At 41.9% G+C, this 71777-nt stretch overlaps 2 protein-coding genes across 2 annotated transcripts in view; one reads left to right on the top strand and one right to left on the bottom strand.

The window, feature by feature from the left end:
• HECA (hdc homolog, cell cycle regulator) overlaps positions 1–18519 on the top strand; it is a 26543-nt gene extending 8024 nt beyond the window's left edge. Inside the window, exons 2-4 of the mRNA XM_032102007.1 lie at positions 7280–8320; positions 11419–11573; positions 14196–18519. Of these exons, the coding sequence (XP_031957898.1) occupies positions 7280–8320; positions 11419–11573; positions 14196–14360 (1361 nt within the window). The 3' untranslated portion in view covers positions 14361–18519. The remainder of the gene's footprint in view (positions 1–7279; positions 8321–11418; positions 11574–14195) is intronic.
• A 14865-nt stretch (positions 18520–33384) lies between these two features.
• Positions 33385–69709, bottom strand: TXLNB (taxilin beta). Its single transcript, XM_032102006.1, has 10 exons — positions 69448–69709; positions 63717–64133; positions 61686–61777; positions 57715–57885; positions 51974–52168; positions 50219–50338; positions 45018–45092; positions 39707–39799; positions 38493–38588; positions 33385–37405 (listed from the first exon to the last, which is right to left on the bottom strand). Exons 2-10 carry the CDS (start codon positions 64117–64119, stop codon positions 36608–36610), a joined length of 2043 nt encoding a protein of 680 aa, XP_031957897.1. The 5' UTR covers positions 64120–64133; positions 69448–69709; the 3' UTR covers positions 33385–36607.
• Between the last annotated feature and the right edge of the window lie 2068 nt (positions 69710–71777).

The following is a 71777-nucleotide window of genomic DNA, read 5'->3' as shown; positions in this document are numbered from 1 at the left end:
AAATCCCCTGTTAAGGGTGGCTTACCAGGTACTGCTGTCTTGTTTTTTTCCCTTCCCTCCTGGAAGCTTTCATCTTGATCATTCAGCAAAGATTGCTTAAGAAGTTTTGAAGAGATATCAGTCATCATCTGTGAGTGTAACCAGTATAAGCCCTGAGCTGAGCTGTTTTGAAAGACTTCTCTTACTGTTTGTCAGCTGTTATTTGTTGTTGTTGCTGCACTGAAGATCCAAGCCTGCCTTTTGGATCAACTTGTGAAGTATTTTTTCTCATTGCATTCTTCTGCTGCACTTAGGCTCTTAGGAAGGTGGCTGATCATTTCTGTATTGCCATATTATTTGTACTGTTTAACCAGTTATGAATATGACAATACCATTTTGTCACATCTTGGTAATTTTTGGAATATTAGATTGTATTACAAGGTTCAGCAAAGCAAATACATCAGACAATTAATTCAAGTTTTCTCTTTCTGTCTGTTTTGTTGTTGTGGTGGTGGTTTATTTTCTACAGCTGCATTACAGTATTAGTGCAGTAATGTTGTATGACTTCAATTAAAATAACCTATGCTGATGGCAGAGGAAATTCAGAAGATTCATGCAGATGGTTGGTACGGAGTAGCCTTCCCCAGGAATGACTCAGCTCTGGTTCAGGCTGGCAGAGTGAACAGTTCCTATCTGTGTAAGGTTGTGAAGAGAGCAATGTTCATGAGAAATCAGGGTAGAGATTAAAGTGCTTGATTTGCAAGGTATGTGTCCCACAGGAACCCTTCTGGTCTCAGTAATGTGCTGGCAACTAGTGTGTCCTTGGCACAGATGAAGAGATGCTAGAGTAACAGTAGATGAAGAACAAGCCATAGTAAGTGTCTTGCAACCAATCCAGTGCAAAGACCTTACCCCTTTCTTGGGGATAATTTCTTTTTCCAGATCCATAACAACCTACTGTTGCCTGACAGTTGTTTTAAGATGACAGTAGGGCTGCTGTCTCTTCCAGCCGCCACCGCACTTCCCTCTTCTCTGCCCCCAGCCTCACATGTTTAACACCTCCCTTGAGTTTTACCAGAGATGGCAAATCTGTGCAGTGAGCTGAAACGTATGCTGACGAGTACGGGAAATAATTATCTGTTTCTGTCCACTGACTGAAAAACTCTGGTGCTTAATACAATGGATAATGTGGGAGCATAGCAGGGGAAGAGCGAATTTTGCTTTAGGCTTCTGCATTGAGGAGTTGGAACAAATGAGAGCAGTCACAAAACTGAAGCCATGGAATCACTGCATTTGGCTTGCTGGGTGCATCTTTGGTTTTATGATGGGTGTGTAAACAAGTAAACAACATTCTCCTCAGTATACTTCACCAGAGGGAAGTTCCTCAGGCAGCTGTTGTTCTGCTGCCTTCATTTGGGTCATAAAATGGGAAGGATGGTCTTCATGAACTGCCTTTCTCTTTTATGAAAAAGGTAGAACCAGTTCATGAGGGAGGATTTTTTTTTTGTTGAAAGGTATTTCTCAGATGTTCTGTTTCTATTTCTGTTCCTGGCTTTTATGGATGTTTATAAACCTGAAAAGAAAAACGGAGAAAAAGCCAAACAACCCAATCCAGCTTCCTTGCAGTCTTCCATCATATTCTCATTTTTGAAAGAAAAGTTAATTTTATGGTGGCTCTGTCAAACATAAAACACAGCCTTGTTTAAACAGTGAGCTATCTTCGCACAAATGTGCATGTGTTTGGAATATTGTATGTTATTTCTGTTTTAGAAGACATTTATGTACTGCTCCTTCCAACTATTTTCAGAATCACTGTTCCGAATCACTACAGAGGAATATGAGAAAACATTTATTTTTTTACGTGGAAACATAACGTCTTGAAAGAAGCAGCACGCGCTTGTAGTTGCAACTTGACAGCCTACGTTGAAGCTGTTCTGCTACACAAAGCTGCACGCTGTCTTGTTTTGTTCTCTTAGGCTGTGAAACCCGTCTTGAAACTGAGAGTTAAACAGAAGTTCTTTTATCATTATTTTGGCATTCTTGTGAAAGGGGCTGCTGGGAGAATGGGTGTTGCTCTGATATCATGTAATCTTTCATTCTCCCTCAAGTTTTCAGTTTCATAGCTTTGGAAACCAGAAACCTGTTGAGCTGTTAGCTACTTGGAAGCAAATTATAATTAGGGCACAAACCAGCTGGGGATTACAGGTGTGGAGGGGCAGTTTGGCCATGTAATTTCTATTTACTTCCCATCATAATCTCTCTTGACAGCAATTGGTAACACTGTCATCATAAAACATTAGGACAATGATTCTAGCTAGCTCTGACTTTTTGAAGAGTATCTCAAAATGCATTTCTAATTACAGGAAGCATAAGGGCTTGATAACAAGAATTTTTGAAGTTCTGTAATACTGAAATAAGTGCTCTGTCTCATTTATAAAATGGTGATTAAATAACCCAGACCACTTTCAAGGGTGTGAATTGATGGGAAGAACTCTTCACGTTACCTAAAATGTGGCTCCCATACTGATCTGAATGTGGTCTCTTTTGTTCCTAAGGCATATCTGTTGCCAAGAACTGGCAAAATTGCACAAAAATTGCTGTTTTCTGTTTCTTATTTATTCTTTATGCAGGAACATGTGGCATGGTTATGTTTGGCAGGAGACATGGGTACAGAGAAGTCTGTATTCGGTCCTGCACAGTCTGTTTTATACACATACACCTGCTGGAATTTGAAATGTTAGGCAAAACCAAATGTTGGCTTGAGGTTTTTGTATGATGCCATGAAGATTTTTGCCTTTTCTTTTATACCCCTTTTATACCTTTTTGTAACTTCTGTATTCTTAGTGCTTTTTCCCTACATTCTTGGACTTGTTTGTCAAGCTAAGAGACTAAACATTTTAGAAGCTTCATAGTTAGGGATCAGTGTGCCCCAGACCCCAAGGTCCTCTCCAGAACACATTTTGTAAACTAAGATAGAGCCATCCAGGGGAGGGCTCCTTGGGGAGAGGGGGGCTCACTCGAGCCTCTCATAGGGGAATCTTTGATAGATATGCTAATTAGTAAAACCTATAATGTTATACCCGATCTTTTTGGGGCATACTCAGCTGGGTGCATCTCGATGCATATGACCTGGGCGTGTGCGCCTAAGGATCCTTAAAATAAATACCAAGGTAAAATCCCTTTTCCCCTTCTAACCGTGTATGAGTCTTGATTTTAAGACCAGGAAAAGGCATCAGTATGCTTTTCCGTAGTGGAGTTTTCTGCTTTCTTAGATACAGGAAAACTACAGAAGCGTAGAAGTTTCTACCGAGACAACTTAAATTAGCCATGCTGGGCTTCTTAGTTTCTGTTGTGGAAATACTGCAGCAGTTTAATCAAGGACTTCTCCAAACCAGCAGACTTTATAATAGCAAATCTGTATCAGTGAAAGCATGTGCTTTGACTAGCATGGCATAACCCATGCTGTGGAGCGCAGCAACATGGCAGAGAGACCTGTTAGTTTTCTGGAGTGTTTCCTATGCAGCTACAGTGACAGTAGTGAAATGTCAGATGAGTTCCCAGAACAAGTCCGTAGAGACCAGCTTCTCCTCCTGGCAATGATGTTTTCCGGAGCAATCTCAGTGGCACTATTTAACAGTTCATTGGAGTCTTTTGCATGAGGGAAGGCTTTGGTTAATTCTGTTGCTGTCTTCAGCTGTTCTAGACCTGCTTTTGCTGTGGTGATCATGTGACCAGCCAATTCACACTGTGTAGATAGAAGATCAGATGAGAGAATGTGTGGAAACTTCGTAATCATCTAGTGAACTTAAACGTTGAAGAAGACGTGGCTGTCCAGAATTCGTAGCTTTGTCTTTTCTTGCTCATAGTTACGCTGTATGGGAAGTTCCTCAGGTAATCTGGCATCTGTAAGTTCTTAAGGAGAAGCTGGAGAAGATCTCATTCCACGGTACTTCCATTGACCAACACGGAAAAGGGGGAAAAAAAAGTCTGTTGAAAGTCGCCTTTATTTTAGCCTTTAGACACCCAGTACATGATCATAATTAAGTAATTGCGCACATATTCTGTGGAATACATGGGCTGTGGTGATATTTTTTGTATTTCAGTCACTTATTTTATTAATTTCAGTTTTTGTCTGCATAGTGAAGAGTCTGTAAACTTCTTGGGGAGCTAGAGATCATACATTTTTGCATATGAACTCAAAAACATGTTCAGAGGCTAATCAAGGAAACGTTTTCCTTTTTTAGTCAGTTAACTATGCCAGTATGGATGAACAAGTATAGTGTCTTTATTCAATTCTAGACTTGTCTGTAGTACTTTCTTGGCTGTCAGCTATAATTATACCTGCAACTGTTAGAACATTTACTCTCTGCAGCACAGTGAGAGCATAAGTGGATTTTTGGCATGTTCTTTTTTTCGCTGCCTTCTTGCAGTGGTGGAAAGGAATATGTACCAAAATAGATGAATACAGGAAATGCATAAGTGAGAATTGTTCATATTGGAGCCTCCAGTACCTTGCCTCACAGATGCCTTCTGATGATTTGCCTTCCACGGGTTCAGTTTAACTGGCTTCTCTGAGGTAAATTGCATAAGGATGCTATAATCGTGAACTATACTTTCAGACCTTAAATATGATGAAAGAAAGACTAACAACAAAGAAAAACTTTGCAGAGATGCTTGCTGTGGTAGTGCGACTTGAATCGAAGACTGGGAGAATGGGTGAGAAAACTCTCTGAACTGGTAAACTGACATGTTTTGGTTCAGAGCAGGTAAGTTATCACTCACTTCTGCTCTTGGCCAGCAACATTATACTCAATAATACACACTAAAAGAGTGGAGAAAAAAATTAGTCACTGGTAGCCAATAAAATTGGTGCTTTTCAAAGACATCTCAAAACTTGCATGTTCTTAGTGGGCTTTTCAGAGACGCAAGAGAACCAATAACAATATATTTGTCACATGTATAGAAGGAACGTCCAAAGAATCTGTAGGGAAAGCCTCTCTTACCTCTGTTCTCTTCAATTTGGTAATTTGTTTTTAGTGACTGAAAAGTCCATATTTTGAAATGAAATAGGCTTTTTCTTCTTTAAAGGAAAGATTTTGGCAACGTGTTGCAATTTATAGGCCACTCCCTGAAGGAAAGGTATTGCAGATGAATTCTTATTGAGACAGAGGAAAATGAAGTGAAGGATGTGGCATCTTCCAGGGAATGGCTCAGGAAAGTTTTTCTGTGATATTTGTGCCTTTTTCTTCTGTATAAGTAAGTTTTAAGAACTACAGTAATCTTGAATTTACTGAAAGTAGCCTTGAAGATTTTGTTTGTTTATAGCCTTTTCCAAAAACTTGCTGGGAAAGGGCAAAACCACTAGCATGGCAAAGATCTGTTGTTGTAGAGCACCTGATTTGTGTATTGCTGCTGTAAGACTGATGATGATGGATAGTGTGTCTCTTACTGAGAGTTGGAGTCAAAGTACATGTAGCACCATAAAACCTCTCATTCTACTGCAAATTATGTTGTGTTATTTGTGCAAGCAGTGATAAGAATGAATGAATGAAAAGCAATGCAACTCAGTGGTGTTTTTTTTACCTGCTCATCAGATAGAAATTTAAAGTCCTAAGGGGAAAAAACCATCAATCATGGTAGCCTCTCTCCTCAAGGCTCTGTGCACCTCTGCCGTAAGTCCTGGGGCTCTGGCCAAGACTGGGGAACTTCAGGAAACTGTGTTTTAGATGGGGTGAGGCAGCACTTGACCACAGAAGACCCTGAAGAAGCCTGCTAGTATTTGAAATCAGTCACACAGAGGTTAAAGGGCAGCCTGACAGTTCTGTTGGAGCAGTACTTTCTAGGGAAGTGGATGAATTAGGAAGACAGAAATGCGGAGAAGTATCTGTAATACTTGAGTAAGCATCTAAAAAGTTCTTACAAAAACTCCAGTAGAAAATTTCCAATCCCTTTTGAGCCTCCCAGCTGCAACAGAGCAGCCAGCAATGGGAGCCATCTGTAGCCTGTGGTGCTTTGGTGAGGAACTGGAAAACGTCATTGGTTCATAAATGCAGAACATTTTATTGTAGAACATTTTTTTGTGTAGAAGCTGATATTGTTGCTGGGAGATAATTGAAGTAAACTGTTCTTTGCTCAAGGATATAGCAAAACTGCTACTTTGCTGATAAAATACCATGTTGCATTTGGATTTTTTCACCTGTCTGTGCTGCAGAACTGTTTGGTTTATGAAATTTAGCTATCCAGAATGTCAGTGGTGGTGAGTGATATTGATGCCTTGGAGTGGCTACCTGAAAACAGAGGCTAGACAAGAGTAAGAGAATAAAAGCAGGTATTTATTGAAGGGCTTTCAATAAATGGTACACTGTGGGTACAGAGCCCTAGGGCTACACCCAAGATGGACGCTGGGTCATGGGTTTTTCACGCTTTTATAAGTTTGGTCCATTTGCATATCAGGGTTAGTTCTCCAATTACAATTTCAGGTAATGATGTAATTACCCCATGTTTGCTCCCCCTGTCCAGAGGCTCAGTTTACAAATTTTGGGGCCTGGGACACCAAGGTGTTTTTGAGTCCAGGCCCGGAGAGGATTTATGTCTAACCAGAATGGGAGAGCAGTGGCTAACAGGCTGTGGAGTGTTAGAATTATAGACTAAAGCAGTACAGGATCTGAAAAATATAAAAGCTAAACTCTAAGGCATCAGTATAGTCTCTATTTGCCTAAGCAATGTAGTGAAGGCCCTCCTTTCTGTACTAGGAACATAAGCTGTTTGTCTTGCTTTTCAAAGTCCTGTGCTTCCTCCTTCTCTCCCGAGCTGTTGTCTCTTGCTCAGTCCCAAAGAATAGATCAATTCCTGCCTCTCCCCATGATTGTGAAGCTGGGCTGTATTGGTTACTTGTTTTTCAAACAAACATTTGTGTGTGTTCTCCCCATGTTGCCTCTCAGGCTTCAAAGCAGCCCTCCAGGAGCATTCACAAAGCTTTCTCCTTGCTTCTTAAGGCCTTACAACAGTATCCACAGATGCTTGAGGAGGGCTAACGCTTCTGAGGTGCTTTGGTTTTGAATATTAAACAGGCTGTAATGTCATTTTGTTTCTTTATTTGTGCATTTCCTTATCTCTTTTCACATGCTTATCTCTTTTTGGCAAATACTGCTTTTTGCACTGACCCAGAGCTAGTGCTTGAGGCCCTTTAGTAATACAGGTTGTTAGTAAGAGCTTGGTGTGTGTTTGTCACAGTGTTTAAAGAAAGTACTGCAGTAAATGGGCCATTAAGTTATTAATGTATTTGTTTTACCTTCTACAGAAGCCGCTTGTGCTACTCCACTGATCTGTAGCTTTGGGAGGCCGGTGGACCTGGAGAAGGATGACTACCAGAAGGTTATATGCAACAACGAGCATTGTCCGTACAGCACTTGGATGCACCTTCAGTGCTTCTACGAGTGGGAAAGCAGCATCCTTGTCCAGTTCAATTGCATTGGCAGAGCCAGGAGCTGGAATGAAAAGCAGTGTCGCCAAAACATGTGGACCAAGAAGGGATACGACCTGGCTTTTCGGTTTTGCTCCTGTCGGTGTGGGCAGGGTCATTTAAAGAAGGACACGGACTGGTACCAGGTGAAGCGAATGCAGGATGACAAGAAGAAGAAATCAGTGTTGGAGAAGAGTACGGGAAGGTCCATTACAGAGTCAGCAGAGGAGGCCAAAAAGGGCAGGCCAGCCAACAAGCCTCAGAAAGGCTTGAGCAATGACCTTCAGCGAAGGCACTCTATGGACAGGCAGAACTCCCAGGAGAAGGGTGTCATGGGTGGCAGCTACGCCGTTCGCTCACCTTGTGTCTCTCCTGGCCAGTCCCCGCCCACCGGCTACTCTATCCTCGCCCCCACGCATTTCAGTGGCCCGCGTTCCTCGCGATACTTGGGAGAGTTTTTGAAGAATGCCATTCACCTGGAGCCTCATAAGAAGAATATGGCTGGTGGGGGCATGTTCAGGAATGCACATTTTGATTATGGGGCAGCTGGCTTGCAAGCACATAGATCAGGACACTTTGATACCCCTGTGCAGTTTCTGAGAAGGCTCGATCTGTCTGAGCTGCTCACTCACATCCCCAGGCATAAATTGAATACTTTCCATGTGCGGATGGAAGATGATGCCCAGGTGGGCCAAGGGGAGGACCTTCGGAAGTTCATCCTTGCTGCTCTCAGTGCCAGCCACAGGAACGTTGTAAACTGTGCTCTGTGCCACAGGGCGCTGCCAGTGTTTGAACAGTTTCCGCTGGTGGACGGGACCCTGTTCCTTAGCCCATCAAGACATGATGAGATTGAATATGATGTTCCCTGTCACCTTCAAGGTACAGGTTGTCTGTCAGTCATGCTAGGTTTCATTAAATTATGGAACTGCCTTCTGTGCCCTGTCCTTTCCATTACAGATTTTCATCCCGATTCTGCATTTTTAAGAAGTTCTATAAAGCTTGAAGTAATGTCCAAAATGCTCACATGGATCAGATTGAAACACTTAGAAGGAATTACAAAAAGATGCTGTATAGAAAGATCCATGCCTTGTGTTTGGGCTTACAGCTAAACACGTTCTCATCTGATTTCTAGGTAGACCATGGGAAGGTTTTCCAGCCAATCTGTTCTGCAGCATGTGCATGCTCATTTATCTCTTGTGAGCTTTACTCCCAAGATACACATCAACCTTTTAAACCTTTTAAATTTAAGCATACTGTGCTGCAGCCTAGGTGAAAGTTGTATTTGCACCACTGATGAGGGTGAGGTACCTCTCATCTGCTTTCAGACTAGAGAGTATCAGTTTTGTTTTATAGTGAAGTAGTATTTTTTAAATATGGAGAAGACTCTAGTCTGACCTGTGTTAACATGGGCCTGGAGAGGCTGGATGTAGTAAGAGTAAGCTTTTAATATGGTGTGTTAAACAGCAGTGTAGTAGTGAAGGTTTTAGACTTATTTTGGAACTTGAACGTGCTTGAGCATGTCTTGATCATGTCCTAGCTCTCAGATGAGTTGAGGCCAAGGCATATGTTTCTTTTTTCCTCCTAGAGAAACAAGTAAATGTGGGCCAGCATGAGCTTTAGCGCTTCCCGAAAGCTGTGGCCCAGACTTAAGTGTTCAGGGTGGTGGTACATGGCTAGATGTGCCTGTCCTGCAGCCTGCTGGCAGCCAGCGTGGCTAAAATAAGTCAGAGAAAGTATCCCTAGTCTGGTGGTCAAAAGTATAGATTTACATGTTGAAAAGTGTGTTGGTGAGGGATTAACCAGAGGTATTTTAACATTCAAGTTTCTCACCTTTCAATAAAATACATTGTATGCCATGCATGGTCATAATATGTGTTATGTAACATACTTTTGCTAAGTAAGCCTTGTATTTTATTTTTTTTTCTTTCCTTGAATCACTGTGCACTAAGTCACTAAACTGTATTCATGCTAACATTATTGTTTCTGTCTTGCCTAATGTACTTGGAAGAGAAAAAGTGATAGGCAAATCTACAAGCCAGAAAAGTTCCAGGATAAACAGAATATATATTTGTGAGCTAACTATGCTTATTTGCTTTGGTGGGGAGTCACACAATATGCTTGTGATTTTTATCAGTACAGAAAGCTGGTTTAGTAATAGTGAAACTCGTCATTTGTTAACATTTGCCACTAAGAATGAAACTCTGTGAAATTATTTTTTTTTTAACTTAATTGCTTCTTAACTGTTGGATGATATATCTGAAAAACTTGTTTGGACAAGTTGCTGTGAATAATTAATTGTTAAAATTTTTGTTTCCTTGTCCTGGGTAAAATGGTTTATTACCAGAAATACTCTTCGAAATGAAATTAAGCTTATTCCAGGCTGTTATTTTCTTTTCAGAACAGAAAATCACTTATTTTATTTCAAGCTTGTTTAAGATACCAGATGCCCCATTTCCTGTACAAAAAATGTCCTGAAAATTAGCGATGGGGCAATGTAGTTTTTATAAAGTGCACAAACAGTGCAGAGCTTCAGAGACAGTTATGTATCTTCCTGCACAACACAACTTCTGTGCGTGGAGTTGTTTGAACATCACCAGTCTCAAGTGTTCACTTTAGGACCAGAGTTTATTATATTTTCACTTTAGTTTCATCCCATCGTGTTTTCTAGAGCTGAACATGCCAGTGTAGAATAACTCAATTTTTACCAGTTCATACTGTTAAGTGTATTTTGTATGTGTATTTTAAGAAGAGTCTATTTTTTCTTGTTTTTCTAAAATAGTTGGCTTAAAAACCAAAACAAGTTAAAACACAGACTATTAATTTCAGAAGTGTCTGGTATAGACTAATTATAAATTATTAATATTTTGTTCCCATTTGTGTAGAAGAGTTACAAGATGTATGTCTGTTGAATTACAGTTTGTGATGTGTTCGGTGCTTTGATGCTAAAGAGCACAAATTGCAATCTGAGGTGAACACATGTTAAACACAGTCCTGGTTTGTTGCTGATCTGTAACTTCACTACTGCTTAGCTCTGTCTTATATAGCAGGGCAAAATCTGGTATGTCACAGGATAAGTACTCGGTGTCAGGTCACTTCTAATGGCCAGCTATTAAACTGCAAATCAGTTTAGTCACTATGAGTCAGGCATAATCTGGGTGCCAGGTATTTATAATTTGTGTAGGAATTTTTGGTTTTTTGTGAAAGTTGGTCTCAGATTTTGCATTGGTAAATTTAATCACATGTATGTAGTGAAAATATTTGATTTCCAAGCCTGAGCCACTTGATTTGCATGGCAATAAATGTAACTCAGGTTTTGAAAGTCATTATGCATACAGAGCCTAAGGTCATGATAGAGCTCGATATATTCAGAGTTCTGAATGGCATGTTAAAGTCTTTGTATGTGCAATATGTAATGTTTTAAAATACACTTGTTGTTAATGAACAGTCAGAAGGAAGTACATGAAAAAATTTGCTCTTCTTCCTGTTGCTTTTTTTCTGTGGGGAATGTTAGGTCCTTGTTTCCTTCTTTGCTGGAAGATACTGGCAAGTTGTTAAATGAATCTGTACCAAGTTTGTTAATAAGCTTCAGCACTTCTCCACTTCTTATGTCAGGTGGGGATGAAGCTAGGGCAAAATTCTGGTTTTGGAAATACAGCAAGTGATCTTACAGCTTAACCTGGCATCTTTTCTTGGAGGTTTAGCAACTTCTTTTATAAAATATTTTGCTAAGATCTACCAGCAAATGATGTAAGGGAGAGTGGGCAGGGTGATGACTAATTCATGAGTTCTGCATAGCTTTAGTCAAGCCCCGTGTATTTCCTATAGAGAAGCAGTTTTTACTTTATCATTCACTATTTATAAAAAAAAAAAAAAAAATGTGTGATTTGTATCACTGAAGGTCAGATAGCACATTGCAGAAAATGTCTGTTTTAATCTTCTCTTCTAGTCTCCTTAAGATGTGTCTTTTCTGTCCACAGGAAGGCTTATGCACCTCTATGCTGTTTGTGTAGACTGCTTAGAAGGGGTTCACAAAATTATATGCATTAAGTGCAAGTCCCGATGGGATGGAAGCTGGCATCAGCTGGGAACTATGTATACCTACGATATTCTGGCAGCATCTCCCTGTTGTCAGGTTAGTACCATACATAAGTAAGACTCATAAGGTGAAATTCCAACTGATTAGATAAAGTCAAGGCTGTGTATCTCTTCTCCCTTTCCTCCTTCCATCCTTCTTTTCCAGCCTGTACCTATGATTGGAATACAAGAGGGCTGATGGATCTCTGTCCCTTTGTCATAAGAGGTACAATGGCCTTTAGCTAGACTAAAGTCATTGCAATGGTCAGTGGTTAATACATTTATGTTTTTAAATAAAGCTCCCTTTAAATGCACTGGTAATTAAATCTGATGCTTGATCACTAGCATCACTAGTGTCAGATACAGGTCCACATTTTGATCAGATGTTTCATGTTTTCATGTTCATAAACTGTGATTTATCCTAATTGTAGCAAAGAGGTGGCAAGGGAACAGAAAGGTTTTAAGTGTGCTCGGAGATTACTCAGCTCTCCTTAATCTTTGCTGTGGCTGACCCTGGGGATGGTACTCACCCACCACAGCCTGAAGCAACTTCATGTTCAGTAAACACTCGCCTAATCTATGCCTTGAGAGTGGAAGATCCAAGGCTTGGGGTTACACCAGAGTAGACGTGTGCCTGAGACAGCAGGATTATTGGCATTCAAGGGAATTAATTGTCCATGTGATGGACAGAGCACTTCTGCTGTGCAGGTAGGGGTAGACAGCTGTGAAAAAAACATTTGTCTGGGAATGACTCAGTGCTCCACTCCAGATGCTCAGACACACAGGTGGTGGTAGTAGGTCAGGACAAGAGCCTTGCAGAGATGCACCCATTCACACTGGGATCACTCCATGGTAATGTGCATACTTTAAAGCCATATGAAATGCCATTTTGTCAATATGCAGAATGCCAGTTTATTTTAAATTTAGCATATTTACCAAAATGTGTTGCTCAAAAGACAAGTACTGCTGCTGCTGGTTAAGGTGACATTGGTAGCAATTATAGCTACAGACAGATATATTACCTTCAAATTTAGTGTCTCTTGAGGTTGTAACTTTTTTTAAAAAACAGGAACTTTTAAAGGTAAAGCACTGATACTGACTTGCTATCTTCGTAGAAGTCAGCAACTTTAAATCTGAATTGCTTCTGTTGAATGTACAAGACAAGATTTAAGAGCTCATTATACAAGAGCCTTAATTACATGATTAATGGACAGTGTGACAGTACATGGTATATAAGAACTGCCTATAAAATCATTAGCTGCAGTGACTGTGATTTCCAGATAATAAGCATTATTGTTTCACCATGATTGTTACAGATGATTCTGTGCATACAGAAGAATGACATTTAAATATGGTATATAATATAAATCCAAATTGCCTTTCTGGTTTTATTTTGAATAATTTCATGCCTTACTTCAAAATATTTAGTTCTCCATCACAAATTTGCATGTAGAATAACGAACTGCAGCCATTGTCAGATTATTAACACTTAGCTGATGTGCTGGACAGTAGAAAAGGAGAAAACACTTTGGTTAAGAATTCCATAAAAATTCATAAACCAGTAGATTGTATTTCTTAAAATTTCTGCTTTTCAAGCAGAGCAGATGGCAATGAAGCTGTTGATTTATTTCTTTTTGAGTCTGGTCTCAGCAGGGATAGTACTTTAATAATTTCCTGCTCTCCTCATCCAGGAAAATCCCTTAAATCAAGGTGGCCTAGACAATACTTTTTGTTCTTTTCAGTGGAGAGCTGAAGCTTTCATTCGTGTACTGGGCTGTGAGGTTAAACTACAGTGCAGCTCAGGCCCTCACTGCTCATTTGCCACCTTTGCTCTTTAACTCCTTTACAGTCTCAAATCCCTTCTGCTTCTCTTGAGTATTCCAAAGGGCTTGCTGAGCTTTCATGCTGCCTGTTGCTTTCTTTGTATCAGATGGGCTGTGTTTTTCAGCTAGATTTCTTCTGAAGACTCACTTTTGTGTAACAGCTGAATATTAATAGCTCTGTCTGTCCTCACCTATGACCTTGAATTATTTCTCATATCCACCCAGTTAATGTTGCTTCTTTCTCAGCTGGATTTTGTAGAATAGTTTGTGTTGAAGTGATGTTTAGTTTGTATAACCTGATTTGTATTATAAATGTTTAAATAGACACTTAAAGTGACACAATACCATGTTGTGCTGATAAAGTAGATCGAATTATGCATTTTTAAGTCAAAAGATTAAAATGCTGGTATATTTTGTAGACAGATGATGTTCAAATGTCAACCTGAACGGTTGAATTGCATGGCACAAATACATAATTTCTCTCTTCGGGGCTTCATTAATGATTTATTGGGACAGCACTCCTTGTGCTGGGGATTGAGGAATTGATTCAGAGATTAAGCAGCACAAAACCTTGATATTCTCTACCTTCCATCAGTCAGAGTGGGAGGTGACCCACTTCCCAGAATTCGGTGGTGGTCTTTAATCTGAAAGGCATGGTGTGTGCCTGCGCGTTCCCAGTCCAGGTGAGGAGTGTCCTTACCAGCACATCCCATTACTGCCAGTTTTGTGACTGACCCCTTCTCCTGCTGGGGAGGACAGGGCACTGCCTTTGGCACCTTCTTTTCTAGAGGTGAGGAGCTGAGGGGAGTGTGGTTATTTCAAAACGTTTTTTTTGTTTGTTTCTTTGTTTTTTCCAGGCTCGACTGAACTGTAAGCACTGTGGGAAGCCAGTAATAGATGTGCGGATTGGCATGCAGTATTTCTCTGAATACAGCAACGTCCAGCAGTGTCCTCACTGTGGGAATCTAGACTACCACTTCGTGAAGCCATTTTCTTCATTTAAAGTTTTGGAGGCTTATTGACGAAAGCTTTGCTTTAGTAATAGCTATTTTATGGGTATTTCAAGTTTATTACATATCTTTTTATAGGATTCATTCTGTGATGAAATCTAATTTCTTTTCTAACTGAAAGAGCAGCTTCTTTGTCAGTGTACATATTAATATGTATATATACATGTTGTTAAAACCAGAATCCTCCTGACAAGATCTCTGTGAAGGTTGGAGGCTAGCCAATTTAATGGCCTTTCAATTTATCCCATGTGTGGGGTAAAGTTCAGCTAAAAATGATTTGGGTTTATTTTTTGTATAATTGTAATACAGTTTGTACGAAGGGTGTGGGGAGACATACAGGACAGAGAAATATGTCCAGTTGGAAAATGGGTAATTGCATAGGGTTGTTCCTCCAGCTTGGTGGAAATGGGAAATCCTTGGAAAGAAACGAATCTGTTACTGTTGAATTCATTCAGCCTTTTGCATTGGTTCCCAGGGGCCCAAGAGCTGGCCCAGTGTTGCTAGTCCCCTCAGCAGGCTTTCTTTCAGATTTCCCATGACCAGGGCAAACTAAGGTATCATGACAAGTGAATGTAAATATGTGCCAGAAAATGCAATCTTGAATGAATTCTTCTGGCATCACGTCTTCCTGCCATGTGTGTTTGATGTGCATTGCCCTCACTGAGTGATAGTGCAGGCAATAGTGCTACTTCCAACAGGGCTGTCATGTGCCCAGCTGGGTCATCTGTTCATACCAGAAGAAGCTGGAGATCTTAAAATGCTTTATTTGAAGGTGTTTCTTAACAGACATTTTAGGGAAGGAACTGGCTGAGCTGAATGGGGGTGTGTTTGTATGTGCCTGCTGGGGCTGAGGCTTTGCTGCCTGCTGCAGGCTGCTGTGACTGGTGTGGAAGGAGAACCATGAAGTAGGATCTGGGCCCTCAGACCTGTCAGAGCTGAGAGGTACTGAGTACAAAACATCATCACTTTTTAAAACAATTGCTGCACCTTCGTCTTTCAAAATTGTGTTCAGTCTAGGATCTAAAAACACGGAGATGTTTTAAGAAAGCATATTTACTTTCTACATGCCTCTGTGCTGTACAGAATAGACTGCATTAAGCAGTGAATTTGTATCAGAGAGCTTGGCCCTGTAGACTCTGCAGTTCTTGCTTCTTGATTCCCATTTCTCCCTTCCCTAAATAAAAGTTTTTAAATAGGTCATTAATCTTTTGCTTGGTTTCTCAAATCAGTTGAGATTTAGGGGACGTTTGGTTTTTTTGCTTTTCTCGATAGTATATTTATGAGGTGTTTGTCCACTTGAGAAGTGTGGGTTTTGTTTCTGTTTACATGGTGGGATTATTTTTTGTTTCTTCTAAAGTCTTTTGGTTTTCCAAATCAGAATCTTTTTAGAGTGTATCTGTTGAAATCACGGTCTTGAAAATGGCCCTGATAGTCTGGCACCCTGGGAAAGAAAACAAAACGTTAGAAGCCAAAATAGTGGTTTTTTTCCTATGTTGGACTGAGAATTACACTTCCTGCTGAATTAAGAAATTACCGTGCACATAAAACTCGAGGTGAATATCCATGTTTCTTTGTGTGTAAAAATGCTGAGTTCAGAGTTTTATTTCCTGACTGTTGTCACTGCAGAATTAGCTCCTTTTAGCATTAGCTACCCTTCCAGTAATACTCAAGCTGCACAGAGTGCTTATGTTGGCACAGGTGACCTACTGCTGGTTCGAGGGGCAGTGTCCTTAGGTGCCACCCAGCTCGTGTGGTCCAGCGCTGGTCTGAGCAGCTGTGTTAGCAGGCTGTGGTAGCCTTCACCACTGGTCCTCATCTCTTCTGTCCGTGTTCCTGGGCTTGGTTTTGGGTTTGGAGCACATTCTTGGGGTTTTGTGCAGTTGTCCTGTTTGCAACAGTTTTGGGAAAAACTGTTTCTTCTTCCAGGAGAGTTATGGGAAGGACTTTGGGAGACTTCTAATGCTGTCCTTTCGTGGCTACCATGAAGTTACACCAAGCCCAGTTACAGTGGGACCAGCACTGTAACCATTGTCCATAGGAGCAGGACCTGGCCTGGGCGTACTTGGGCAGGAAGAAGGTTTCTAGCAGATAAAACCTAATTAGCTGTGCGGTGTAGACTGCCCTTGTGGAGAGCAATCAAATGATAATTTGGATTAATTTCTCCAGAAGGATGAGCCCTTCAGCTTTGATGCTGTGTTGAGCAACCTGATAGAGTGGCTAACAAGGTTGGAGTTGTGTTGCCTGGCAGTACCATGAGAACCAGACCAGACAGACAACAGTGGCTGTCCCAGCAGCCTGAAATCATGCAGCAAAGACACAGCTCCTCTAATGAGAACAATTAAAGCATACATCTCTTATTATAGCTTTGGTCTTGAGTGCCAGTCATGAATCTGGGGTGTCAGTTCCCACATGGGATACATGGCATTTTGTGCCCACTTTTTTGTGCAGTGGTGAGGGGAGGTGTCACTGTGCAATGCACATGGTAGGGGAGAAGTGGGATCTGGAGTTGTCCTAGATACTTGTTCGCTTTCTTCACTTAGAGTAGCTTAATTTATAATTCTGCCCTTTAAGTTCTTGGATGCCTCTCTAGACCTGTATGTGTGACAATCAAAAATGAGTAGATATGGAATAAAGGGAATATAGCCAGCTTTAAAAACAAGTGTATGAGAGGTTGTACAATACATCCAAGTCAAAACCAGGAATGGAGCAGACTGAGAAAATGGGAAGGGGAAACCATATTTAAAGCCTTAACCCTGACAAGGAATTACATACAGATTTATCCAAGAAAACAATTTAGTTCTTTGCCAGCTTTTCCTTTTAATTCTGCTGTTAAGTGAGTCTTATGAGGAAATGCCTATTTTCTTGTAAAACACATCTCTCAACTGGAGGCTAGCAGCACACGTAGCGCTGTAAAAATGATCCTCAGTGGAAACCAGCTGAGCTACAGAAAGATTCCTCTGAACTTTCACTCCAAAGTAAATTTTCCCTAATTTGTGGAGGCTTTCCCTGCTTCTTGTTGGTACTGAAAGCTGCTCTTGTGTTACTGCAAAATGCAGTATTTTCTGTAACATGCAGATTCCAATCAAGCAGTCAGCCCTCACCTTTGGCCGTGAGAGTTTCCTGGGCTTTGCAGAAGCAGAAGCTCAAATGTAACTTCTTTGGGGCCTGCTGGCTACTTTGGAGGTTAAACTAGACCACAGTTGCTCTGCTTTCTGTCTTGACAAGCACTGGAAGTAGTCATGAGCTTATAAATGCATCATAAGGGAAATTACCTCCCTAGCTAGGGAGCTGCTTGCTTTGGTTATTTAACTAGTTTATTTTTCATTACCTTTTGTTTTTCTGATGCTGTGTGTTCTTTTTAAGCTGGCCCATGGTCAGATTAAATTTGCCTGAAATGTGTTTTGTAAATGAGAATGCAGTCCTCTGGATCTGGAGGTTCATTCTACTCAAGTGCACGATACTCCTTGTGATAGTAATAGGAGTTGCATGTGCAAATGCTTTTCTTTCCAGTAGTTAACTCTCCTTTCCATAGGAGAGGCTTGCATTTAGGTAGACTTCATATTTTGGATGTGTGAAAATGATCTCATCCATCAGTAAGATGTCTACAAATAAATTTTGATAATCATAACTAACAATGTGGACATCTTTTACATGCTGATGTGTAATTTGACATTTACCAATGTTAACAGCCTGAAATTGTTGTTCTGTCTAATGCTGCAGAGTCATTAAAATTACAGTTTTATAGCCAGACCATAGACTATCCTATAGTCTATTTACATTAACATCTCCAGTAATGAGCAGTGTATTCATAATGAGTTTAATTGGAAAATTAAGGAATATTCCTGTAAGGGAGGCATCTAGTCCAGTTTCTTTCTTCGTTCCTTTCCCCCCCCCCCCCGCCATGTATTCCTCATTTTGCTGTACCGAGTAACCAAGGACAAACACGTTGTAAGGCCACTGGTGAGAAAACCCCTCAAAAATATACTTGTCCATAAAGGTTTCTTGTTGAGACATTCTTGGATTGCACTTTTGCAGATGGAAGAATATGTACATAGCAAATGAATGTTGACGAAATTAAAATAATTGGTTATGATATCATTTATGTGTGTTGTTAGAGAATATTTTGTTGTGAGTTCTCTGTATTAAAAAGTAATAAATACCAGACAGCTAATGGTGTGGGTTCTTCTTTCCCCGTTCTCTGGAGTAGTTTCTTACACCTGCCCTTTATAGAATTACTTCAGTTGCCTTAAGTTTAAAGGGCAGAGTAAAACCAGGTTTTTGGTGTCAGTTAAAGTGAAGCTTTGTTGTTGTCGTTTTGAACCCTCTTGTACTACAGGAGTAGTGGTGGGGTGTGTGTGATGTCTCACCTTGCCAAACTGAAGTGCTGTTCACTTTGTTGACGTCAGAAATGCTCCTTCTGTAGCGCAGTGTGTCCTGCAGGAGCAGCTTCAGGAACTCCTGTCTGCTGTGCCAGCCGCTGCCTGTGGGGCTGCATGGAGGATGGAGTGCTGAATCCTTCACTTCTGGTGGAGTCTGTTAATGGAAATGTGCCCTCTGGTGTCTGAGAAATGTCAGAAGATCTTCTGGAGGGGAGAACACAACAGGGTAGCACTAGGGCAAGAGGGTTTCCCACATCATAACAGAACACCTCATCTCGGGAGCCCAGCTGCAAATCTTTGCTTCCTGGCTAAGTTTTTTCAGCAGTCTTAACTAATAATGAAATCATCCATTTTAGTAAACCTTGCTCCATATGCTTATAGCATGATTTTTCAGCCTTTACATGTTACCACAGAGAAGTTCAGGTGGGATGCAAGTGATCAAAGCCATCTGGACATAAAAAAGGTAAAGCAAATACTGCTGGGAGGGAAGGAGTGCTGCAGCTCAGGAGACATGAGGTGGGATTTGGAGATTTGGAAACACACTCTAAAGAGCCCACTGTAGCTGTGCAGGTTTAATTTTGGAAGCAGATACTGTAGCTGGTTTGAATAACCTTGAAACTGACAACCTGTGTGTTAATTGTGAAAAGCCTTCTGGATAATTGCTGCTTAAAATACGAGTATCTGTTCATGAGATGGGAATGTAAATAAGCTGCCATCAGCTAATTGCAAGTGACTGCAGTGATTCCATGTTGGTGTTTTACGGAAAGGATCTTGGGTCATGGTGTAAGCCTTAAGCCGATGTTTAAGCCTTAAGCAAAGGGAAAACTAAATGAGAACTAGTATTTTAGGGAGACTGTTCCCCTAGTCTAATTACTGCAGTCTTTGGTACTGAGCACTAAACTGCATTATTTCAGGTCTGATCTGCTGTGTTACTGTGTTGCTAGAAGAAACTAAATAGCATTGTGAGAATGTAGAGAAGGGAAAAAGGGAAATAAAATCTTTTCAAGCCATTACATGATACAGTATGTAGTTAAAATAGGGGTGGCACAGGCAGATTGGATTAAGAGCATGCCTGGGCTCATTTTCCTCTTAAAGGCATCCCTGATTATGTCAGAGGAGGGGAATGAACTATTCAGGCTGCATATGTGTGTGGGTGTGTGCACCTAAAAATACATGTCCAGGTTTCACACAGAGAAATTTGTATTTGATTTCTATTCTGACAGTATTCTGTGAAACAATTTCTGTTCATTCTGAACCTGGCCATGTAAAACAAAACCTGCTTTCCAAAACAGCTGCTGCTGCAGTGTTTTGTCATTGACTTGGTACATGAATATATTTTGGTCTTAAATACATCTGTTAGTCACTGCGCTTCCTGCATGTTTGCTTTTCATTCAGTGATGTCCAACCACCATCAATGGGATGTGGAGAGAAGCTAAAGCAGCTGGTATAGCTCCTTAATCCACAGACCACCTGATCTGAAGCTCACATGGGCTAGTGCGCAGAGCTAAACCAACTGTGGTGGCATCCAGGAGGGACTCTCAAGTCATGTTTCAAGAAGAAATTTTCTCCTTCCTCCCGTGAAGAAAATACTTTCCTTTTTGTACCTCTCTTAATGTACATTCCTGAAGTGCTGTATATGCAAGAGTTTGCATTCAGCTCCATTATGTAATGTAACCCTGAAGCTACTCTCTTTTGTTAAATATGCACTGCACTTGTTTTCTTGTGAGAAAAACACATGTGCAGATCACATCCATCTTATGGTTTCTCTGTCCCATTTTCCTGGTTACCTGCTCATTTAATAGGCAGCTGAAAAAAATAAAAAGCTCCAGCTAGATCTTTTAAAAATAAAATTCTCCTTGGTTTTCCAGATAGAGCATACAGAATAACAAATCAATGCTGCCTTTGTGCAATGCTGCATGACTCTTACTGGAGTCATAACTGTGGAATGGAGTCTGTGGAGATGGAAGATAATCTGGCCATAATACCAAGGGGACTTAAGTAATAATAATAATATATATTGCCAATTGCCAAGTACTTCAGTGTTTATTTCCCCTAATTTTCTTTTTTTTTTCCAGTGCCTGAACTTTTAAATGTCTGTCTTCAAATGAAGTAATACCTTGTGTTTGAAATGTGATTAATGTAGGCTCAGTGTAATTGCCTGAGACTTGTTCTGAGAAACATCCCTGCTAGCTGATTACTTGTATAATGTTTGCAAACCTCCCAATCCCCACGTGACAACCTAATCCTTTTGTATTTGTATATTTAGGAAGCATCATTCTATTGGCACAAGGCACAAGTACTAGTTGAGGATACTTGGTGGCTCTGAGCTGAGTTCTTCCTCTTCCATATATTTTATAAGACCTGGAGGCAGACAGCACCTCTTAAAATCAGAAACAAGAGGAAGATTGAGAAACTGAATCAGAATCTAGAATCAATATTTTAATAACGAGGTAATATTTTCTTTAAAGCATTAAGTGATTGCTATGGTTACAAGCACTGTCATCAGGATATTCCAGTTGCACAAATAATGATTGAATTTATCCTGCTTTTAAATCTGTTTTCTGCCGAAAAATATATTCAACTGTGTGGAAGTCTTTCCTTGCCATTGGACAGCCTCTCCATTTGGCGCAGTCACCACTGGATTGGCTGCTAGGTTGATGGCAAAAGGGGATCAGGCTGCAGACCCCGGCATATGGCTGGGTGGAACATGGAAACGGAATGGTTGGGAGAACAGTAACACAAAGTGTAATCCACTGCTTCAGGCAGTGCGGCAGCCAGGTTGGTTGGAGTAAAAAGTACAGAGTAAGGGCTGTTTCCAGTCAGAAGTTTTAAGGCAATTCTTCCTGATGATTTTGTCCTTACTTAAAAATTGGCAATACTTGTGCCTTGTTGAGTTTAACTTCCTCTGGCTTTTAAGAGTCCCTGTTCCACTCCATTACCTCTGCCATCCCACTCCTGCTGGAGCTGAAGGGATGCTCACAGCAGGGAGAGATCATGGACCTGGCTCCTTGCTGACCCACTGACCTTGGCTCTGTGCACCGTGGTGCTTGCAGGTACAAGATGCAGTGTGAAGAGTTGGAAGCCCTGCAGAGGGCCAGCATGGATATGACTGGGCTGAATTGTTTTGCTTCTGCCATCTGTCTCTGTCATCTCTGATACACTTGTGACCTTCTGAGAACGATTTATCTAAAAGGCTGTCATGGAAAAGCAAGGCAAAAAGGAGTAGCACTTAGCTGTCCCTGTTGCTGTGTGTCAGTGATGTGAGACATGCAGGGAACCTAAAGCATCATGAGCCTGCTCAAGTTCCCTTTTACCACACAGACATCTGGAGAGGGTCCTTGCTTCATTAGTCATGCACTGGAAGATTGGTGGGAGCCCACTGTCACTACCATGGTGTGTGTGACTGCTTAGTGCTCATGGAGAGGTGGGGGCCCAGCTCTGCAGCAGGTGGAGCAGGATTGCCCACCCATCTTTCTGCTTTCTGGGAAGATCCTAATAGAAGTAGGATTCAGCAGCTGCCTGTTTGTGGCTGGAAAAAATGAGAAATGAGTAGCTTGCAGCAGATCTAGGAAGCCAGGACAGGATTTTGGCAATGTAATTGTCCTCTGTCTCCTGAAGTCTGTGGAAATGGGATTGTGCCTGTTTATGCCAGAAGATTTGTACTAGTGCTTTGGATAATTGATGGACATTGGAACTTCAGAGTACAGGTACTGAGAATAAGCACTGTACAAATTAGTCTAGTCATGTGTTTCTCAGATCTCATTAGCAAGGAATTCTTAATAAGAATTTTAATATTAATGAGGGTTTATCTGCTAAATCCCTTTCACAGGAAGAAAAGAATCAGAAATCTGACTCATATGGTAAGGTGAGGACATTTAGCTGAAGGCATGAAAAAGGTGATGGGAGAATTAACATTGCGGTTCCTCTCTGGAACGTGTGCAGCAGAGCAGGGCTGGAGGGAGAAACGTTCTGACTCAACAGACTGGGGGAGACGTGGAATTCGCACTCTGGTGAAGACTAGGAGAGCTTCACTCAAGCTGTTTGATGACTCAGTTTATTTGCAATAGAAAATTTAGCTGGTGAGAAACCGCTGTCAAATACAAAGGACTTCCTCTGGTCTCTGTCTTGTCATTAAGGTCACTAGAGCTGGTGGGAGTTAACACCCTTAGCAGTGGTCACAGCCCAAGGCAAGGACACCGTGGGAGGGGAGTTTGTGGGTTGCAGTCAGCTTTTGCTGAGGATGGTGTCTGCATGCTGGCACTCTCCTCTGCAGGGTTGTCAGGGCCTTACTGGAGTTTTGTTACTTGTGTAGATTTTGATGTGCTTCACATGCTTCATGCCTAGCCTCTGATGAAAATTTGCTGGCAGGAGAGGAGCACTGGAGGGCACAGCTCTGCTTCTGGGTTGAGAGCAAGGCTGCCCTGTTGTCTCTTGACCACTCAGCTGCCACCTCGGCACAAACACACATCTACACCTAAAGCATTTGGACTTTCCAGGTCAGTTTACTACTGAATATTCTCTTCCCTCTGTGCTCAGCTGCTGATTAGTGGAAACTTAGTTTTGTGAGATAAGCCAGAGACAGTAGGCCAAGTTTTAAACTAGGTGTGTATAATCTTCAGAAAAAATACTGTGTAACTGTGAACTCTCATTTTCTTCTCATTCTTTTGATGGAGGCCAAGGCATGATAAATGTGCATGTGGGAACTTACAGTGGTTTAACTGTGTCAATTTGAAAAGGTACAAGACCCAGAAATGTCAGTACTGCACTTTTGGAAACCTGCAGTGTGGCAATGAGGACCCCAAAATAAGTCTGCCTTTCCTCCACTGTACTGTTGCTCCCTCTGACTGCTGTAGGTGCACACTGCAGCAGCACAGGGGAGGATATTTCAGACAGGCTTTTAAGTCCTGGAATCAGTAGTGCTAGGCCACAGACCATGTGAGACCTTCATCATATAGTCTCAACTTTGTCTTTTGGGACCAAGCTAATGCCTCACGAGTCCTCGCAGTTATGTAGTTCATCATTGTGACTGTTAGCTAAGTTGATTGAGTGGAAGTTTTCAAAATAAAAATATATATCCAACAGACTTCAAAAGGGTTATCACACACGTACATTGTTCAGACTTTGGTGGTTGGAGAACCTCTGGGGGGTGCCCTGTAGGGCATGTTTCTGTTTAATGTATTTAAAATGATCTGGATGCAGCAGTTGAATGTCCTGCTGGCAGATTTGCTGATAGTACTCAACTGGGAGGTGCTGATGACTCTGGAGGGAGGAGAGGCCTTGCAGAGGGATCTAAGTAGATTGGAGTACTGGGCAATGATTCATGGGTTGACACTCAACAAGTCCAAATGCTGGATTCTGCACCTGGCTGGGATGGAGCAACATCAGGTACAAGTAGAAATGGGGACAGGAGTGTCTGGAGAGCAGCTGTGCCAAGAGGGATCTGGGGGTGTTGGCGGGCAGCAGCTCAGTGCGAGTGAGCAGTATGTGCTCAGACAGCCAGGAGGGCCAGTGCATCCTGGGGGGCATCAGACACAGCATCACCAGCTGGTCCAAAGAAGGGATTATCTTGCTGTATTTGATGTTGGTGCAGCCTCACCTGTTCTGGGGCCCACAATTTAAGGAGGATGTGAAGGTCCTTGAATGCATCCAGAAGAGGGCAACAAAGCTGGTAGAAGGGCTGGAAGGCATGTCCTGTGAGGAGTGGAGGAGGACTTGGGGTTTGTCTAGTTTGGAGAAAAAGAGGCTGAATTTTGACCTTGATGCTCTCTGTAGCTTCCTGAGGAGGGGACATGGAGAGGGAGGTGCTGATCTCTTCTCACTGGAATCCAGTGATAGGATGCATGGGAATGGTTCAAAGATGCAACAGAGGAGGTTCAGACTGGGCATTAGAAAGCATTTTTTTTTATCAAGAGGGTGATCAAGCACTGGAACAGGCTTCTAGAGAAGTGGTTGATGGCCTAAAACTGTCAGTGCCTAAGAGACATTTGGATAGTGCCATTAACAAAATGCTTCAATTTTTGGTTGTCCCTGAAGTGGTCAGGCAGTTGGACTAGATGATCATTGTAGGTCCCTTCCAACTGAACTGTTCTATTCTATGCTATTCTACTCTAGAGTGGCTTGTCAGTAACAGGCTGTAATGACAAGATAAAATGTCTTTACAAGACTGACTTAAGCTTCTTAACCTTTAAGGATTAGAAAAGACTTTTGCTTGTTTTGCTTTCTCTGTTTGAACATGGCATGCCTGGATGTGCTTTAACCAAGTTCTTGTGCTGCTGCATTTTTCTTCTTGATCCTTGTAACACTTTGCTTGGCAAGCAGGAACAGTACATGTGGAAAGTTCATACACCTGTGTAAATGTTATTGTTTACAATTACTGCTCTGCTGAGGACTCAGAAAGTTTTGGCAAAACCTCAGGAGAAAAACTCTATCAAGCACAGGGACCTGAGCCTATGGGAATTAGTGCTCAAGTAGCTGTTGCTGTACCACACATCCTGTGGGAGCTGCAGTTGCAGAAGGATGAGGATTTTGTGTTCCCAATGGACCTGGATGAACCCACCTGCTGGCCAACAGTTTTTCCCTGCTCATCTGACACAGTTGCCTACAAAGTCGTACCCTGAGAAAAGCCAGGTCAAAATGATTTGGTTTGCTTGAGCATTTTCATAACTAAATCTAAAGCTGCCTGAGGCATTTTCACCAGGTTGGGTTAGAAAATGATCACTTGAGCTGCTATGCTGAAAAAAATGGTGAGGATTTCTGCTGTGATGGAGTTCATGGTGAGATACTGGGAAGACTGGCGGATGACTGGGGACTGGTGGCTGCTTTACTTGGATAGCAGCAGGGTGAACAGGCAGGGAATGCACTGCTGCACTTAAACATGTACGTACGTGGGTTCTCTTGTTATGAAACGAGAATGTCCCGTGCCATCTCAAGAACTGGTTTTGTCCAGCCTGGAGAAGGCTCAGAGGAAATCTTAAACTAATGATGGAAGGCTATAGAGAAGACAGTGATGCATAATGGCAAGGAGAGAGGCCAAGGACATGGGCTGCACCAAGGAAGATTAGACAGAAGAAAATAATCCACTTTGAAGAAAAATCAAATATGGGAACAAGTATCCAGAGACACTCAGTCTCTATCTTTGGAAATACTCAAAACTAACAGGACCTGAGCAACCTGATGTAGCTTAAAAATTGGTCCTGCTTCCCTGAGGAAGGGGAGGTGATCTCTAGAGTTCCCTACCAATATAAGATATTACATGATTATAATTTTTAAGAGCATCTTAAATTAGATGAAAGCAATTGGTCTTACTGAGCAGTAAATGTTACTTGCACTCAAAATAATTCACAACCACATTTACTACCCACATTTTACAAGCAGCAATATGAGGCAGAAAGATCATTCAGACAGGGTCCCAAGTATAGAGATCATGATGCAATATTTACAGAGTTCCAGATGCACCACGTGGTGTCTGCATTCTGTGTCTCCCCCTGCTATCCACTGGTGCCTGTGGGATTCTCCAGGGTGCGTCAAGGAACTCAGGTCCTCCACAGGGTAGAAGGGCACCAAGCAGAGCAGCAGTGTCCCTGCAGCTGTGGTGCTACAAAGCTTACACCACTAAAATGTCTTACTACAACTCTGCAGGTCTGTAACAGAACATGCTGCATCATTCAAGATGTTACATTAATACATAAGTAAGATGTCAGTATATGTCAGTTCACCGGTAACTGTGGCTTAAGCTGTGTTTGAGAATCTGTATTGTTATGTGTGTAACAGAGACATAGAAATAGATAACAGCAAACATAATAAACTAAAGATGTGGAAGTCCTGGGTGGGTTAATGTCAGCTGCTGTTCTGCACACACAAGCTCACTGTGACCTTCTACAGAAGGAGAAGTTCAATCTACTTTTGTCCTCACTTTGTCTGGAATAGGGTTAATTTTCTTCCTAGTAGCTGGTACAGTGCTGCGTTTTGGATTCAGTATGAAAACAATGTTGATAATACACTGATGCTTTAGTTGCTCTAAGTAGTAGTAGTTTTTATTCTAAGTCAAGGAATTCTCAGTTTTCCATGCTCTGTCAGCAAGCAGGTGCACAAGAAGCCGGGAGGTGACATGGCCAGGACAGCTGTCCAAAGGGGTATTTCACACCTCAGAGTGAAATGCACAGTATATGAACTGTGGGGAGTGGGCCAGGAGCTGCTGGTTGCTGCTCAGGGATGGGCTGGGCATCAGTCAGTGGATGGTGATCAACTGAACTGTGCATCACTCATCTTTCTTGGGTTTCTTCCTCTCTCACACTTGTTATCTCCTGTTTCATCACTATTATTATTATTATTATTATTATTATTGTGTTTTAATCTATTCCAGTTGTTAAAGCGTTCTTATCTCAGTCTATGGGTTTTACCTTTTCTGATTTTCCTCTCCATCCCACTGTGGGGATGAGGGTAGTGAAGGTGTGGTTACATGGTTTTTAATTGCCAGCTGGGGTTAAACCATGGCACCTTCCTGAGGAGCCATCTGAACGTACCATGCTGTTGTGTACCATGCTTGTAAACTGCAGTTATTTTCACCTAAAGTGTTGTGGGTGTATTTAATGATGCAGAAGATGACAAGTGAGAGAAATGGGTTGACCAAGGCAGGTGCAGAGAGCAGCTGCTAAGACATCTCTCATAGTGGCAGGTTCATCTCCTTCCGACCCTGTGTCAAGCCTGTTTCTGTCATTAAGACTTTTCTGAACAGACTCTCTAGCTGTGCAGAATAGCACCAGTTAAAGCTGTGGGTTTGTGCCATGGTCTGGCAGTCTAGCGATGGTCTAGAAGCACAAACTTGAAACTGTCTCCAGTTGATGTAATTCAAATGTGACCCTGGATTTCAGGAGGTAACACTGCATTACCAACCCACAGAGGCTGCTTCCAGTAAAAATGACATGGACTTCACTGCTTTTCTTCCTTCTGTGAAAAAAATGCCTCATTCTTTTGACATTTCATTCAGCTTCCAGTGTAACAGAAGCAGAGTCTTGTGTTCTGGGATGCTGTGGTTTATAAATACTGATTTAATGAGATTTTGTAATAAAAGAAAAAAGAAAAAAGAAAAGAAAAGCAGGAAGGAAGGAGAAAGAAAGATAAAGAAAGAAAGAAAAATAAAAAGTAAGGAATAAAAAAAGAGCAAGAAAGAAACTTAGTACATGCATATTGCTGAGTCATTTTGCCAGTTAGCCTCTACCACACTGACTGGGAGCAGAGACGTGATCCTTGAAGTTTGAGTGATCACCCTGCTGCTGGCACTTGACCTGTTCTCCTCTATGAGATCCCAGGGTGTCTGTATGGTGTGTGAGAGCTTTCTTTGTGTGCAGTTCCGAAAGCTGCAGCTGGTCATTATCATTGTGTGTTGGATAGTGTGTCTTCCCCGTCTTTTTGTGTTAGGGGTCAGACTGAGATTTAAAATACAACTTTCCAAATTCTGTATTTGGTCCAGGAAATGTCTGTTAAAATAGTCAATGCAAAGGCTACCATCAACTCTGAGAACAGCATTATACTCCAGAGTTAACATCCAAATTTGTGGATTCCTTTATGAGCAAAGGACGGGTGGAGTTCAATTAGCAGTTATGGTGACCAGAATTGAGGTCATGTTTCCAGAGATACCGTCAGAACAAAAACCCAACGGGATCACTGCAATGATCTGAGTTAAAATTAGCTCTTCTTGGTGATTGTGGTGGTGTATTTTTAACCTGAATTGTTTGAGTGACCCAGTTCAAATGCAGCCGTGCAGGAGCACACTGGTGAGGGCAGCGGGTGCAGCATCTGAGGGGGAGTGATGCCTTGAATGGGGGCACGGGGGAACAAGCTGTAACTCATGTTTCTGCCAGAGCTGGCATTTTATTTCTCTGGAAATTGGTGGAAACACACGGGAACAGATAGCATGATGACTAGCACCACTTCACTCTCCCCTTGGGACTTAAGGTTTTTTCCTGAGTATGTTTGGCTGTGACACTGGAGGTGTGCTCAGCTTGCAACTTTGTTTTTTCAGAACCTGAGCTAGCTGGCTGTGTGCAGTATGAAGCTTTCCAGTGTCAGTCATAGGGCACTTAAACTGAGAAACAGAAATTCCAGAAACCAAATGAATGCCAGCAAATGCTGATTTTAAAAAAGCTGTTGCTTTTCTTTTTTGTTATTATTGTTTTTAATAATGCTTCCCAAGGGATGGATTGAAATAGGGTCTGGACATCACAGTGCCCAACTTTAATATTGCTGACATCTGAAAAAATCATGGAATGATAAAGCTAGGAGGGACCTTGAAAGATTCCCTGTCTGGGTGAGATCTGTTGTGGTCCCCGTGCCCAGGTCACGCAGGCCAGCTCTCATAGCCCTGTTATTTCGTAAGGGTTCCTAGCTCTGTGTCCACAGCACATCTCACTGGACTGGCACATGGGGATTGGGCCTCAGAGATCTTTCCAGCCCCCTGGTGTCTGAAACATAACCCTTTCTTTAAGGGGTTCACAGTGTTACACACAGTGTGTCTTTTATCTCTGGGCTGCAAAGTCAGATGCTGCCACAGCCTGCCATTTGAGGTAGCTTTTTTTTGGCCTAGAAAACTGCCCAGCTTTGCAAACTGGAAGTGCTGCTTAAGAGTCATCTGCCAGAGGAGCTTTTCATGGCCTGAGTGTTGCTGATGTGCAGGGACATACGGATGCTCAAAAGCCTTCTGCTCCTCTCAGTTTCTGAACTGGATGAAGCAGTAGCACCACAACCCCATAGTAGGGCAGTTTTGAGACCCACTGCAGCAAAAAAATGTTGAGGTTTTTCTTCTTTTGCAATATCAGTTTTCCACCAGGTTAAACCTTAAACCATCCCAGAGCTGGGTCAAGAGGTACCAATGCCCAAATAGGAGAGAAGACAGTGACACCCAGCAGAAGTGGGAGAAGTTCTTTGGTGGTAGCTAGACTTCAAGAAATAACAAATATCCTGCTGCTCACAACAGTAGTTCACCTAGTCCTGTATTCTGTCTCTGTCTGTGGCAGTAGGAGAGTCACGCTTTAGGCAGTGCTGTGTTTAGGTAGCAAGTGAGCACAACTTTGGTGCCCCTGAGTTGACCTAGCAGCTTGCTGCTGCCAGAAGGGCTATTCCCACTTTATCTGTCAGCCCTCTAACAAAAGGGAAAATAATCCTTTTTTTCTTAGTTGAATAAATTTTCTGTTGGGCTATTGAGTTAGATCAGTTCATCAGAGAGCCTGACAAGGGCCAGAGCCAGCACAGAGGAGGGTAGAGCCATAAGCTTGTGAAAGGAGCAGGACATCCCCTGGTGTAGAGACAGAGCTGTTGGAGTAGCTCAAACAGTATTGTCAGCCCTGACCTAGATCTCATGTTAAATGAAACCTGAATCTAATCATATTTTGTTCTATTTTTAACAAAGTCTGTCCAGCAAGCTGCAGCATGCCGCATAGGTTTAGACCAGCCATTAGGTGGGAGAAATGTGAGAAAGAATGAAGAGCTGCAGGAAGTCAGTGAACTGGTTAAAGAAATCATAGAATCATACAATGCTGCATGTTGGAAGGAACCATAAAGATCATCTCGTTTCAATCCCTCTGCCATGGGCAGGGACACTTTCCACTAGACCAGGTTGCTCAAAGCCCCATCCAACCTGGCCTTGAACACTTGAAGGGATGGGGCACCCACAGCTTCTCTGGGAAACCTGTTCCAGTACCTCAGCACCCTCATGGGAAAGAATTTCTTTTTTATATCTAGTCTAAACCTACTCTCAGTTCACAACTGTTCCCCTTTTTACTATCACCACCTGTCCTTGTAAAAAGTCTCTCTCCATTTTTATTTTATAAGCCACCTTTAGGTACTGGAAGGCTGCTACAAGGTCCTCTGGCAGCTGCCTTTACTTCAGGCTGAACAATCTCCACACTCTCAGCCTGTCTTCATAGGCAAGATGGTGCTCTGCCTTCCATCCTTTCTGAGGAGAGAATGTGATCTGGAGCAGGGCAGCACTTGGTGTTTGGATGAGCTGCAAAATGGAGGCTGTGACCCCTTGTGAGCAATAAAAATTTCTTTTCTGCACTTTTTCTAAGCATAGCTTCATTAATGCAAGTATTGGCTAAATTCTAATGGAGGAAATCCATTCTGTCTCTGGCAGGGCCCCTGAAGTATTGCCTGGGTAAAATGTTCACTTCACAGGAATAGAGGACTGGCCCAGTAATTCAGCCTTTTGGATGGGATTCTCATTGGAGCCAATGTGTGGACCTCAGCTGGCTCCAAAGCAGCTCCTCTTATTTACACCTGCAGATAGCTGGACCTTTATCTTCCGCTGGTGGCAGTGCCAGAATTGTCAGGGGAAAGTATGAAAAACTAAGTAATTAGGGAATAAACTCATCACTGAAAGGTTTAATTCCTACCAGATTCTGTCTGGATTCTCCTCTTAAGGTTTATTCCTAGTGACATGCTTTCTGTATTTCTGCAGTGTATTACTGTTGCATTACAACCCAAAGCATGTGGCCCTCAGCCCAAAGTAAGGTCGTAAGTCATTCCTTAACACTTACAGCTTTGTAGGTACAAAAATGCTGTTAGCGAGGACTTCTTGTTATTTTCTAAGTCCGTGAGAGATTTTTCTCTCTCACAGAAGAGGTAGCAGGGAATGTAAACAACCAAGCCACCTGCAACCTTGAAAAGTCTTGTTTATGGTATAGTAGAAAATATTTTGACAATGGATGTTTTAGGATTTTGGCCCATCACCCCCAAGGGGTGGCTGGTCCTTTGTCCAATTAGACTATGAAGAAAAAGGTCTATAAAAGAGTTTGTAAAATAATTAAATAAATCAATCTTGCTGCACAATTCCTGCCTGCTGGATCTTCTCCTCCTCCTCCTCCCTATGGCTGCGGGACATGGTGATATACCGTAGGAACCAGGCCTGTGGTAAATCAGCTTGACAAGCATTCTGAGATACTCTGAAAGCACATTCTGTGGTGATTTTGATAATCAGTGTATAAAATGATTCATGCAAAATTCAAGGGGGCTTCCTCTATATCCTTTTTTATCCTCTTTTTTTTCTATATTATTTTTCCCAGGGAAAAAAAAAATCTACTAATATGGAACTTGTTTTCTTGATCTGAGAACATGAGATTATTTTCTTCATCTCTTCTTTGTCTCATGGCCACAAGGTGCAATATTTTAGTACAACCTTAGAATGCTTTTTTTGGTGCTAAACATAGAGTATTTTGCGAAGGCTGCTTTTCTCACAGTCTGGATTACAGATATTTTATCTGCACGTCATAGCTGAATCTAACTAACTTTGGCTCACACTTAAGCCTTTACCTTTTTTTTTTTAAAGCATAAAAATATTTTAAATGGGATAAACAGAGAAAATAATCTCAAATAAGAGATGCATAAAGAAAAAAAACCCCAACAGTTAGTATCCAAATACAATGAAATGTAAAGCTTTTTCCAGTCTTCCAGACAGGGCTGCAAGTAGTTGTGACAGGGAGAATAATGGGGTTGTTTCCTCCTTTATGGGACAGAGCACATATGTCATGAGGCAACATGAGTGGGCGTACATGCATCCCTTTGTAGCATCCTCTGGATAAACTCAGGACTGGCTTAGTCTGGATGCAGGAGTTCAGTTGCTCTGTCTGGGCATGCTTACAGCATTTGGCTCCTGTGAGTAGGAGCAAAGAGTGTTCCCTCTATACCCTTGTTCAAATACATGTGATGTAGATATTGTAAAATATACTATTCTTATTTCTGAACCATTACCTCTTTTGGCTCTTCCTGTGCCCTTTCTTTCAGACCATCTCCAAATATCAGGAGTGTGCACACTTGCACTATTGCTGCAGTTCTGTCATCTGGATTGTATATTCCATGCCTGTGTCTACTTCTGATCGCTTTTGTGGGGGAAGTTAAGCTGAAACAAATCATCTGTTTCTTACTAACCTCTCATCAACAAGATTTATTGGTGTTGTGGTCTGCTATGGGGATCAGAAATTAGGTGAGAGTGTCATGTTAACATAATGAATGTGATTTTAGTAGTCATCATGAAAATTCCCTCACATTTGGAAAAACCCTTGATTATTGAAAAATGTTGTATTTTACATATTCAGCAGGGGAACTGTTATATTTTTGAGGTGACAAAAGGTCAGACATGCATAAAGGCAAAATATTTTTGTGTTTTCCTTGCAACTTTTGCCAATAAGGACTATTGCTGGTTTGGAAGCAGTGCAGCAATGGATGGGTTTAGTAAGGAAGAAATAGCTACCATCACCACCTCTCCTCACCCCCAAATCTGTGCCTGATGGTAAGGGAGTAACTGTGTGAAATAAAAGCAAAACTGAAGGAGGCAATCACAGAACACACCAGGATTGCTGAGACTGCCAGATTAGTAGAATAATGATGATAATGATGAACACTGGGGAGACACGTCTCACTGCCACTTGCTGCCTCCAGATGACCACAGAAGTGTTGTGGGTTTCTGTGCCTTGAGTGCAGAGGCACCTTGAGGGAAGTGCAGCAGAGCTGTTGTGCAGACTGCCATCCCAAAGGCTTTTCACAAGGACACCGATACTGTGCAGAGTCAGTTTTATATAGGGTACCAGTGGAAGAAAAGAGCAAGGGAGGCCAGGAATTAATGTTGAAGAAGAATGAGAAAATGAAGGTTAGCACACAGGAACCTGTCATGGTGATGGTGATTTAATCTTCCAGTCTGATGCAGTGGATGATTAACAGGTGCTTGATTAAATTTTACAGATTTTCCACCACTATGAGGGTACTACAGCCTTCCACAGCTCTACAGGCTGTGAGATTATACATAAACCATCCCCACAGTTTGACTCTAAATGCTCTTTGCAGCCTGGGATCAGCCAGAATTTTCCCTACAATTCCTATCCCTTGTAAACACATGAAACCAAATCCTGAAACTAAAAGGTATAAAGGTCACTCTCCTGTGCTTTCAGTGTTGTATGTGTGCACTGAAAATGAGCAGGAAACTGCTGGGATAAAATGCAGTTGGTACATGGTATTAAAGAAGAGAAGCAACAGGTATGTGAGAGAAACTCATAGTAATAGGAATTGCAAGTATGTGAGTGCAGTGTTAGAATTACAAGGGCAAAAATGAGGAAGGTGGAATAGAGGGGGAGTAATTTTCCCAGAAGACTATGTATTTATTCATGAGGAATGATGCTGTAAGAATAAATCATAACTATGTAGGAAGTTTTTATCTGCAGGATCCTTGTCTCCCTGCTCGCTGAAGTTGGAAGGTATGAGACATCAGTTACATAATTAAAGATGTGACCATAATGATTATGCAAAATGGAACCAATCTAAAGTTGCAAGGCCATTATTATTGAACATTTGAATGTATAAGAAAACATCAACAACTGAAGACTATTTGAAGAAAAAGAAAGGCCTATTTAAAGAAAAATAAGTTGGTTTCATGCAGGTAGTTACTAAAATGGCAACAGAATCAAACAAGATCAAGAATTAAAACCCCCAAAACATTAACAAGTACATAAATTGCATCAATTTTAAAAGTCACCCTAACAACAAACAAAACTTGTAATGGAAACTATATTTCTACCAACTTCAGTCAATGGAAACTAAAAAAAGTGTATCAGGTGAGTATAACTTTTTATCTTAGGATAAAGATTTGTTACAGATTAATGTTTTCACAGGCACATAACTGGCTTGGTTTTTAGAGATGGCCATTCGCTTAGGGCTTTGAATCTGAATATTTGATGGGATTCATGTTGCCTAATTTAGATACCTAACAGTAGGCATATTAAATTTAAATTTGTTGTGTTGGGCTGGCTCTAGAATCTGAAGAGAAATATCGTCTTCAGAGAGAAAGTAATTCCTTCTGACTTGGCTGCCAGTCTTACCATGAGATAACTTGTCCTCAAAAGATGCTTTTTCTTCTTCACTGTAAAAGGCTTATAAAAGGAGCTTAAGATAACTACGACTCACATTATCTACTTTCAGATGATTAAAGACATGAGATAAATCCTGCAGGTCTTGTTATCTAACATAAAGCATTCACACTTGAAAACTGTACCGATAATAGCTACAGGCCATATCCAAACACAGTGTGGCAACTTACACTCTGTATACTCCAAGAGTTAGCTCTGGAAAAGGCTGGACCAAACAGTGCACATGCATATTTAACCAGAGTAGGAACCATGTTGGCAGTAAGCAAAGATTCAAACCCCATTTTAGGAGGGTGGCATGCTGGAAGGACTCTATGGCCACTGTTTCCCATGGTCTGCCAAAAATGACATCTTTCCTCATGGTTCATGTGTATTTCGACTTTGGCTTGAATGAGTAACTTTGTCTTCAGGGTCTTCTTGGGATCGGTCCATAAACATGGGTTTCTTTGATTTTAATATTTCCCTTTTCAACTTCTAAACATCTTTAAACAAGAGTTTAATTGCCCTTTTCAAATTCTTAAGCTATCCAGCTGAGACTCTGAAAGGCCTGGATGGAATTCAGAGGAAGGAGATGAGAAACAAGGAATGTGTCCACAGGATTTTTAAAACTTTCTTTTTAAAAGCCTCCTTACTCTCCTTGCTTGAGACAGTAGAGCTGTCTGGGTAGGTACCCTCTCTTTCCTCCTTCCTTCTTCATCTCTGTTCTTGGCACCAGAATAAACCAGTTTCTGGCAAGGTGGCTACATTATTAAGCAAGAGTTGTTGGCAGGCAGATGGGAAGAGCCGGTTAGACAAGATAAGCGGATGAGAATGTAGCCAGCCCCTGGAGGTGTCTGTGAGAGATATTTCTACTTTCCTGGTTCCTCTTTGCTTCTGGGTTATTGACTTGTGCTCTGCTTCTAGAATGGGGTGACAGGCAAGTGTTCTCATCCTTCTGCTGGGAGCATTAGCACATGCAGCAGTGCCAGGAGGAAGCTGTGGTTCATGTGGCTGTAACTGGGAGGGACTGCACCATCCAGAAGCATGATCTCAGGATTATTCTTCTGGAATACATCCTAGTACCTTCCCCTCTGCTTTCTGCTCCTTGCCTAGAAACTGGGATCTGCAACCAACTTCTGAATTTCTAATCTCATTTGTGAGCTGGAAACAGGCATGATCACCACTGTTGGGCTTGTGATTCCAAACAGTATGACAGTGTAGCAGTTTTTTATTGGATGGAGACAGAGAGTTGTGACCCCCTACCTTGGAAATTGCTATCAGTTTGGAAATTGATGTTATTTTCAGTTATTTTATGGGAATCTAGAAAAGATCTTTTTCCTTTCCCTGTAGTTCTGTTGAAAACAAAACCTATTCTAGAACACTGAGCAGGAAAGACCAATGGAAGGTAAGGCTGAAAGCTTGTGGGTATTTAGGCTACAGTGCTGAGTGGTCATTTCCTTGCCCAAAAATTCACCTCTGGTTGTTGAACTGCTCCTTGGATATGGCTGACCACATTTATACTTTCACTATTTTACTTTGTAATTACAGATTCATTTCACCTCATTTACTAAAATCACTTGTGTGTCCGAGTAGGCCATCTTTTATGCAATGTCGAAACAAATAGATAGAATTAATCGTGAGTCTTTAAATATATGCATGAGAATTGCAATGGTTTTGGAAACATGGTACTGCAACACTAAAATTATTTTGCTGAATGAGATGACTCATCATGCCTGGGAAAAAAAGATCCTGTGATTTCATTGTATTTTCATGTCATTAAGAAAATATTATACTTCAAGCAGATGAAGGACTGCAAAATTGGCAGACCCATTATTACTGGATAGTGGTAGCAAAGAGAAGTGCATTACATTTGCATACAGATACATGAGTGTGTTTTAGGAACCAATTTTTGTTTCTTTAAAAAAAAAAAGGTCTCAATTTAGAGGACAAAGCAGAGCTCTGGTTTACAGAAGACAAGCCTGGAAACATGGTGTCTTCAGTCCACTGCTTCCATGTCTGTGTCCCCTGTTTGCTCTGCAGACTGACCTTGGACAGCTGTATCTCCTGGGTCATCTGCACATTCTGCAGCTTTTGGTGGACAATGAATGGGTCCTGGCGTATTCTCAAGGGGAGTGGGTGTGCTTTGTGTGGGTGTTGGCACGTTTTCGGGGGTTGCTGGCATGCTTTCAGTGGGTGTTGGCATATTCCCAGTGGGTACTAGCACACTCTCGGGAGGCATTGGCACACTTTCTGTGGGTGTTGGCACCCTGTCTGGAAGTGAGGCCATGCTTTTGGTGGGCTTTGACACATCCTTGGTGGCCGCTGTCATACTTTCAGTGAGTGCTGGTGTGCGTTCAGTGGGTGTTGGTGTGCTTGTGCTGGGCTGCTCACAGTGATTCCCAGCCTCTGAATGTGGAAGGAGAAGAGCAGGGGATTCTGGCAGCAGGATGGCACTGCATGTTTGAGTGTCACAGGTCTCTGGATTGCTGCTGTTGCTTGGGAGGGACTCCTCTGCCTTGTGGGACACCCTGAAAGCTTCAGCCAGCTGCTTCAGCATCTTCTTGTCACTCTCATGCAGCTCAATGCTTGCCTGCTCAGAGGAGGAAGGGGTTGTATCAGTGTCATCATCTTCTTCTTCTTCTAAGATGCTGTTTCCATTCACCTCTTCTGGGAACTGTGCTTGCTTTATTTTTTTGTACAATTCATTCCTCTCTTCCTGCAGAGCACGGCAAAGGTTCTCTAGCCTCTGGATTTTCAGCACGAAGCACTCATATTCCTTGGACCTCATGGCTTTCTGTAGACAAAGACATCAGGCAAAGGTACAGGCTCAGTTTGGTTGCATACAATTCATTAGTGGAACTGGCAATTAGGAAATAATTTGAGATCTAAGCAGCCCTCAGAGGATGCTGCCAGGTGGCTGGCTTTCACCAACTGCTCTTCAATAACTCTGGTCTTTTGGAAAGCTTCAAGAGGAAATTCATCCCTGTAACTACAGTGTATTAACATTCTGCATACATATTCAGATCAATTTCACTCAAATACATTTGCAGGAATACCTACTGATGATGTGGAGAGATGGAAAAGCATAGTGGATGTCCATACAGATAAGCATCCAAAAGCCTACTTGGACTTTTGGTAGGTGTGCGTGTGAATTTGGAGAAAAACAAGCTGCTTTATATTTTTTGTTTATCTTGCTTCTGGGTTCTGTGAGAGCGTCCTGAATTGAAGCATTTTCTACACCCAGTGAGGAAACAAGAGATACAGAAATCGAAGTAGCAATAGCACAGAGCTACAAAGCTAACCAGAAAGATCTGGTCCAAGTTCAGCATATGTTTGGGGTGAAATTTCAGGCAGCCTCTTACCTTCTTTGAATGAGTTCCAATGTGCTTATGAACTTCCTTTGCAATGCCCCTGGGATGGCACATTTAAAGGTATGGTGAGACACAATACTTGCTTTTGACTCTTAGAGTTTGACTACACAGGAAGTTAATGAAAGGCATGATTTTAAAGTTCATTAGCTAGAACACATTAATTCCCTGGGTAGATGCTCTTATGCAGAAAGTAGCATGAAGTGAACTAATGCCAATTTGCTTCTATGGGAGAGCATTAAGAATCACCCATTTTTAGAGCACTTAAAATTCAGAGTTACATAATTCAGTTTATCATGGATGTAGTGAATGCCTGCACAATTTAAAAGCCCTAGCAGCTGGGATTGTCTTTTTCCTTAAAGACATCCAATTGTCAAGGTAGCTTGAAAGAGAGATCCTTACATTCAAGAAGAAACTTTTCACTGACTTCTGGCAGTTTCAGGTTATCTCATCTCCTGGTTAAAGCTTTATGTGGGGAAAAGGATGCATCTTGATATGGGAAAGACTGCTCACCTCTTCAATCATGTCCAGTAATGCTCTGTTACAGTTCTCAAACCTGGATTTCCATGTAGCAGTATCCTTTTCCAACTTCTTCATTTTCTTTGTCATCTATAGAATCAGGAAGAAAAGCTGAATCACAACAGAAATTCCATGGTGCAGATGAAATTAGGGCAGCCCCTTTATTCAAGTCTTTGGCCCTACTCATAACTCTTCTACCAGCGGCTGTAGTGTCTGTGCTAAGTAATAATTTATGTTAAGGGATGGATTTCATTTTAAGTAGCTGCTATATAACTTTCAGCCTCTAGTCTGTAGTCCCAAAAGTAGGACCAATTGATTATAGCCAACTTCCAGCATACAAACTACCACAAAAACAAAAGGCAAAGCAATGGTGGAATCTTCGTCTCTTTACCAGACCACAGTGTTAGATTGCTGGGAAGTTAAAGATGGGCTCTTCTGAGCCATCGAGGCCAGGCAAGTTCCCCCTGGATTAGGCACCCCTCTATACTACTTCCAAAACACACCACTAGCTAAATAGCACCATTTTCCCTTCTGTTTTCTGCAGACAGAACTCTCTGTGAAGAATCATTAGAGGCTGCCGGGATCAGGGCGTGAGGATTTTGAGCCTTGGTGGCAGAGCAGAACGCTGTTAATTATGAAAGCAGGTACAACATGTGGATGGGAATGGGGTTTTAACTCCCATTCATCACAGGAAATAAGAACCCCAGCTGCAAGGAAACTGTTTGTTGGACTGTTTCCATATGGTGGAAAGGGGATGGTGGGCTTCAGCTCTGCCTACACACTCAGGTAGAAAGATACGTAGCCTATGTCAAACTCTCTGTACCAGTGTCAGTCATCCAGAAGTTCACTCCTGGGAACATGGTCTGATAAATGTGGCTCCAGACTCCCCCTCTGGTATGTCTTAGGGATCTGTACCCAACCACCACATTAGATTTTATGTAAAATGTTTATTCTTCCAGGCATTTTCAGTTTTAGCTAAAACGGAGAGCTTTCTGTGCTCCTTTCTGCTGTTCAGCTTGCAGAGCTGAAATCTAACCTGCTGTCACTTGTGGCTGAGTGTGTCCTAAATCTTATTTCAATTGTTGATGAGATTATTCTTCAAAATGTGCAGAAATGGTCCCATCTCAGATAGAATTATTACAGTAAGAAATATCAGAATCTAAAAGGAAACTATCAATTACAGAGTTCAAGCATGAGCTCCTACTCACTTTTTCCATCTCCTGTTTGAATGTGGCAAACACTTCATTGCTTTTGGTCAATGTTTTCTGAAATTCTTCAAACCTTTCAGAGTAGAGAGTGATCTGTATTAACAGAGAGAAAAAAAAAACCCACTCAGTAATTTCAGAACATCCAGGATGGTGAACTTCTACTTTGGTAGAAGATAATAAAATAAGTGTTGTGTTTGAACATGGAAATTAGCTTCTGTTTGGAGATCATGAAGCACAAACATCAGGGAAGAGAAACTCTATGCATTTTTTTATGGTTGCAAACTACTATGATTCCTCTACTGCAGAAAGGTAAACTGAGTAAGAATAGAAAGAGCCAGGCAAGTGATTTTAAAAGTACCTGGGAATTATGGATGCCCTGTTCTCCTGAATGTTGCAGCTGTGGTGTCTCTATACAGAGTGCCCAGAAAAAAAGTAATTCTGTAGATATCAAGACTTCTGAAAACATTTTCCTTGGTTTGATCCCTGGCCCACTTCCATGGGCAAGGACTAACCTGAGCTGATCCAACCACTGATGCTATGCAGGACCATGCAGTGGGATTAACTCAAGGTGGGAGCCAGCGTGAGCAGAGCTGTGCCTGAGCTCTAAGCCTTGCTTCACCATGCAGACATCCCCAAACCCCAGCTTTAACCTGGGGGTTTCAGCCCTGACAGAGGATCTCAATACTGCCTGGCTGCCTGGCTGTTCACCTGCCTTGTGGATTACTCCTCCAGCCAGGCTGGGACCTGGGTACTACCCTGGCTATGATGCTTTTGATGTCCAAGTGAGCTGGGGGAGAGGCATCCCCACATCACGCTGCCGTCCCGCTCTTCCATCTTTCCACCTGATGGCTCCGGCTGTGGCCAGGAGCTGCACAGGCAGTGCTTGATGTGCTTCACTGGACTCCCCTGTTCAAGAGGAGTGTCTTTCTATGTTATCTGGCATGTAAGCAAAGCCCACCCTTCACTTTCACACCACAGTGACTCTGCACTGGATTCCTTCAAGATGCATCCCTGCACCACAGCCTGAGTGAGCTGAGAGAGCACCTTGTCAGCTCTGTTTTGGACTGCAGCTGTAGGCAAGGCCAACAAAGACAGAGAAAGCCATCCACAGCCAGCCTCTTCTGCCAGTTTCACTTCATGAAGCAGAGCAGAAGAAAGTTCTGTTGCAATGTGGCAGCATTTCAGACTACCAGAGCTCCATATTTTGCTATCAGTTTATACCTGGCAGCCCTGTGAAAGTTCATCTGTGGCTGTATTTTGTCATTATTACTTTTTTTTTTTTGTACCTAAAATCATCAGATGGTTTTAGGGGAACAAATGTTCTAAAGATCTGAGGTTAGTTTTTCTGTAAGATTTTCTTGTTTTCAACTTTTTCTGGTTGTTTTGTTTGGTTGGTTGGTTTGTTTTTTTTTTTTTTTTTTTTTTTTTGTTTGGTGGGGCTTTTTTGTTTGTTTGTTTGTTTGGTGGTTTTTCTTCCTTTGGAAAAGAAGACCAGCTCTAGCTTGTTCCCTTCCTTCTGGTGCCAGAACAGTGGTCGGAACTTTCTGGTCCCAGCAGTGTTTAGGTGATCAGACATTTAATCTATCCAGCCTGGCAGCTCTTAGGGAAAGTAATGGTGTCACATGTGGTGGCTGAGGCAGGGTGGGTGCAGAGCATTGGGAGGTTCAAGAGCAGCCTGCAGTATTCCGGTGTGTGGGTGGAAGCTGGTTGCCCTCTCTCTCCACACCAGCAGGGAGCTGGATAAAGGATTATCTAGAAGCTTTTCTTTAGTGTGGTGCCAGCTAACTCACCCCCTCCTCTGATACTTCTGTGCAGTTACTGAGGAAAAGAAGATTTACAGAATGTTGCTAATAGTGGGGTGGCTTTAATTCTGATTTTGAAATTAGGTATCATCAATTATGTATCATGTTCGTTCAAGATAGTTGTTATGGTGCCCCAATGCAAAGTACAGTGGATGTGTTCTAGCTAAGTACAACCTGGGTTGTAAGGGCTTTGGAGGCTGTGAGGAGGGCTCTGGCTTCACCCTACCCCATGGAGCTGGGTGAAGACACCGGAGGTTAACCCATATGGAGTGCTCGGTGGTGCCAATATCAGAGCGAGCTGGTGTGGAGCTTGCCTGTCTGAATTTATACAAGGCTGTAGCCAGAGCTGTGACCTAGGCACAAACAAAAACTCAGAGGGATTTGTCTTAGCAGCCCAAGTTCCACAGCCTAAGTGGGACACTGATACCAAGTGTATCAGTGGAACACTGACATTTGGAAGAGATGTCATAGCTCTAAGGAGAAATGCCTGAGCATCCCAAAGCCAGATGATGGAGCAGGGGTGGGAGTCAGACAACTGAGGCTCCTAGCCCAGGTCTGTTTTAAAAAAACTCACCTCAATTCTGTCTCTGCTTTCCCTTCCAATTTTTGCGTATTGTTTAATTAGGTCAAAAACCTTTAACGTTTGAACAGGGCAAGCTCTGACCTCAGCTGGGGCCCTAGGCGGCACCATAGCACCAAGAACAGCTTCTGCAATTTAAAGCTGAATAATAAAGGAATGTTTTCATAGTGTCTGGGAACAGGCTGTGAGAGGTGTCTCTCACTAGGAGCATGTACCTGTGCTCCGAGGTCAGGGAGATGAGGACCCCCTTGCTGCATCCAGCAGGACTGTGTGGGCAGGGAGGGCAGAGGCAGCACAGCTGTGAGTGCAAGGCCTTGGGAAGTGGGGGCACCTCAGCATTGCCATGCTGAGAGGGTGCTACAGTGGGGACACCCCTTTGGCCTTGTTATGTTCTTCTTGGTTGCCATGGCCTAGTGGTTGCACTAAAGGTCTCGACTGACTTCTATATTTTTATTTTGTTCCAGTGTGTGAAGCTAAAATAGTCTGCCTAAGCATCATGCCTGGGGAGAGCATGCAGCATCCTGGGAAGCAGCACCACAGTTTGGGTGTACCCCCTCAGATAGTGCCAGATCCCTGTCACCATTTGGAGCGCCGGATTTGGCTCTCTCAGGCACATTGTGCCACCCAGAGACAGGCTGGCATGAACAGGATGTCCCCAGTTCTTTCCAGCTCAAGGAAGCAGTGGGCGTTCATCACCTCCTCTGAAACAGAGTAATATCTCACTGTGAAGGTTATATTATGGCTTCTCCCTATCTCACTGACCCACTGTCTTCTCTTAAATTTCCATGCATCTGTTCCTCATGGAATCATAGAAATCATAGAAAGTCTTGTGTTGGAAGGGACCCCAAAGACCATCCCTGCAATGGGCAGGGACACCTTCCACTAGACCAGGTTGCTCAGTGTCCCATCCTACCTGTCCTGGAACACTTCCAGGGATGGCACATAATATCTATTTATTGCTTTGTGTTGTTTGCATCAAGGAACTCTTTATGCTCTTTCTGTTCTGCACTTGCACAACACCCTGCATGATAGCATCTGGTCCATGAGGGAGGTCCTTTGGTGCTACCATAGAGGAAATAATAAAAATTTAAAAATATAATACTAATAATGTTATTATTCCCAGCTGAGGTGTAAGTGACAGAGTTCTCACACTTGAGCAACACACCTAACTGCATGTTTCATTTCAGGAAGTGAATCACCTAATTTTTGTCTGTACAAGTCTGCAAGGGGCACGTGTATTCTCAGTGCCTTTACAGACTTACTTGACTAGGTTTTTCTGAAAACACTTTTTCTGTTTCAAATGTGTGCCTAATATATTCTAGTTTTTATCAATACCTCCAGTTTCATTAAACTGGCTACAGAGGTCTGCCTGCATTTTTTTTTTTTTTCTTCTGGTTGAACATGAAAGTTTAATTAAAACCACTCTGAGAAAATCAGGAGCAGGTTTGCAGTCGGGACAGACTCAGTTGGAGGCCTTTGAGGTTTGATTGCAGGACCTGTCAATCTATTGTCAGCAGCAGTTTATATGATGTTCTTCAGTGTGCCACTGGCTTATCTCAGCCTTTGAATAAACATGTGAAAAACAAAACCCCTCTTAACATATTTCCAAGTTATCAGTTTAACACCAGCATTTCTTGACTGCTCAACAGGTAGCAATTAGACCATCTGCAAGGGAAAAGCTGGGACAACTTGCCTGTATGATTAACTGTGAGCAAGGGCTAGGAGGGCGCTTCTTGATGGATGAGGAGATTGGCAGCTGCAAGAGGGGCTGATGGACTGACACCACCTCCCTCAAGGTTCTGCTAGAGGGGAATCTTTCTCACAGACAGGTCAAGGAAGATAAATCTACATAAGTGTTTCTTAAATCTAGAAAAATCTACTGATACTCTCTCCTTTTAATGTCATCTAGTGTTCTCATTCATCGATTCAAGGTCTCACTTGACTATTCAAGGTTGATTGTTGCATTGCTCCCAAAGTGTAGTATATTCTGCCTATTTCTTGGTTTTACTGTCTTTCACTCCAGCTTGACTGCTGGTGTAATTTTGGTGAGTAATTTTATTTTATTGAAAGTTTCAAATTACAATTAAGCACTGAAATTCTAGAGACCCCTTTCTATAAGCCCTTAGTAGACAGAATTCCTGTTAAAGTTAGTGAAAATGATGCTTTTGCACCCCAGTCCATAAAAGCATATGGACACAGCAGCTCCAGTTTGGTAAACATGTTTCCTGATTCATATGTGCTTCAGTGATTTGCGGTATTAGAAACCTGCCTGAAGGGTAGTTATGGTGAATAATCGAGGCGCACACGTTGTTCTGTGGTTGAGTACTATATACACTCATAAATCATGGCACATTAGAATGATTAGGGTCGGAAGGGACCTTTAAAGATCACATAGTTCAGTCCTCCTGCCTTAGGCAGGGACACTTTTCACTGATCAGGTTGCTTCAAGCCCCATCCAGACAGCCTTGTACACTACCAGGGATGGGGAATCCACAGCTTCTCTGGACAGCCTTTTCCAGTGTCTCACCATCCTCCCAGCAATGCATTTCTTCCTCATATCTAATATAAATCTCTCTTCTTTCACTTCAAAACTGTTACCTCTTGTCCTATCACATGCTCTGGCAAATAGTCTCTCTCCATCATTATAAACCTCTTTTAAATACCAAAAATTTGCAAAAGGGTCTCCCCTGGGCCTTCTCTTCTCTTCTTTAGACTAAACAACCCACTTGTCAGAGTATGATTTGCAGTATGGGCATTACCTTACAGTTGGCTTGAAAATAACCTGCTTCCTTTGCAATAGTCTATGGGATGTAGAATGAGGCTAGAAGGAATACACAGAAAGTAGTTTGGATACTTTACCTGGAATGTGCCTCATGGGTTAAAAACTGGCAAACAAAGGCACACCATGCAATCACCTCTCCTACGTCACCTGTGCCTGTAGGACAGTCTCTTGCTCCTTTAACATTTTGGCCTGGAGCTTCCATTCTGCAGCTTGGTTCAGGAGCTGTGTTTTGGGCGACAGAGAGAAAACTGTTAGGTCCCTAGTTTATCAGCTGGAAATCCTCATCCTCCAGCTACTCTTACTATGATAAGGAGTGATCTAGCTTTCAGGTGAATATAGTTAGAGCAGTTAGGTAAGACAGAGTATTTTGTATTATCCTGAGATACGGGACAGGCTATACGGGTTCCAAAGGCATATTTGAATAGGAGTTCAAAACCTACTTGGAATTAAGTGTGGTATTTAATCATATCTTCACCAGACTTCTAGAGAATGGTTATGGTACTTTCTGGCATGTTCATTTCAGCACAGCTCCAGCCAAATTCCTGCTCTCCAGTGAATGGCAAACTTCCTTTTGCAATAATGACCATGACTTAGCATGTGGGTATTGTCACAGTCAGACCTGCCTCAAAAAAATCTGCAAGTTTTCAGAAAGCCAGTGCATAGTAAATGTCATAAATTTTGTGCTGTCTGTTATCTCTGGGCTCTGTTTGCATTGGCAAGTGGAGAATTCCAGCTCAGGGTGATAAATGTCTCGGGTTAAGTAGGCAGCCCAGGAGGAGCTTGACTGCAGTTTCTTGCCTGGCTGCTCCTGGGAAGGTGTGATTCCCTACTCCAAGGTGATTGGCAAAATCACATTCTGGCGTGCAGGCTGCAGATAGAGCAGGTGGAGGATTGGTCGAGGCTGAATGAATTGTAGCAATGAGGCGTGCAGAGACCTTTCCTAGCTACAGTTCTGAGCCAGCACTTCCATACAGTAGTGCTGTACTAGTAGTACACAGTAGTATTTTAGCAATTGGTTTAATCTGAAAGCAGGGAACATTTACCAAAGTGTTAAAGAAATGTCCCTGTTGTCTACCAAACATTTATAAAGTGTTTTATTAGTCAGGCCAAATACATTTTAGAAAAATAATGCTAATGATAGCTTGAGAAAGGAGACATAAAGAAGTTATTTTACCACAGGATTTTGCTCTGTTGCATTAAATTGTACTTAAATTGTACTGTAAATTGTATTTAAAATAGCACAGCTGGGCTCTAAAAATATATTGAAAATTAAAAGGATTGTGTACGTCAGTGGATCTTACTTGTACTGGAACTGAAAGGTGAGTAGAAGCACATGCAGAAAATGTATTTGATCCCCAGTAAAAACTTTTATTCTCAATATTTTATTGGAAATAACACATGTAAACTATGCAAATACCACCCGGTAAAAGAGCTGAGGATGAACCCTAAAATGCTGACTGCTTCCAGCTGTTTGTGGCACAGAGACTATCTGAATTAGACATATAAACATATATATATTAGCTCTAGAAAAATATTTCTTCCATCAATTCTCCCTTTTGATTTGGACCCACTGAATTTTTGCCATCTAAAGTTTCCTAGACAAGAATGTTTTACAGCTCAATTATGAAGAAACGTCGTGTTGTATTTGTTTTATACCTGCCTCTTAATATTTATTTTGAGAATTTAATTTGATGTTCGGTTCAATGGAGATAAATCAAGTTCTTGAATTCAGATCTTGTTGATTAAAATTTCAAATAGGTTGTGCCATAGCCAGTAAAAAGAGCTGGTGTGGGTTAAATGAGCATCAGTTCATTCATTTATTTTCTCGGAAGAGGGTATGCTTTACATATGTAAAAAAAAATCAATTTTTTTTAAGTTTTGATGAAATCTGGATTTTTAAGTTTCACCTTTCTTTGATATCTACTTTTTTAGAGTGCTTTTTAGAATTTATAGGGTTTGAATGATTTAATGAAAAGTCATTTGAAAACCTTCAGAGCTACCCAGTCTCTATACCAGTCATTGCTTCCAAGAACTGGGCTTTTATCTGTATTGCTTTAATCTCAGCTAGGGTTACCTCCATACGCAGTGTGACTGGAATAATTAAAAGATCCCACCTCCTGCACCATGTCTTTGGCCGCAGCGTAACAGATGAACAGAGAAGGCAAAGAAATACTGCTTCTTTTGCCTCTTAATGAAATCCCTCTCTCTTATTGACCCACATAGCTTCTGCAGTCAGTAAAAATCCAAGAGTTAATAAACTCTTCTGTAATGGAAGCAAGCCACAGAGAGGCTTGCTCAAATTAGCATGCATTCTTATGCAGCCTGAGGTCATCTGCAAACACCAAGCTGGGAGAAAACGAGTCAGAACTGATACATTTATTAATAGACTATGAAGTGGTAACAAGGAGGCTGAAGTATCAAGAAATGAATAAATATTGCATGTGGTGTTTACAGAGCAGCACTTTAGTGAAGCGTGGTGATGCTACACTGTATTTATTATTAGAGCTAGGATAGCTGCTGGAGGCCCAGACAGTCACAGGGGCTGGCTTAGTGAAAATGAAGCTTCGCTTTTTTGCTGTCAGACTTGGTAAATTACAATTATATAGAAATCTGACCAATACCTTGCAGTCATATACTTGAAAGCCTCAGACACTTTAAACTGCAATTAATTGCACATCAAAGTTTGTATTAGAAGTGCTGAAAATATTTGGTATGGGGGAGAGGATGTCCAAGAAGTGCTGACCAGTTCCAGGATGGTGGTAAAATTGCATCCTTTGGTCAAGTTGACATTTGTGAAAGCCGTATTATGAACCATTGCTGATTAAATTCAGAATCACATTCTTTGACGCATGTGTAGAGTGAATGGTGCAAGAAATGAGGTCCTTTTGAGGTGTACAGACTCTGCAAGAGGGGACATCTCTCCTTGCCTAAATCTAAGCCTAAAACTAACCCTAACCCCGAGCACCTAATCCTAACCCTAACCCTATCCCATAATAATATTTGAAAAATTAAGTAGTTTTGCACGGGGGCAGAGATTCCCACATGGAAGAAGTGCATGGGAAAGCATCAAAGTGAGCCTTCAAAGAGTAATCAAATAGATAAAAGAATACAATTATTTTCATTTAAGAACATTTACAAAATCCTGCAGCAAAGGTCATGCACAGGGATGAGAAAATTCTATGGAGAGAAAGGTTCTGAAAACTGTTCTAATTTTGCACATTACTGAGCTGGAGAGAGTTACAGCTGAGTGAGAAAACTCCATCAAAAGCACCTTGATTTCATACATACATGTATATACATTACTCCCACAGACCCTAGCACAATAGCTGGGTGGGTGGGACTAAGATCACATCAATAGGATGGAGGTGGGAGTCAAGTGTAGGCCAGATCTCTGGGTGTTCGGCTACCTGTGATGAATCGTGACATGCTTAATTATGCCTTGACTCATTGCATGGCTTTTGGCCTGAAGTTCTGCAGCTAAATCTACCTTGCTTGGAGGTGATGTTAGCCATACATCACCAGCTTACCTCAAGGGCAGGATTTTTAAGCATTAATTTGGACAATGGGAAAAATATTCTTTGTACACTGTGCATGCTATTATACACCCACTGTGTAAAGGTTTTGTAGTGTGTTTTCAAACCTGTTATTTCATACACACAGCAAAGCCAAAAAGAAAATCTTCCACTCCCAATTGTAGACAGTGATGACTTTCAGTGCTTTAAAAGAAATGAAAATACCAAAACTGCATTTCTGGATAATGCACACAAAGAAGTTTTGACTAAAATAGGGACAATCACAGGTGACAAGCAGCCCCAAAACTCATGTTCTGAGACGTGCAGCAAGAAAGATCATCGACACCATATGCCAGTTTTCCACAGAGCCAATGCCTGGTCTTTTATGTCTTCTGTTTTGAGGATGTTTTTTCTCCCAGTATCTGAAATCTGGTACTCAGTAGCAGAACTCCCAGTGACAGCAGTAAAGTAAGCCCATATTTGCCTTGCCATTGTAAATGATTTCTTGGACATGTTTACTGGAGTTTAAATCTGCCAAGAATCAGTGGTTATGAATGAAATTTTGGGGTTTGGCTTTATGTAGGTGTCAGAGTGAAATGGAATAAGTCAGCTGGACTACAAATTGTCATGCACTGATATGCACATCTGCACAGAGAAGCCCCAACTCCTTTTTACCCTCGCTCTTTAGCTGGGAGTAAAGCTGAGCAGGAGTGGGTGTTCCAGCTTCAAGATCAGTGTAGAGAAAGAGAATAAATGCTCTTATGGGCTGTTTTTGGTGAGAGGTGTATGCTGTGTTTCCCTTGTGCTCTAACCACAGGGCTTAGAGCCCAACATTTTCATCCATATTTTAAGATACTCATTAGCCAGACTTGTGCTAATAGATCTGTTCCCAGATATGGGGAAAGAAATGTCTTCTCTTTAGAGCTCTCTCATGCTGCTCCTGAGTTAGCTGGAGGACTAGTGAAAGCTAAAGCTTTCTTCCAGCTAATGAGAGCCTGTCACTCCCTCTGAGAGCTGCTGCCTCCACTGAGAAGAGGGACCATGTGCCAACGTTGAACTCCGATCCTTTGTAGATGTGAGGATTGCTATGAAAATACCAGGCAGTCTGAGAAAATTAATTTTAGTCTGATTGAGTCACAAAATGTGTGAGACTACAGATGGAGGAGTGTCCTCCTCCCATCACAGCTGTGCCTGCAAGGGACATCCCTCCTGGACCTGTTTTTCCCTGTCCCCTTGCTAGAGATGTCCCCTCCACCGGAAAGGGAGGAAGAGCAGACAAAGCTGCTGCCCACCTAAAAGAGGCACTGGCAAACCTATATGGGGAGGTAAACAGAGAAGGGGAGGTTTTGTCATATCAAGTGCTTCCTGTGGACTTCCTCACTGGCAAAACTGGACCCATGGCAGGATGCCTGGGGAGGCTTTGAATCTGGGGGATTTCACTTCAATCCCACATTCTTGGGCTCCTCTCTGATGGTTTAGATGTGTGCATTTATCATGTGGGGAGATGGAGTATCAAATACCAGAGAAAATTGAAAACTAATGGCATCACCTGACCCAATATCACGATGCACCAACTGCACAATAACAGTGAGCTAGCTGGAGCAGCCTGGGCTCTTACCCACTGCTCTGCAGTGTGCTTCTAAAACTGTTAATGCTAATGCAAGCAGCCTTCCAGAGGCTGTTCCTTTGCACTGAGCATTGATGGTAGCTATAAAAACTTCTCTGCTACTGTTGCCCAGATTGGACCTGAAGAACCAATATATTAGTGAAATAGCATGCAGGGCTTGTTTTGGCCTAAAGTTAGATAAAAGACAGACAAATTAGAAGGATAGGTACATATTCCTTCTCTTTCTGATGTCGCTCCTCGGCTTCCTTCATCATTTCCTGAGACTGTTCCAACTTGGCATCCACCAGTTTCTGTTGAAGTTCTCTGTGCTTAAATATTTTATCAAGGTGCTGTAAAAAAATAAATTCTGTTGAATGTGCAGGTTTAATTATCTTACATAGACCTTCATGCTCGTACATGTACAGCTATTTACTGGAACACTTATATGGCAAAAACATTGCAAAACAAGAAGACACCCAATCTATTGCAATTACTAAAAAATTACAGCTCTGATAAGAACAAACTATGCCAGAATTAGCATGGGAAGGGAAACTGGTGTACATTATCAATTTTGATTTATTGTAGGAAAAAAAAAGCCTTAGCATTTTTGCCACTTCTAGGGTCTACATATGAAGTCATCAGTATAATCTAATATGACTGAAGATCAAATAATTGCTCATCGATAATAAATATGCTGGGGACACACCTTTTCTGAGCTGTTAAATGGCTGGTGGATCTAAGCCACAGTGTGGACAATGGTGTAGACACATTGCACCTGCAGTACTTGGGAGCATGTGCACAGCCCATGACATCCCCTTTGATCTGGCCACACCTGCACAGTGTGGGCTTGGAGGCCTGGGTGACAGTAAATGAGTGGGGATCTGGAGATCAGACCAAGCAAACCAGAGGCCTCCTCTAGCCTGTAAAATATCTGCCTCCATGGTGACCTTCAGGAGATGAATGTTGCTGATAGCCTTCTTCACTCTTAATTCACTCAGATAAAATTCATAGGAGCAATTATTCTGAGTGTGTCCCTCCGGTTCACATTTTCTTCTCATAGATACCACAAGATAGGAGTGTACATTTCCTTCATTTGGTATAAGACTTCATACATGATTCAACAGATTTGGAAAAGCAGGTATTGTATCAGTAATTTCAGGTTGTAAAGACAGATTACTTATGTTTTATTTAGTATGATAATGTTGTCTGATTGCACTGAGTCTCACAGTAAACGTATTTAGAAACTATAAAAAGACCCATTGTGATATTTGTTAGTGTTTGTCATTAAAAAAAAAAAAAACCAAAAAACATTAGTTTGGGATTTTACTGGAGGATTTTTTTGGTGTCAAAATTTTCTGGCCAATTCCAATGTTTACAGAAAGAATAATTTCCCATCTATCTATTATCTGCTACATCTTAGTGAGCATTTTGCCTGCAAAAAAATTCTATTTCAATTCAAAGGGTCTCCTGTATCTGTCATCCTAATTTTCTGCTTTGGGGGAGGGGTCAAATAGTTTACATCAGAGCCCTTCTCAGCAACCTGCTTCTGGAGGGAACAAAATATATTTGTTGTCACCTGCAGAACAGGCTGTCCAAAGAAATGGGAGCTGGGATGTGCTCAGTGGGAGCTTAGTGGGAAGGACGAAGGGGATGCTAGGGGAGGTCCCCAGGGATTTGGGGGAGCTGTGATGGGGCTGGCAGATGGCACGTCTTGCTGCTTGGGTGCCTCAGCCCCTCTCCCCACAGCGGCAAGGCTGCCGTGGCTGCCACGGGCAGGGCGCTGTCCTACACAGTTCCGTAGCCGCAGAGACCGGAGGGCTTGCTGCAGGCATAGTCCTGCTCAGAGGGCAAAGCTTGGTGAGGACTGCCCTTGTTACCTCTGTGAGACACTCCACTAATGGCCAGGCTGCTGGTCGTGCTTCCTGCCTTCCCTGGGACAGCCGGGTGTGCTGCGTGTCCCAGCCAGCAGCCAGGGCATTGCTCACCTCTTCCCGCAGCTCATACTGGTCAATGATGCTCTTCAGCTTCTCTGCCAGCTCCGTGTTCTCCTGGCAGAGCTTCATGTTCCTCTCACTTTGCTGCTCGATCTGAGCCTGGATTTCACTCAGTGTGCCCTGGAAGTGATTAGTTATTTCTTTCCTCTTCTCATCTTCCTCCCGTGCCCGCTGGATTGTTTCCTCCTGTTGTTAAATGGGAGAGAACAGAGTAAGTGAGAGACATAATGAGCAGTTCCAGAAAAATACTGTTTCAGAGTAGCATAAGGCTTCCCTTTGAAGGATTATATGTGTTTGCACTCCTCTTTGGAGATTTTCTTGCTTTCATCTGCTCCAACATTAGGCATGATTCTAAATTTACAGAGCAAATTACACAGTGGCTTTGAAAAAATTAGGGAAATAAGAATTTGCATTTATAAAGATGGATGTAGAGCAGAGCTTCAGATCAAAGCAAGCCTGAAAGAGAGGACATGCATGCATGTCTTGCTTCATGATACTGCATCACAGCTTTTGCTTTGGAAGAAGATATTTAGTGGAAGCAGTCAAAAGCTCTTTTATCAAAATTCTCTTTAACTGAATTAAAAAATCACCCTTTAAAATGCCTCCTTCTAACAAGGAATCTTCATATCAAATTCATGGCCTTTGGGATTTAAATTTTTAAGAGAAATCCATCCCTTTCTGAAGAAATTCTTCCAATTTCTCAATTTTCCTTCCCTAACTTTTTAACTGACATGAACATTTGCACTAATTTACTAGCTAGTGGAATCAAGGAAAGCCTGTGGGCTGTTTCCTACAGAATCAAAGCAGACATTCTGATTTATTTTTTTTCCCTGTTATTGAAGTTCTGTTTTGGATTTGTTTATATGAAAGACAATGCAGAAAGAATCTGGATTTATTGCTTTGCATCCAGAAATACAGGCTATTTTTATTCCTTCCTCATTTTCTTCCAGGACAGTCTGCCCTTCTGGGGAATGTAATCCTGATATAGAGTGGCTAGGACCATATCTGCTGTAGTTACAAATCATGCCAGGACCATGTTAAGAACTCACTCCACAGCATGCAAATAGCATACTCTAATAAGGTTTCAACTAGCATAGTAATTTGCATAAAAATCTCTGATAACACTGCATATGGATATTTTCTATAAATATATTTGAATAAAGCCTTAGCCAACTCTAATAAGGTATAATTTGTATCATGAATGTGACATAGCAGGTGTTGATTCAGGCCCTGCTCATAAAGCAAGGTGAATACCAGATGACCCAATTTCTGCTTGGCATGTACAACACAAGCCTGATCTAGGACAGCTGCTCTTCAAGGTAGGGCATGTTTGTCCTTTTGCTGTCCAGGGAGCTATAGAGATGACAGCGCCTTGGATGATGGAAGAAAAACAATGGAGCCATTAATAATACCCTTGTGCACAGAAATCACCATGGAGCCCTGCTGTGCTCTGCAGTTCACACAAGAACCTGTGTGCATACTCATAAACAGAGTAATACAAAGTGTGAGCCCAGAAGGACTCTCTCTCCTAAGAGGAAGGAAGAATTCCATGAGGAGCTGGGCAAATGACTTGGGGGTTGAGTCCTGGTTCAGTACATGGCATGGAAATTGGACACATGGAAAATTTGCAGCAAGATGAAAGAGAAGCTCTCCAATTTTTTTTTTTTTTTTAGCTGCTGAGAATGATTTTGAAACATTTTTCTTGACCAACAATTAAGTGGTTTGTAGGTATTTTTTGTTTATATCTTTTTAGCAGGAGAATGCTCTTCCAAAGTAAAGTTAAAAACACTGCTCAGAAGATGTTTTAAATCTAGTCCTTTAGCATTACCAAAAGGAAACATTTAAATTTCTTTTGAAAGGGTATGTTCACAAACAATGTCATCCTTTTTATTTTTGTTTGAAACTGTTCCAAATTTAACTTGAATTCCTAGGCAGTTTTGGTTAAGTCAGAACTCCATTTTATCTCTAATATACAGTTTAAAAAACTCCTCATACCTCTTAGTTCTCCATTACATAGGTGAAGCCCTGAGCAGATAGAAGGTGCTTCACTTCCAGAAGTCAGAGTGAGAAATTGAACTTGCATGTCTGAAGTCCTATTTCTATGGCTACAAAACATCCTTCCTCAAAAATATTTTGTTTCAGTAGACCAAGTAGTGTTATAACATGTCACTACTGTGATTTAAAGCTCTCTAGAGGAAAAAGTCCATATGAATATAAAACGAAGAAAGGTGGATTGTGCGTATGTCACACCAAACAGTTCTAGTACAAGGTGAAAAAAGACATCCTGAGACTACCAATCATGCAAATGTAAAAAACCCAACCCTTTGTACATGTGTTACTCAGAAGATCTTATTTCCTGCTCTTCTGAGGTAGAAAAATTATACAATACAGAGCACAGAGACAATACAAAGATTCAAGGTTAAAGACACTGACCCAGCAAGCATTTATTTGCAGGATGCAGTATTTCTCTGTATCTCTTCTGCTTTGGAGAAAAATATACTTGAGAAGGATGTTTGCTTGGGGAGGGGGGTGGGTATGTGTCCTGGGGAGCTCCTCAGGGACCCTCATTAGTTAAATCCTTGAGATCCCAGCCACAGATTAAGGGTAGGTGTGGGTGAGGGGAGCTGGCTACAGCACTGTGCAGAGACCAGCCATAAACTCCTGTTCTCTTTTCTCTGCCCCTTCTGAACATTTGCACTCCATGTTTACCCTTTCAAACATATATTCTTGTGTCCTAGTGCAATATTGCTTTTGCTCTCATGTTTTGCTGCCAAGAATGTAAGAATGTATTGAGTAAAACCTTGTTAAAATTAAGACAGGATATTTTGCAGTTTGGGATTTAGCACAGGAATGTGAGATTATTTGCAAATAGAAGAATGTGATTGACACTGGAATTGTTCTTGTGCCTCTCTGGGGCAGTTCCAGAAGACTATTGGTCTGCTGAAGCCATATCAGCCTTTTTTCCATATGAGGAATGCTTTTTTTCAATGAACTGTGCTCTTCATTCCCAGACACCACGGTCTGAGCCAGTTTGGAGCTGAGCCCATAACTGAAGCTGTTGACTTTTGTGACATTTGTATGAAAGTCATTGCTTAATGCCTGGTGGCAGGAAGGACGAGGGACCTGAGATGCTCATTTCACTACAAGATGCTAAATAGCTACCAAACTGTCAGATAATTGGCAGAACACAAACTCCATGCAGAGAAATGAGTTGCTGTTGCTCTTAGCAGAGCTGCTCTTTATTGCAGTGGGAACACATTCCACTATTTTACAAACCTTTATTCTGTTTTTCTTGGAGGGAGAATTAAACATCTGTGTAACTGCAAGGAAATAATCAAAATAGCTGGACTGTATGTAAGTGAGAATTTGAGGCTGGTATCCAGTCCTAACCAGAAATTTTTCTTCTTTGATCTGCCCTGTGGATTTTCAATGCAGCTCTGCATTGCATATTCATCACCACTTGGCTGCACGGATCTGCAGTTAATGGGAATTCCACACACCAGATGAGTGAAGATGACATTTACATGACGTGATGTGCATATAATGTACCACATGGTAAGTCAGAGGGGGTTTCTGATCTGGGCAGGCCAGGTTTCTCCTTTGCTATTGGAATGACACAATTGCCTAGTTTCTATTTTCCATGTTTTGGAATATAATCAGAGGTGCTAATCTCAAGAACTAAAAAATTATGAACCAGCTTCTCTGTCCTGCCAAAACCAAAATAAAAATATTTAAGCATCAGGTTTTAAAAATAACATTTGATGGATTTTCTGATTTTGGGCCCTCTCAGTACAGGCATAAGTGAAAGAAAATTGCACTCAAATAAATAGAACATGAGTTTCTGGACATTCACAGATTTCCAGGAGCTAAAGCATAAAGGCAAATATTCCAAGAACTATGCTAAAATTCTTAGAGAGACAAAACTGGATAAAGATAATGAATGCCTTTGTTTATTACTTTATTCCTCATGCATTCTGCAAATGTATTTAGTCTTATTGTCTTATTTAACTTTGGGTTTTTTTCTACAGTGATAGCACAGGAACCAGAGGAAAGACAGTATTCTGGGTTTTTTAAAAGGTCTCCAAATTCTTAGAAAGTCGTGATGAAAATTTGAACACTTCTTCCTAATACCAGATCACCTCAGGTACCTTCCCTGGCTCACCTGGAATAGACACAGATTAAAAATAAGAACTGAGTCTGAAATTTATAGATTTATTTAGAGAACCTAGTCACAAAGTAAAGCAGTCCAACAGGTGAAAAGATATTGGAAAGAGACTTTCCTAATTGTAAAGATGAAATGTGTAATGAAGTATTTATATACAAAGAGAAAGGAAAAAAATCATTCTCTCTAGTAGTAAGATTCATAAGCATAAAGTAGCTGGGAAACTGCATGAGGAATTCAACAAAATTTGTTCCAAATATGTTTTCCAAATAGAACTAGTTTTTTCTCTATAGCCCAGTCTGCACTGATTTGTTGCACTGATGTGATTTGTTTAGAAATATCAGTTAAGGCTATGCAAAGCACTATACACTGTATTCTTAATTCACTTTAAAAGTGGCTTGTATTTCTTTTGAAAGATTTTACACACAGATGGCCTGGTAAATCACTGTAGATCAATATAGAGAAATAGCTCAGGTCTAATACAAATGACAAGCACAAATTTAATTTTCACTACCAGTTCTGCATGACCATAACTGAGCACAGTGAGTCTTGCTTCTAGCTTCCCTATCTGTTAAACTGCTTTTATCCTTCTGCTAGTGCACAGTTTGAGTGTATGTGTGCCTATTCCCTCTCCCAGCTGTATTCTTACCAGCACACAATGAAAGACAGAGCAAGACCCTGAAGGCCCACTCCTGAGCCAGTGGAAATGAATGAAAATGAATTACCATTTCTAGAAGTTATATCAGGTAGAATTCTTGCTGCTGACAGTTCAAATGTGTAATTCTATACATAACTATATCCCCATAAAGAAAGGGTTTGAATGGATCAAACAGAGGCCTTTTGTATACTAATACCAACTCCATCACTAACATGCACTCAGAAAAAAAGGACAATCACAACAGAAATATGCTTCTTGAACATACATTTTTTTCAAGGAACATAATCATATTATACATTTCACATTTAAATGGCATGATGCACCAAGCAATTGGCAGACATGACATGTGGATCCCAGCCTTTTGACACTCCTGAAAATTTCCTCTTTGAACTGATTCTTGTAATCCAAACAACTTCCACAAATAATGTTGGCATTCTTTCTGTCTTGACGTTTGGTGTCATGAGGCAAACCTCCCGATTGACTGACCCTCACAAATTACTTGAAAAAGTCCAAGTGCTCGAATTACATGAAACCCCCCCCTAGCCTCCTCTGAGTCCACTGGAGCAAAGCTGGTGTTCCTGTGATTCTGTCCATGCATGTGCATTTGCATCTGCACTGTGAGGGACCTGGTCTGTTAGCACTGCTGCTCTTCTCTGCACTGAGCTTCTAATAATGCAAGGAGGGCACAGAGATAGTGTGGGCAAACTCAGTGTCCAAAAGTGCTGGGATATTTCCAAATGAGGAATAAAGGGGTCTTGGTGTAAATGGACTTCAAGATTAGAGTGTATATATAATTATATATTGCTTGTGAAGATGTAAAATTCTCTTTGATTTGGCACTAGAGGGAAATGGGAAGGTGTCAACATCTTCTTCCCCCCCACCACTGGGTACTGTGATAAGGCTCCCACTCACCTTGAGGTTCTTGTTGTGCCTCTGGAGCTCTCGGCACAGGCTCTCGAGCTTGCTGCGGGCGAGGATGGCTCGGCTGTGCTCACTCTGCAACTGGTCCTTCTCCTTGGAGATCTGGGCCTGCCTCTTCTGTAGATACTTCAGCTTTTTCTGCTCGGCACGATGTTCTTCCAGCTGGGCAAAATGGGGATTAAAATGGGGAAATTGATTAAAATGAAACAAAGAGGGATAGAAAAGAAAAGAAAATGAGCTCTTTTGGTTTGGGGAAAGTCTTCACACTCTCTTAACCTCTTAGGAAATGATTTGTATTTACCAGCATTAATGGGAGAGGAGAGAGGAACCTGGACACTCCCAAGCCTGCTTGCTGCAACAGTCCCAAGTATGCTGTACTGTGGGTGGGTGAATATAATTTTTAACACTCTTGTCACACCATTTTAGCTCTTCCTTCTTTGGTTTGAATTTCTTTGAAGGACATCTGGGAGGTTTTTATTTTTGTTTCAACATTTGGAACTAGAGCAGTCAGTAGTGCTTTATGTGGTGAGATTTCTCCAGATCATAAGGTAATACAGTAGTTGCTCACTCTATTTTACAGTTTCCTGAAAAAGAAGAAGTTTCCTAAATACCCAGGAACCTGCTGGAAAAAACAACAAAAGAGGTTCTGGAGACCAGGAATGCTGTTTGTGTGGGGGCTTTGTTGCTGATCAAGGAGAATTCTCTTCAGGGAAGAGTTTCCCAAAATGACATGTGCTTGTCAGGCTCCCCTGGCTCACAGGACCATGTGGGAGCATCTATCAGTTGTGTTTCTGGAGGTCTTGTCATCAGTGGGGGTGGGTCATGGTGAATCAAACCTCTTTTGGGCTCTTTGTGTCCATGTAATTCCTGGAGGAAACACGGACAGTCCCTGATGTTCCCCTGGGAGCCTGCTGTTCTGTAGGTGCATGGCTCCTGCCTCCCCTAGAAGGCTGGTAGGGAGACAGGTGTATTTGGAGGGGGCAAAGTGGACCAGCAACAAAATTGCTAATAGTAATCCCTGCACAGTCTGGTCATTTCTTTTGATACATGTTTATCACTGGATGTTTGGAAAAAAATTCCTGTACTGTAAATTAACACCCTAACGGTAAGGTCAAAGAACCCTTTCACCTCTGAAGCTTTTAATGATTTCATCTCCTGTTCCAACACACAATAATCCTCCTCACTGTATCACAGGTGTGCATACATTGCAAGGCATTTCTGAATTCCAGATGTTTTCTGATTGAAAAACAGTAGCACATGAGCTTAAACATGCAAACCTTAATAACAGTTGCTGTTAAGACTACATTATCTAATAATATGGTACCATTTGTACTAATTATTAACCCCAGTATGACTGGGAAAGTCTGTGACCACTGGGGAATGATGTGGGGCTCTAACAAGACAGTCAACAGCATCATACTTTACACTTTCGTCTGTTTTTTGCAGATGTTCAGAAATTTATGCTTACAGTAGAGAGCTCTGCGTATTAGTAATCAAATCACAGCTAAGTGTACCACAAAACAATGCTCTCACCAGCTTGGAGTATATTTACAGTTTATGTCCAACTTTTAACATGTGCATTGTCTATTTTTACTCCTGTAGATCACAATAAGGGCTTTTGCATCTAATCAAGCTGCACTAGCTGAAATAATTTTTCTAGTATTGTAGGAAAAAAATTACATTTCTGTAATTAAGGCTGAGATTTTTTCCTTCATAAGCTTGTTTTTGTCCACTTCCCCTTTCCATTGAAAAACATAAGAAGTGTTCTTTTTGCTTCACATTTTGCATGCACAGCCTGTGCTCAGTGGATAATGATTTATCCAAATTTCACATGATTCACTCAAACTGTGCTTGAGGTAGGGGGCTCAGAAGAAAGTCGGTCTTAACCATGATATGAGAAGTTTTCCAAGCATTTTTTGCTTTTTGTTTCCCCATTAGTATTACGTGCACTGGAAACTTATATTTCAAAGTTCTTAGGAATATCTAAGACATGGTGTTACTTTTGCACTGAAAAAGGCAATTCACTGGTAAATAGGAATGCCAAAAGGGTCCCCAGTGATAATTTTTTAAGAATAATTAATGAAATAGAAGCTAAAATTAACTGCAAATAGAAGGAATTATGATTTTTGAAAGCTGATCTAGAGAAATAAATAGTCAATTTAGGAAAAAAAGGTTTTATCTTGATTCCACTGCAGACAGTGACAGAGCTCATATTTATTAGCATAATGTTCTTGCACCCACCCAGCACTTCTGAGACTCTCAAGACCTCTAAGAATAAGCCAGTTACAAACAATTCTGCAACAGCTGTTTGTAGGCAAAAGCTGTAGTAAACCACAGTCTGCTTTACTAACCCAATACACTGGATTTAATGAATGAAGTGTTCTCTGTTGGCGAGTAGCGTGGCAGAGCTTGTGCCCAAATGGCTGCGCTGTCTTGCTTCCCCATCCCCGCTGGCATGGCTTCTACCTTCACCTGCCCCTGCTCCAGCCTGCTGTGTGCACACAGTCGTACAGACTGCGCCAGGGCATGGGCTGGCAGGGAAATAACACATTGCTGGGTGACTGTGGGGAAGGGTTGGTGCTGCATTGGGACCCGAGGACTAGGAACCTCTGCAGCCACAGTCAGCCCCAGCACTACCTAAAGCAGGGGAAGCCACTGCTAGCACATCTGTCACACAGCTACACCTTCCCTTGGGCTGAACTGCAACAAGTGTTTATGTCACCACACAGCTCACCAGACCAGGGAGCTGATCTGGCTGGAAAACAACTCAGCAAAAACAAGACGTGATCTGAAGTGTGTGATGGGGATGGACAAGGGGGAGCAGGGAGAGCAGCCACAGCTACAGCCAACTGCTGACAAGCCATAAATCACACTGTGTCCCTCAGCTGCTCTGAGTGAGCAGGGTAAGGCTGTCTTCAACAAGGTTTTAGTTGTATTTACTGAATGATTTATTTTAGTGACATTGCACAGTATGTCAGAAACAAGTGTTCAGTATTTTTGTTTTAGCACCTTTCTCCTGCATGGGCTACTGGCAATATGGCCTCTGTTTTATACAGTACTCCAATGCCATTTGAATGCAGTGGAGAGTACTCTATAGAGGAAGAAGACCTATTTCAGTTAATCCGTGAGCATGAAGTCCCTTTAAGCATGAGATAAACTATGAACAGCCTGAGCCAAATTTATGAAATCAGAGGATTTTACATGAAAAAAGTGACAGCTAAACTTCGCTTCACATTATGATGAGACATGGACACATCTGTGCATAAAACCAATTACAGAGTTCATGTTCTGCTTCACACATTTTTCAGCACTCCACAAAGTGTAAAATGCTGAAGCCTTTTCATTTGTAAGATTTCCACATCTTATGGTCATATAGTCCTTTGACTACACAGAAAAAAATCCCTTCATCTGGAAATAACCCATCTTAAGTGCGGGAAGAACAGTCAAGGAGGTGGCATTGTTACAGGGGTGACATTATGGTGGCAGAGGCTTTGACTCTTTATTTCATTGTGTTGTGGCTTCTCTTACAAGTAGTCTCAGTTGTCTATTATCTGCTTCCTAATATAGGAAGCTTTATACTAAGTCCTGTAGTATTTTCATTTTGATGAAATCACCAATACATAATTTAAAGCAATACCCACAACAGAGGCATGCAAAACTCCTTCCAGGAGGTGAAGGCAGGAGTCTAGACACCAGTCTCCAGTGTGGGTCAGTTTGGTAGATTTGCCTTAAAGTACAAATATTCTGTCTTATCAACTTTTTGACCTAAGTCTTGTTTTCCTCACTTTTAACTTTTTTTCTCTTTTTCACCCACAATTATCTGACCATGACAATTGTTCTGGGATTCACTTATCAGGACAGACACTACTGCTACATGAGGTTTGACCACGCTGCATGTCATGTATTTTTTATACCTTCTTGTATAGACAGTTCGTACAGAAAAGAGCCAATGCAGTACTAACCAGCTCTGCATACTTCTTAAACAACAGGTCCAGCTTCTCTTCTGGAGTATTCAGCTTATTCAAACTCTGCATCAGTAGGGTGGCTTCTTTTCCTTAGAAAAAAAGAAACAGATTTGATGCTAGAGGTGGTTTGTAGCTGATGTACTATTATGAAATTGGTTGTTTGATGCATGCATCTGTAAAAACACAGGGTGAAATGAGGCACTTTGGAAAGAAAGGAATAATTTTTGCTATAAATTTCTGGGTTTGTCTTTGCCCCATACGAACAAACATGCTAGAACTTTCCTCCATTTCAGACCTCAGTAATGTGCTTTCTTCTAGCGAAATCATTGTCTGTGGAATGCTTTTGTCCTGTGTAATCTCATTGTCATTCAATGTTTTTGCAATATGATTAGGTCAGACACATGGCACATTTGACTGAAATAGGACAGAAAAGGCCTGGACCCCAAAGGCTCAGGAACAGATCTCTTTGCAAGTGAAAGTGGATCAAATCTGGTGTACTCAGCTCCTTTGCTGATCAACCCACACAAGACATCAGGAATATTAAGTCAGATATGGAGACTATGGTATGGAAGTAAACAATCAGAGAGTGGTAGAAACTGCCAGCCAGGTCTGGGCTATGTGATACTGGTGTAAATCAGTTCCCTGATGTAGTGAAGAGAGCTTGTATACCAGAGACAGCCTAATAACGCCCTGGGTGTGCAGAGCTAAATCACTGCACAGCCAATTAGGTATTACTTCTTCTCTGATACCTCTTGGTTTTCATTTCGGCCCCAGGTACAAGCAGAATCTTGAGCATTGATTGCTCATCAAGTACAAAGCGTCCCTGATGTCCCTGGAGATATAGTTGCTGGTGGTCCCAGGGGCTTGGACATGCTTTTCCAAATGCTCCTCTTTCCCAAGGCTGTGAGACAGAATTTGCCTTCTGCTTTGGGCTGGACTTTTTCTTCTTCAAGTCTAGTGCAGTCCAGGAGTACTGTCTATGGAGAAAATCCTTTATTTCACACTAAGTTCTCTCTACAGCATCAGCACAAATAAGTTGAAGTGAACTAAAATCATATGCTGGTGTGAACCGTCACAAGTGCAGATGGAGAACTGTGTTTTGGTAGGGTTTTCACTGAGCTTGCTGAGGTACCAGTAACTGCACCAAAGCCAAGGCAATAGAAACTGAGGAACTTTCTTCTGGACATTCAAAGAATTTTTGAGAAAAACATCCATGCTCTGTCCTATGCTTAGTTCCTTGTTTGTAAGAATGTCCTGTGGTGATTTCTTCACCGGCTTAGCCTGCATTTCGGTTCGGGTTTTCATGCAAAGGAGAGACTTGAAGATTGGCTGGAGTTAAATGTAGGAAGGGAAATAATTTATATGCATGTTAGATTGGGATGTAACTACATTGCTCTCTAGTGGCTGCCCAGCAGAAAGTACATGCATACAAAAACTTGCTGAGACTTCTTTCTAGCTCAACTAACAGCCCTGCCAGGGCTGAGGTATTAGAGAATAAATGTATTGGCTTATTTCATATATATTATATGATGAGTCCAGGGGTTTGCTAAATGAAAAATAACCTGGACATGACAGTGACTTTATTCTGCAGGTTGCCATGCCACATAGTAGCACCATTATTACTGTTGTGACCTGTGAGTAGTCATACCTGAGGAGACAGGACAAGAAAACATTCACTGAGATACAAATGAGAGGCTGGGTTTTCCTTCATCTAAAAGAGATTTTGTGCAATGTGTCATCGGACTGACAGCTTTGGCTGACCAGTTTGGGTGGCCCAGTAGTACATCAGTGTTGTGTGATAGAATCCTAAACTTTTATTTTTAAAGGACTGATATCTGATATAGCCTTCATATTGGGTAATGCCAAAAATAATGATCAGTTACAGAAAAGTTGTAAGGGTCACTGTAATTTTCAGCATAGCTGTAGATCCCTATCATCCACACCAGAAACTTAACATGGTGAAAAGCAAGGACCAGGGAGTTCTTACTTGAGTTTGCAGAAGGGGTGTGTGACTATGTAAATACTTGCCTAGTCCCTTCAGGATTTTTTTCTCCAGCTTTTGCTCCTTGTTGCCACTGAGCTCCTTCGCTTTGGAAGCATCCCCAGGAGCCGGCTTCTCTTTCTCACTCTCCTCATTTCCATCTTCATACTCTGCATCCTCCAAGCTGCCTGGCTCTCCCTTCTCAGGCCTGTCGGTTCCTGTAGCAGTGCTTTCTTTCTCCATCAGGCTTGTGGCAGACCCGTAGGTTTTAATGATGTCCTCCAGCTGCCGGCTCAGCTCCTCTGAGATGTCACACATGGCTGCTTCGGGCCACGTGCTTGTCTGCTCCATGGGGGCTGGAGCAGGGAATGGCAGGCCAGGGGCAAGTTTGTCCCCACTCTGCCCTTGGATGTCCTGCCCGGGTGAGGTGGAAGACTGTTCATTCTCCATGCTTGGTGCAGTACCTGACAAAAAAACAAATGGAGGGTTAATTCACAGGTATACAGAATTAGTCATCAAGCTGTTCCTAAAACTTGGCCAGCATGTGAATGATTTTGTGTGAAATTTGGGATGGCAGCTTATCCATTGGCTCTGCCTTGACAAATATATCACACATAGATAAATAACCAAGGTGATTTGCCTGCAAAGAGAAAAGCAAATTACATACTTTCCAAGAGAAAACCCAAATCTAACATTTAAAAATGAAAACCTCCTATTCCTACTGCCAGCAATGATACATGAAATGACACCCCAGTCGCTTATACCATTTTCGTTCCCTCATACACTATTTGCCACATGTTTACTTTTCTTGATCTGTTTACCTGCAATGCTGGCTACCGATGCTTCACTTCAGAGCTGCATGTTTCATTTCCAGTTTCTCTCCTGTTGGCACATCTTAAGTCAATAATCACATGTTAATTTTCTGTTTTTTCGTTTTCCCTCTGAATCTCACGTTCTTTTCCTCAGAGTTTGAATTAAAACGCAGGAGGACTGAGAATTCTTTTTCGGACTTAGTTGTTTATTATATCCTATCTATAATACAGCTGCATTGGATGTGCCTCTTAGTTGGCAGGGTGGAAAATGACCCCGAGTTCTAACTTTCAAGGCCTTTTAAAGCCTAAATCAACCAATTATGAAATACCAAGTAGTATGTTTTTACTTATAATCCAATAACTAACCTTTCATGATCTGCACTGCGGGTTTTTTTATCCAATAACAGAACCCCTAGATTTGTGAAGAAGAAGGAGAAAGGAGAAAGGAAGAGGAAGATCCACACTCCAAATCCTCCATATTGTCACAAATATATATATTATTATCCCAGAAACCTAAATTCTCTAAACCCAGGGTTCCAACAATCATGAAAAATGTTTTAAATTAAATTGGTGCACCAAAAATTGCTCTGTGTCCTTGGAAAGCCCAGCATGGTGCTTGATCTACAAGAGACGTGGTTTGGTACCATCACAATAACAGCAAAGAATAAGATAAACAGCTCTAAACCATCTTTCTCTTGTACTTGCTGCATGTGGCTGACAGCTTCTTTGACAAAGTAAAAAATACAGAATAAATCACAGTGAAATAAAATCAACCACACAACATAATTTGATAGTCTGTGGTGTTTTATGGGGCAAATTTCAGCTAATTTATTCCCAGTTTGCAAAGGGAAGCTTTCGTTTTCTTGCATTTTTGAGCAGCTGCACTTAGCCAGGCAAATACAGAGCCCCCAGTGTACCTATGTTCCTGCTCTGGCTTACCCAGGACCTGGCAATGAGGGTGTCAGCAAGAGCATCCTGGGCACCAGGAAAACTCAGAGTAGTGAAGGCCCCTTCCCTCTCAGAGGGAGAGGATGCTGGCACCTCTGTGTTGCCCTCAGGAAGTAGTGCAGGGGTGTGGGGTGCACAGCTGGGCCTTGCTTTGCAACTAGCCCCCACTGCTGCTTGACCGCAGATTCTGTACTCTTTCCAGCCACAAGTCCTTTCTCTCTCTTTTCCAGACTGATTTTTGTTCCTCTCTTTAATGATATGATTTACTATGGTGCCAGTGTGGAAGGAAGAAGGGAAGAAGCTTGCTTGGTTGGTTCTTTCCAGCATCTGAAGTGGTTGCTTTCTTATTTTTTAAAAGACAACTTGCTTTGAAAACACGGAGCTAACTGGGAAGCATTTTGTTCTCTGTTCAAACAGGCTGTAACATATATTTTCTATAGTGTCTAAATTTCTACAGCTTTCAAAATTGTAAACTAACATGGCCAAAGGCATTATATGATAAGAGAGATGTCATTTACTGTAATAAATGACTTGGTGTTATTAAACCCTCCGCAGTCAAAGTGATGTTTGGAAGTGCAGTGATGGCCATCACTAAGGCAACATTTTTCAAGATTTGATTTTCTAGCTATATGACCAGGCTTGCAGATAAGATAGTCAAACAAGTTATCATCTCTCAAGCAAATAATTGAAAGCTTTGAGTGGGGCTCAGGAAGTGCTTGAGTGGGGCTCAGGAAGTGCTCGCTATAAATCCATGCCCCTGCAATCCTCCCAGAGATACAGCTTGCCAGCAGAAATGGCTCAGGAATGCATTTGGACCTGGTCTCACAGACCTGTTGCACAATTGCATCCCATCCTTTCCTTACTCCTTGTGGCATAGTCATTATATCACTGCAAAATGATTGTAAAATTATATCTATCTGATGTCATATTGAGTTTAATTTACATTGAAAAATTAGACCCTTTATGTGCAATTTAGGTAAATAATTCCAGATAGCACGAATGTTACCCTCCTGTTTGTGCTCTTTTTAAACTAGAGTTAATTGACTGCCAACTAATTCAAGGTCAGTAAGAGTATTGTAAAGGCTAAGCTAGATGCTCTGTAGAATATGTGTTTATCTCTGACATGCTCAGGCTAGTTTTTACTATTGCAATCATTAATTTGAGCTAATTGGCAGTTGGCAATCAATCAGCTAGAAAACCCAGGACTACCAGCTCTTGTTTAGGCAGAATAAAACTCTCATAAAGTATATTTCCAATTTAAAATAGCTGTTTTTGTAATATGTTCATCACAGAGGGCGAACAGGATTGCAAAATGCTCCATTTCCAAATTTTAATTTCTTTTCTATCTCCCCTTCCTTGTAAGTAGGCTCAAGTCGATGTTCTCTCTGCACCCCAACTCTCTCCCTTGGCTGCCTCCCAACTCCCAACTTCATCACCCATGCGGTAGCACTGTCTGGCTAAAGGTTTCCCCTTACATGAATCACAAAGCATGTCTGCAAATACAGTAGGCTTTGAATCAACAGTGGCAATTGATGTGTGCATGGTGTGTCTCAGTAACAAGGGAAAAACATGGGTGAATGAAAGAGAAACTGGACGTTTAGAATCAACGTTCTAACACAAGATGTTTACAAGCTGGCCTTGCAGGAAATCTTCCCTAACATACATTCCTGGCTAGAAAGGGATTAGTTATAATCAGTCTGAAACCATGGCAATTCACATCTGCTGAGTTTCCATTCACCAGCCCAGAAGGGTAAGGAGGCAGGAAACCTAGAAATACACAGCAATGAACTTCTAACCTAAAGGTGCCCATCTGCTGGGTCATACTGGAGGTTTTATTTACACACACAAATAACTCTACTAATGTTTTATTTTGTTCTTCTTCAGGCTAAACCAGAGGTCTGATAGCCGCTTTCCAGCACAAACACAATCCTTGTGAAGATTTCTCTACCTTGTTTTGCACAACAGCTTCCACAGCGTTGCAGTTTATGCTGAGGGAGACATAGCATCTGAGAGTTGCCTGCTTACAGCCTTTGATGCTGGGAGATTTTACTGCAGCTGGCCCCAGTTCTCCCTTGTGCTCTAGCCTGCTTCATCTTGATGCACATAAGGAATTCTCCCTTATCAGGCCATAAAAGACTTTTGGTGTCAATCTCAGCAAGACCCAAAGTGTTTACATTATATGCTGTCTTAAACACAGTAATGCCTAAAAATTATGTGACTGAGTCCAGAAGAGGAATTCCTTGGTTTTTCAGACTTGCCCAATTTTAGACTACCCACCTCTTGAGTTGTGCAACTCCTACTACCACTACTGCTGCCTCCAGGCACCTGAATTTCCAACACAGCCTTATCCTGTTTCATGGCGAGGGGGAAGACTGACCAGTCTGATTGAGTCTGAGCGTTGCATCTTGTTTACTCTTTTCCTCCTGCATTCCCAAATCCTGGAACTGTTCCACAGCTGTGAGATCAGCACCTTTCTTGGCCCTGGTGTTTTGGCTGGAAACTTGGCACTTGTAGTTGCTGCATACAAATAGTTGCTGTGGTCCTCCTCTCCCTCAGCAGGAAACACCCCCAAGGGTGCTGCTGCCTCCCCACTGTGAGAAAGACTCTTTGCCATTCTCCTTCTTCCTCTGTTAAGAACTTGGGATAACCCAGGACAGAAACTGAGATTTCAGCATAGCTGAGCACACAGCATAGCCACCGCTGCACCCAGAGGCAACAGCAAAAGGCGTATGCCTCAGATCAGTCTGGTTACATGCTAAGTTTGTTTGTCTGTAACTATATCCCTTAATATTTCACATTTATGGCACAATTTGCCTTCACTGTGCCTTGAAAACAGCCATCATTTCCAAAGTAAAAGGTCAGTAGGCAAAGGCCAGTGACTGTTTTAGCAGAGCTGCAGTAGCCATTCCACTGCTGCTAGGAGAACTGTTCTTGCGCTGGGGTGTACCAGCCCACCTCTTGCACTGCTGAAGCCAACACCGCTGCCCAGGCACCCTCCTGGCATGACCAAAACACAAGTTAAGCATCTTCTTCTTAGCTTCTCTTGCAGGCTGCCTTGGAGACTGTTACAGAGTTTTGTTTATCTTTTATAAACAGTGTGCTTCCCCTTCCTTCTCATGGGATTTGCTTTCTGATTTCCTTCTTGCAGCTTGAACTTCTAGAGGGTTTACAGACTGGGCTATATTTAGCTTTTGCTATGTATTCAGCAGAAGGACACATGGCACCTGCTCTGCAGCCAGGAGCTATTTTAAGCTCTTCTAAAATGGGTGATGGTATTTAGCACTTTATGTTCTAAGTTCACATACACACACATTTCTCTAAAACAAAGCTTTACATATATTTGCACCAGCCAACATATGCTGATAAAATCTGAATTTTTATCCTCATACAACACCAGATTGGTCTGCAGTGACACCTCGAAGCAGCAAACATTAAACCCTGGAATTGCCTCTGCTACTGTAGCTCCAATCATCCTCCAGAAAAATACAAGCCTTCTTACAGTCTAGACACTGCCCTATGTGTTACTTCAGAAAGTGATGATAAAACCAGCTGTATCAGCACGCATTTGAATAGCTTTATGATTTATGCACAATTTTCTAGCACAAAACTGAACAAAAGTTTGGAGGTTTCACGGCAGGTTTCCTTCCATACAGGCTCAGAACCAGACTTGGAGGCTTTCTGAAGCCTCCTACTTCACCTCTCACGTTGCTGAATCATGTCCTGAATCTTGATCACTGACTGTTGTAGCAGACCACCCATGGCCCCCAGTCTCACTTCAACGCAAGCTCTACGAAAGTAATCTTAAATTTCTCTGATCACTCTTAAGAGAAGCATTTCTTACTTTCACCAACAACCTTGGATACCTCCCTGTTTTCCTCAGATGTCATGGTGCCCAGACTTTTCCTAGGGCTATTCCTAGAAAATGCGGGTTGACAGTCCCAAAGGGAAGTACTTACATTAAAGCCCTTGTGCCATGCCACCAAGCAGTGACAGCAAGGAAGCTGTTCATCAGACTTACCGGAGCAAAGAGAAGAGCTGAGCAGAGAAAAAAGGCAGAAAGCTCAGACAAGGGCACGCCAGCAACAGGACACTGGTTCTGTAATCCTGCCACTGAGGGGAGAGGGACAGGAAGACCAAGTGAGGAGGGAAGGACAGAATGACACAGGAGGAGCAAACAGTGCAGGGGCTGAGTGCACACTGTGCAGGGGACTGTCTCTGATAGGCGCATGGGGGAGCTGCCTGCTGGCTGGCAGTGTAAGCCAGCTATGTTGGCTATTCCCTGCTCTGACACAGATAGCACGAGACATTAGAGACTCGGGCCCTCAGAAAGACAAAATAAAGGAAGGGAACTTACACAGCTGCTACCCTTCAAATTTAAGCCTTAATCCCTTAATGACTTGACGCCTTGTACTGTGTGAAATTTGTCTGTATTGACTATGGATTGGTCGAAGTGGGTCAAATTTTTCTGTGTCTACCACAAAGACTGGGACGGATTTCCAAAATGTGAGCTCCCAGCTGTGACTGCCCTTTGTAGCCTGGGATTTGGGCAGGATTTGTTAAAAACAGGCTGATTCTTAATCATAGGCTCACTGGCTGGAAGAGACCACAGGATGTCTTTAGCTCAAGCTCTTGTTTGAAGGAAGCTCAGCTGTGATCTCAGATGAGGTCTCTCAGGGCTTTAAATTAGTCTTTAAAACCTCCATGGATGGAGACTGCATGGCCCCCCTGGGAAGCCTGTTATCTGACCTGTCAGGGCACTGAAAAAGTTTCTCTTTCTACCTAGCCTTAACCTCCCTTGTTCCAGCTTGTGCCTATTGCCTCTTGTCTTCCCACTTTACACTCCTATAAAGAGCCTGTCTCTATCTTCTTGATAATCTCCTCCAAAGCTTTCCCAGGCTGAACACCCAACCACCCCTCACAGGATGAGTGCTCCAGAGCCAGCCGCCATGGGGCTCCTCCACTGCATTGACCAACTTCTCCATTAAGGCAGAAGTGCTGAAGGAGGTGACTGGTGTAGCTTCCCCCCTGATCCCATCAGCTCCCAAACAAATATTGCTGCCAAGATAACCTGCCTGACCTACTTTCTGCATATGACCATGCTGGCTCATATTGGCCCAAAGTTGTTGATACAAACAAGCAGAGACTCACCAGGGAGCTCAGCTGTGCGCTGCTTATGCAGCAACCAGCATTTCCCACGTCTGTGACCCACAAGCCATTCAAGCACCATCTTGAGATGCCATATCACCTAAGCACCATCTGCTACCCAGTTTAATGCACAGATATGCAAACAATGGAGGAAAGAAAGCCTGGTACTGGAAGTGGAGCCAGGGCTATGAGAAGAGAAATGGGACTTGGTCTCCAGTGAAAAACAAAAGGTGGCAAAACAAATGTATACTACAATGATTTGGATTAAGCCTTCAAACCAATCCATGGCAACAGAGGAACCAGAAATGCTTTGTGCCTGATTTACAAGGGATGTCAGAGAAAGCAGTACTGGGCAGCTCAGTATCAAGAAGTACCAGCTCAGAAATAGTCTGTATGTTAGCAGCATCTCAGACTTTTATGGGAGAGGACTAAAGGTCTTCCTATATTTGTGGAGACAATGGGGCAAAAAGTTCATATTTGGGGTGGTTTCTCATTAGTCTTGCTTCTATACTTGGAAGAGGCAGCTCCTATGATCTGAGGGTGCACAGACATTGTGTCTTAAGGGAAAATCAGTTCTTCCAATTCTTTCACACACTGGTGGTGGCTTGGTAGTGTTCCTAAGGTAGTCACAGATTTAGGGATACCGAAAAGGAGTGAGCTTGCAAGGTCAGGGGCTCCTGTAGAAAATCTTTTGGAGCGGGTTGGAAACTGGCTGGCTGTGTTTTGAGAGAAGATAAAACTCTAGGGATGTTTGTGACAGAGCAGTGTGAGAGATCAGAATAACAGTGAAGATAAGACTGTTTGTATGGGCACTTTGTGCTCCTCCTGATTTGACTGAAGAATTCTCCTGTTCCAGTCTCTGTTAATTTTTCTTTTGTAATAAAATCAGCTCTGAGATCAAAATGCACAACTGAGCTATCAAGGAACTAAGTAACAACTGAGCTGCAGAAACTTACTTTGGCATATTCTTACCCCTTGGCAAACACAAGACAAGATGTGTTCAGCTTTGCTCTCTTTCACTAGCTATTACATGTCAGCTCGTTTTTGCAACAGCCTGACAGCACGCACAGGACCCCTCATCACAGCTCAAATGACATGCTGGGATTCACTGGGCACTGGGAACTTGGTCATGTCCTTCAGACATCAGAGTGTACTGATAACAAGAAATTAGTTGGGGTCCTTGTCTTCATTATAAAAATCAGC

The sequence above is a fragment of the Corvus moneduloides genome, chromosome 3 (genome assembly GCF_009650955.1).
Source record: "Corvus moneduloides isolate bCorMon1 chromosome 3, bCorMon1.pri, whole genome shotgun sequence".
NCBI lineage: Eukaryota > Metazoa > Chordata > Aves > Passeriformes > Corvidae > Corvus > Corvus moneduloides.
Note: the sequence above shows the minus strand (reverse complement) of the source record. Positions and strands in the feature narration are given on the sequence as shown.

What these genes read in the sequence shown, in the direction of transcription:
- TXLNB (XM_032102006.1), bottom strand. Translation starts at nt 64,119, where the DNA reads ATGGAGAATGAACAGTCTTCCACCTCACCCGGGCAGGACATCCAAGGG. An exon ending in TTAAGAAGTATGCAGAGCTG is followed by an intron (nt 57,886 to 61,685) that starts GTTAGTACTGCA and finishes CATTTTGCCCAG; the next exon opens with CTGGAAGAACATCGTGCCGA. An exon ending in AGACTGTCCTACAGGCACAG is followed by an intron (nt 39,800 to 45,017) that starts GTGACGTAGGAG and finishes CTGTTAATACAG; the next exon opens with ATCACTCTCTACTCTGAAAG.